Here is a 72,089-nt window from a genome sequence, read left to right as displayed (position 1 = left end):
ATGTATTATTGTTCCTATTAGAAATGATAAATTAAATAAAAAATAAATTATAATAAAAATATAACTAGTAAAAAATTAAAATCTAAAATAATAATAAAAATAAGATTATTAAAAATATTTAAAAAGAATACTAAAATATGTTATTTTATATATTATTTTTAATTAAATAAATATTATTTTTACTAAAAAAATACTTAAAAAATTGTCATTTTTATATGTTATTTTTAATTTTATAAATAAATATTAAGTTTTATTATAATAATAAAAAATTATAATATACTAAAATAGAATATTATAAAAAAATACTATATAAAAAATACTAAAAATATATAAAAAAAGATTAAATATACTTAAAAAATAATATTATAATTTTATATTATATTTTTTAGTAATTAATTAATTATTTATTTAGAAGTGATTTTAATTAATATTATCCAAACAATATTTATTTTATCAAAATTAATTTTAATAAAAATTGCCAAACATAAATCAGGTTGGCACAAACTTACTTCTACCCAAAATCAATTCTACAAAATCACTTTCATTTAAATTTCAGTTTAACCAACGTGAATCCAAACACACACTAGATGTTTAGTTTTAGTTTGAGTTAATTTAATCTAATAAGAGTTAACATCTTAACTAAAGTAGAACTATTTTGTAATTACATATTTTTTTAAGATGGCTATTTATATAATTTTTGTAAATACTTGTTCATTCACATTCATCTCATTTACTTTCAACTTCAAAATATGCACTTTTTTCTTGTCAAAATTATCTCTCTAGCCACCCATAAATCAAATCTAAGTCTTGATAAAGCTAAAATCCAAACTCTTAATGGCAGTTGAAAATATCAAAAATTGGATACTCTCTTAAACTAAGAGAAATACGCAAAGATAGTATAATCAACAAAAGTCCAAATTAGCCATAAAAAATTGTTGTGCCAGATTAACAAGACTAAGCTAACCTTCTTTAGTCGAAATTGCACAATAGCTATTATGATAGGAGCAACAAATAGTGTTATGCAACCATGGTTAGAATAAATCTACACCAAAAACAAATGTAAGAGAATTCTGAGGGAATCGTCAAAATTTTTTTGAACTCTCATCCTAACAAACTTAAGAATGTACATCAATATACGAAATTGCAGCCTCGTCCTTAAAGGCTGAGAGAAGGCAGAAACAGAGACTGAGTGAGAGGGAAGGATAGTTGAGGACGGCGACGTTAGTTGTGACGACAGCAGCGGCGATGTTTTGGAGGTCGGCGACGGCACGACAGACGGAGAGAACAGGACATCCAATGAGGCGGTTATGCTCGGGTGGCGCAACGACGGCGACGGAATGGAGGAGGAGCAACAGGCCGTAAGCCATTACCGAGAATCAGAGTTCATTCTCTGGAAGCATGATTTGGAGAAGAAGCAAAATTCAGTTTTTAATATTTTAATAAATTATATAATTATCCATTTTAAAAAATAATTTAATTACAAAATAGTTTAACCATAGTTAACATAATAACCAATTAAAGATTAACATATCATAGAGAATAATTAACATATTATAAAAAGGGCAGAGTAAAATTTGCAATAAAATAAATACAAAATTTTCGAATATAAACACGGGTTGAAAATATTATATTTTCCCTTATTTTTCTTACTTAGCTTATCCTCGTAGAGAACGAGTTCGCAACACATGTATCTTATTCTTAGAAAGAACAAGATAAGTAATGACGTATTAAATGTACCACGTGTACAACCGAGATAAAAATAGAAAATCTGCACTAAATGTATTTTTTTTGCAGTGAAGATAAGATATGTTCATAAATATTTTATTTTCTATATATATATATATCGTGTTGTGGAGAAGAGTTGTAACCTCTTCTCATTTTGTCACTTTGACTTTTTAAAAATTCCTTTTAAGATTAAGAGAGTTTTGGAGAAATTCTTGAGTTTTTTGCACTTTTCAATGATGCAAGTACGTTCTCCAGAAATTAATAAATTAAATACGAAAATGCCATATTATGGAAGTGCTTGATCCTAAAAATTTGATATCGGCGTTAGTTAAATTTTTTTAATTTTATTTTAGTTATTATTTTTAAAAACTTAGTTTAGGTAATAATATTTGTTTGAAGTACGTATTTTGGTAAGTAGTTAATATAATATTTTATTTTAGTTTATTTTAGTTAATCTTTCATTCTAATTTAGTTTAGTTAGTTAATTTTTTTTACAAGATATCTATGTTAGGATGGAATAGTTAGTTAAGCAGTGATATTATTTTTAAGTTTTAAATGTGTTGTTGTTAAAAAAAATGGTAGAAAAAATATTTTTTATTATATTTGTATCTGTTTAAGTGGGTTTTGTTACAAAACATGATTTATGTCATACATTTTTATAGAGACTTGGGATGTTTTAGTCAAGGAGAATCAGTGCTACACTATGTGTTACCGCCTGATATTCTGATATTATACTTCAGAGAGGTTAGCTTTGAGTATGTGGTCAGCTCAAGACTTCTTCTTCAAAAACACCTTCCGTCTTTGTCAACAGATGGTGCCCCAATCCAAAACACATACATTCCACCTATCATGGGAGGTGTACTCTAAGATGTTGCCTATCACCTGAAGTTGCATACAGATGTATATGCTTCAAAGACACCTAGTTGAGCTCTGCTTGTATCGACAATAATACTTTAGATAATCAGACTTCTCACAACCTTATACTCCGTAGCTTGTCGAATACTATAATTCTTCATTCCATTTGCACAACTTTCTTGCTCCTGAATCGATGGCCCACCTTAAACTCAACGCTCCCATCCAATTTGTAATAATCTCTTACACCACCAATGCCGCAAAACGAATCCTCATCCATTTTCTCATGGTGCAGTGTGTGATAGTGACTAAGCACACTAGATATATATGTTAAGCATAGAAAGCGGTGGCGATAACCGAAATTTTCATCCCAGCAGAGTATCTACTACAAACCCATCCTCTTTAGAGCTACCAAAAGACCATTTGGTCTTAGGCTCTTAGCGATATAATCCTCATTTGACTAAGAGTTCTCCTCCAGGTGTTCGCTTGGTGTAGTCTAATGCAACGAAGATATAGTACTCGGTGTTCCCAATGTTAGAGATATAAATGAGCCAGATCCACCGTCATTAATCTCACAAGCCTCATCACATAGCTTCATGACCTATTTACTAAGATTCTCTCATGAACCTCGAACATCACATGCACATCACTACAAGAAAAACTTTGAGTACCGTATGATTTACTGTAAAAAAAAAACAAAAAAAAAATCAACGGTAATTAACTTACCATCGGATGAAATCAAATGGTATAAACCTCGCTGGTAAATATTTACCGTCAAAATTTTTTCGTCCGATGATAATTATCGTCGGATTTAGTAATGGAATATAGCTAGCATGACAATGGAATATGTTGGGCTCTGATATTATTATATATGATTGATTCCGTTGAGTGATAGCTTTCAGTTCATCTCAATGCTAGTCCTTCCCATAGTTCCTTAGCTCGCAGGATAATCAAAAAGTGCTAGCTTTAATAATATAATAGAATAGAATAAAGCACTGTCGTATGATAGTATTCAAGATCGAATGCTTGCCCTATTGCTTATTGGCGAGGAAGAAATCAAGAACAAGAACTAGGAACAAACTTTCAGACAACTCAACTGGGAAAGGGATAACTCTTTCTGCCCGACAAGAGTTCGTCAAAGAAAGCATTATTCATAAAGTAAGGGCTTTAACTGGCCTTCCTTCCGCCACAAAGACTGATGCGGGCGCCCTTCTCTTGTCGTGAAAGAAGTAACGAAAGGGAAGACATTTAGATGGTACTATTACCCAAGAAATAAGCTACTTATTAGTAAAACGAGTTCCTTTTTTTGCTGTAAATAGGAAGGAGATCGGAAGACAAACTATCTATAACCATAAAGTCTTTTCTAGTACGTATAAACCCCCTCCATCATAAAGATCTAATTGTACTCAAGAAGGATGCTTTTATATGAAACAAAGCATTAGCCCTAGGAAAGAAAGTGCTTGCTCACAGGCATTTTATGGAATAGACCTCTCGGTACCAGTAAAGAAATAGCGGGTCTTTACTATAATAGATGAGCCCCTAGTAGATGAGCTTATATTGTAAGTAATTGGCATTCTCGAATAGACCTCTTGAAGAAAGGCCTCCTTCTATAAAAAAATATGATTAATTACCTTCTTTAAGCAATTAGAACGATGAGGATAGACTCTAAATGGATCAAATTCAAAGGCGTGCCTTTACCGTGGGAAATTTTCTGACGGTAATATTAGCACTACATCAGCCGTCTCCCCCGCCATATTACCGGTGCATTAAGCAGATGGTAATGCCGACGAAAATATTTTTAGTTTTTTTTTTTTAATTTGACTGTATTATTACTATCGAAATATTTCATCGGTAATTCCGACGGTAGGATTTTTTATTTTTTAAATTATCTTTATTTTTCTATCCATCTCTAATGTACCCTGATAATTAACAATTGAAATAGTGCTTTAAACCTGATATGAAGTACGAAAATTATAAATTACTAATATGGAATGATGGTAACTGAAATATCTGAAACAATGCTAACTGTGTTACATTCACAGAACTATGTTTACATTCACTGAAATATATATTACAAATACGCAAAGTTTCTTAAAGAAATACATATCACAGAACTATATTTAAATTAAGCCTAATCAGATTCATCATCTTCTTTCTCTTGTTCACCATCCTCCTCTTCCGAGGTAGTTTCTTTATTAGCATTGAACTGCTCGTCTTCCTTTTCTTCATCGCCATTGACCCCGTCTTCTTCTTGAAGATCGTCGTCCTCTGGTGGAAGTGTGTCAGCATCTAGTCCAAGGTCAATGGTATCATCATCCATAACAGCAGCCTTAAGGGTGATTGGCTATTGGTATCAACGATCATTTTCAAAGGAGTTGGGTCCTCAATCTGGTAAGGTTCCTGACCCTCTATACTATTATCAGACTCGATGCGGCCTCTTGACTTAGTCTTACCACAACCACCCAACTAGACTTGCATGAACCCAAATAAGGCAAATAGTATACCTTTTGTGCATTTTGAGGTAGTATAAGAAGGATCGTAGAGCCTATATTTTCTGGTTACATGAACTTCAGTGATTTCAGAGTCTTTGTACTTTCATATTCCTTATCGCGAACTTGGATCATACCATTCACATTTAAACACACACACCTTGTATTAGTGTGATAGAATATTGTAATTCAGTTATGTTGTGCAACACACAAAACCAATTAAAATAACCCCACCTAAATCCCACGAACCCAAACTCAGGTGTTATCTATTTTATTTCCAATTGACCACTGTAAGGTATAAAACCGATATCCATTAACATTGTAATTTGGGTAGCTAGTGGCCTTATTCATTGAGCCCTAACTAAATGCAACTAGTTTTAAATTTTTTGTGTCAGTTAGCTGCACGATGACATATTCTCTTAACCAACGTGGAAAATTATTCAATGAGGTCTCAGGATTTGGCTCTTGGAATAACCTATATGATAGAATAGGATAACGAAGTTTTAATTAGATTAAGAAGTTAGTATCTTACTAATTGTAATATTTACGCAGACTTAAAAAACTCAAATGAGGTAAGATGAAATTTGGTCACAATTAAGCAATACATGCTGATGTGCGGCGTCAATTTCCTTCTGCCCTAACCAGTACTCACTACCGCACCCATTGCAGTCCCTTATGGCAAAAAGATTGGATATGTTATTCCACTTGATGAGGATTCTCCCCTCTTTTTTATTCCTTGTAACCCTAGTTCTACGTGACTCAACATGAGACTGAAAATATAATGAGCAAAATGCGAAAGTTTTCTTAGCTAGGAATGCTTCGCAGATGCCGCCCTCAATCCGAGCTCTGTTTTTTACGGTGCGCTTGAATAAACCAATCATCCTCTCAAATGGGTACATCTACCAAAATTGGACCGGCCTAAATAACTTTGCTTTGTACGATAGGTGGGCTCCTAAATGTTCCATAACATCAAAAAAGGACGGAGAAAATATCATCTCTAGCTTACAAAGTATAATGAGAATGTTCTTGTTCATGACTGTGAGGTCGTTAATGTTAAGTTTCGTAGCACATAACTCCATAAAAAAACTCACTTATTTATGTGAGGGGTTTCTAGATGTTGGCTGGAATTTCTCTGAAAGCGACAAGAAGCAAGGACTCCATGAAGACGTGACAATCATGACTCTTTAACCTAGCAAGTCTACCCTGTGACACATTTGTACACTTGCCCAAGTTAGAGGTGTAACCATCAGGAAACCTTAATCCTCTAATATACTTACAAATATTTTGTCTCTACTCCTTTGTTAGAGCAAACACCGCTTTTGGTTTAGTTCACCTCCCGTTATCAAGTCTCTTTAGGTTCAGATCTGACCGCCTGCAAATGTCCATCAAGTCTAACATAGCTTTATCGTTGTCCTTTGTTCGCTAATCGTCCATTACTGTGTGCATGATGTTATTAAACATATTTTTTTCAATGTGTATCACATCAATACAATGTCGAACCAAGTTATCTTTCCAATAAGGCAACTCCCAAAATATACTATGTTTAGTCTAATTATGCTTCCTGTCGTATCCCGAAGGTCTCAAACCTGCTCCGTTATCGATGATCCTTGGGATTCTACTAACACCATGCCAAACTTGCCTACCACCTAACCTCACGGGTGCCTCTTCTTGTTCAGTTGTATTCTTTTTAAATGAGTCCTTGTTGCGTCGAAAAGGATGATCCATGTCAAAGAATCTTCGATGGCAATCAAACTATGAATTTTTATCACCATTCGTCAACCAAAATGCCTTTGTATCCTCCATGCAATTGGGACATGCCATTCTGTCCTGAGTGGATGAACCTCACAATATGCCATATACAGGAAAGTCTTCAATGGTCCACATCAATGTCGCTCGCAGCTGGAAGTTTGTCTTCATCGAAATATCATGCATTTGTACTCCATGGATCCACAACTCCTGTAACTCATCCACTAAGGGCTATAAAAAGACATTTATTTTGGCCTTTGGATTGTTGGGACTAGTATGATGCAAGTTAAGAACATGTATGGGTGCTTCATGCACATTTCGGGACCCAGGTTATAAGGTGTCATCACTACGGACCAACAAGAGTACACGTTACCGAAATTGGCATTTGTTACAAACTCGTCAGAGCATCAATCTACCCTAACATTCCTGGGCTCACTCGCAAAAGTAGGATGGACCCAAACAAAATGCTTCCAAGCTTGTCCGTATGACGGATGCGTCATGATTCCACCATCTCTCTTGTTACTACTATGCCAGGCCATGTGAGGGGCTAAACTCATCGATGCATACAATTGTTTCAACTTAGGCATTAAGGGCAAGTAATGCATCTGTTTCATTGGAATTCTCTTTAACCGACATTTACCAATTTGTTCTCTCTCGACTTGGAACCTCGGTGATCTACAAAATCTGCATTTATTAAGGTTTGCATTCTCTTGTAATACATCATATAATCATTCAAATAATAATCAATTTTCATTGCATTTAGACCCAATTTCGAAACTAGCTTCTTTGCTTCGTAGTGGTTTCAGGGAATACCAGTTGACCTTACAGGTACCAGTTCGTGGCCCACTTATCAAAAGACTATTGGGTATGATTTGACTTTGACTTAATATTCATCATTCTAACAGAGACAGACAACTTCGAATGAATGCTCTCCTTGTACAAAGGTTTCGCAGCAGATTCTAACAAATGATAAAATCTATTCGCTTTCGGGTTATGCTCTTCTTCAGCCTCTTCCAATTTCATAACATCTGTTGCATCGCACACTATCTCGTTGTATCTTTTTTTGGTTAGCCTCCTAAGTCATTTTATCCATGTTTAGGTCTCTCACCATTCGGACCCTCGTTGATTGACAACCAGACCTATTCAAATTCGAGGCAGACTGGTTAATTGTCTGCTCATCCACTTCTTCGTATTCCATCCAATACACGTCATTGAACCCATTATGGTAGAGGTGAAGCGTTATGTCCGCATGTCCTAACCACTTAGTCAGCTGACACTTTTGACACAGATACCTAGACATCCCTTCAGACATAAACGGTTTCATGCTGAAGACATGCGCGACAAACATGTCAATCCCCTCAAAGAATTCGGGTTTTAAATCCTCCGACCATCGTTACCCCTCTCATATGTCCATAGACGATGACTTTGAATCATATTGAAACACACACCCTAAAATTCAATGAACAACAAAAATTATTAATTTTTTTAGAAAATTCGACAGAGTGTCCCCTATAATTAGAATCTTCCGCCGAATACAATTATCATTTTCTGACAAACCAAACACGTTTTAAACAATTTAAACGATAATTCGGCAGAACTTCTCCTTAATTCAATGACATCCATCAAATGAATATAACAATTTTCATATAGGAAACAACTATATGCATAAGTTAATAACATACAGGCATTCAATAAAACATCAAATCCTAATCATTCTAGTGTGCAATCCCTTATAACTCTACAATTTATCAGTAAAGAAGGGTTTTGAGAAGGCGCACTATGCGACCTTCTCTCACTTCCGTCCTAAAACTCTATCCTAGAAAAAGTAAGTCCAACATAAAATTTAAACAATTTATTATATTCAGAGATAGAAAACCAACTTAAAATATTACTATACAGACAACAAAAGAAGAAAACTCCAATTAAGCTCAGAGAAAATAGCACCGCACTAATAAAAAGGAATACTTATTAAATTCACAAGTTGAAACTAATTCGAAAACTAATTTAAAAAAAAAATAGGTAAAACTCATTATTCCAATTAATTAAAACCTAATCTTTAATTCAACTAAACTAACCAGAGGCATGCCAAATTTAATTTTTTACTTATATTAAATTAACACAACAACTACTAATAACATACTTCATTAAACAAATTTAACTACTTAATTAACAACAACCCTAGCAAAATATTAAACTCACAAAATAATATGAAAAAATATAATAATCATACTAACAAACCAATCTGATGATAATGGCTGCAGTCTCATATATATTTTGTGGTGACAGAGGCAGTGGTGACGGCGAGTTGAACACTTACCCCGGCAATAGAACAACGGAGACAACAACAGCATATTCGATGAGTACGTGCAACAGCAGTGACAACTGGTGCTCCAGGCGTAGTGGCGATGTCGACGACAAGCTCTGGCGGTGGCCACAGTGAGCGCTGCACAGCAGCGGTGAAAGCAGATGAGAAGAGAGAGAAAGAGGGAGAAGAGAGAGAACGGCGTCATACAAATGAGGGGGACGGACTTCATGTTTGAATTTAACCCCAATTTTACGATGGATTAATCCGATGGTAAATTACCAAAGCAATGTGTTTTATTAAATGAAGATACCGTCGGATTATTCCATCGCAAAATTTGACAGTAGAATTGGCGCGCGTGACTTTTGTCTTCGCGCTAACAATTACCGTCGGATTTAGCGACGAAAAATTTATTCCGACGGCAATTTTTTATGGCGACAAATTTCTTCTGCTTTCTGTCAAAAAATCCGACGCTAAATCTGCCGATACATATCAACACTAATTCCAACAATAAATTCGACGATACTGAGCATTTTTATTATAGTACATGTTCATCACCTACAATCTAAAAAAAACTTGAATTTAAAATCTCGATTTGCCAAGACTATGAAGAACTTCTACCCAATCCTCTTAACCTTCCTCCAACCATAAACAAGCCCCACATCTTCATTCATATCATCAGAGTTTTAAGAGTATCAATCTAAAGAGTTCGAAATAACATGGAGTTAGAAGATTTAAACACAATTCTTTTGTCAATATTTCTAATACAACTGCTTGCATAAACACTCACAACAATATATTTATTACTAGACATGTTAAGAGAATATAAAGAGAGAATTAAACACAAAATACGAACGGTTGATATTCGTTGAACCCGTAATTATATCTGTAAATATTGAATTTCCAATAATTTCAAAACATTTCAGACATTTGCATCCAAATTAAGGGCGTCAACGTAACCAACCTTACATGTGGAATGGTGGACAAGGTAATAATTGGCAATAATAGGAGAAAAATGGCAACCAAATAAGGCCAGGCATATAAAGTGTTTTAATTTAGGAAGAAAAGAATAAAAATGAGTGAATATAAATTTTAATTGTGTTTTAATTTCTGGATATACATACCATTTTTAAAATTTGAAAGGTGTGTGAAATTTTTGTTAGGTAATTATTAACTATTTTTATTCCTTTTGAAAATAAAAATTGTGGCAGCAGCACCATTATTCAATTTGAAGGTGTACCTTAATCATAATTATTGTTGAAGAAGCTGAGAAGGGGTTTATTATTTGCAAGGATAGCGATGTATATTTATAAATGCAAGTTTCGTAAATGGATGGTTTTAATAATACAAAGAAAACTGGAACACAGCATGTGTTGTATTCAGAACGGAAACTTAAATGAGTGCTTGACATGTTTGCATGCTAGCCTGTTTATGTTTAATAATAATAATTCAATTCCCTGGTCCTCATTTTTCATACAAACAGACAAACATACAAGCATACACTTCATTTATATGTTTATATCAAAACTCCTAACCATGAATTTACAAATACCCCACTTATCATGTCATTGTCTTTCCCGCGCATTTCCCTCATAACGGATTTTCATAAAAACGACCCATCTATAGGCTTCACAATCCTATACTTATATCTTAATTAATGAAGCGAATTAGAGCTTTATTTAAAGATTTGTTATTAATCCATAGATTATAAGGAAATTCGAATTTCTGATACTTAAAGGAAGGTGAAAACTCAGGTGAAGTTGATTTCACGTGAAGTTGATATCTGAGAGCAGTTAGATGAAAATTTAGTCAAATCATCTAACTGTTCTCATATATCAACTTTACATAAAGTCGATTACACATGAGTTTTCACCTTAAAGGAATCTAAGCTGCTTTGGTTATATATACGAGGAAAAGGATAGATACATGTACATGGGCTGTGATGGGATGAGGGAAGATGAAAGCCATCAGAATGAAATGAAATAAAATAATAATAATAAAGGTTGGGGTCCCTCGGAGCTTAGGTTGATGAAGCTTTTAGCTGTTCCAGCGTAGCAGAAACAAACCATAATTTGTAGACACATCCCCACACCCTCACATGCATGCCCTATCTTCATCATCCAAACATTACTAATGCAATACTATCTCACCTTTCCTTCCTTTAATTTCCATCCTTCTATTTACATCATAATAATAATAACAACAATTTCGACCTTATTCAACACAATTTCCTCCCAGATATAAAAGACACAATTATTCAATGGCATCTTGTCTTGATCATCTTTTGAAAAAAAAGTTAAATTCCTTTTCTTTTTCGAGGGAGATTAGATTAGATTAGATGTTCAATTAATTAGTTTTCTCTGCATGTATGAATCTCGTTAATTCTCTGATGCATTCAAGGTTGTATATGTATGTACGGAAAACCCTAATTTAGTGCCACTAAAACGTGCTTATAATGTTGTTATGATTGAATAAGGAATCATGGATTATTGTAGGTGAATGACAAGTTGTGAAATATCTTTGAAATGATAATTGAAAGTAATGAGTATTAAGTCATATAATTAAAATTATTGAGTGGACAAGAATTTGTCTTTGCTTGCGAAGCGCAACGAAGAAGATATATATCGTATTACAGCAGGCACAGTAGTGACATGTGGTTGGTTGGAATAAAGTTTTAAATTCAAAGGCAAGGCTCTTTCATTCGCATCCTTTCATACAAGCTCATCTACCTTGTTAAATTAATTAAAGCCACATTGGATTTAATATTCATCATGCCTATGCTTAATTAGTTTATAGAGTGACTCATTCCAACATTACTATTTTTTTTTTTAGGAATGTTAGGGCAACAACTTTTGTAATTTGTAACCATCAACTAGCTATTAATGATGGTTTTAATAGTGTGAGATTTTATTCAATGACTTATTTTTCTTTGCTGATTACATGCTGGTTAGAATTTAACAAAGTTGCTGGCCCTAAACTTTCCCTTAATACCACATGTATTATTGTGTTTCAAACATGATATTAAAAATAAGTTAATTGGTTAATAAAAATCCAGATATATTTAGTACCAAAAAATAGCTAAAAGATCAAAATTTATTTTATTTAGTATTTATTAATTTAAATAAATTTATTAATTATTGCTAGAATAACAAATATTAAATAAAATAATTTTTTTTTTATCTATCTAATAAGGCTCAAGTTAATAATGCTTAGAGTGAGTATAGGCTGTATTAAAGTGTACGTAGTGTGGAACTAACATTTATTGGTCAGGCTGCTGCAGGCACTATCTATTTCAGATTTTCTGAATACTTTATTTTGGCTAAATAAAGAAAAACTTTAATTAATACATGTTTTAAAGTTATTAATAAGAAATTTTTTACGAAAAAATATATAAAATTTAAGCATTTAATATATTTATTAAAATTAAATTTAACACTTTTTATTAGTAATAATTTTAAGATAAAAACTCACATTTAATATATAGTAAATTTTATAGGAAATTGATAATTAATATTTAATTAAATTATTATTTAACGGTTTTTAACTATTAATTTTATAAAAAAAAACAACGCTATGTGAATTCTTACTTAATTTTAGTAAGTATACTTAGAAAACATACATGTTAGCTGCTAAATGTATAAATAAAATTAAAACTTAGGTTGTCTACAAATTGATTTTTCAATGTAGTACTTTATTAAATTGAGAAATAACTAAAAAGGGAAGGGGTAGTAATTCATACATTTAAGTGATTGACAAACAGTTTACTTAATAAGTTCATTAAATTTAGCATTAATTCGATCTTTCCGAGTCAACACATGAATGGTTTTCATCAAGAGGTATATATACAAAAATTAAAGAAGGATCGCCTCATTGTATGTAATTACAATGTATATTTCAATGTTTAGTTAAACATACAAACATTTATACACGAGGTATCAAATATAACAAAAGTTCACAAGTTGTTTAATTTTTCTTTTCTTCTTTATAAACTTCCATTATATATTTGAGGTATATTCTCTACCTAATAAATAAAAACTATAAAGCTACATGTTATGTATTTATCTATAAATTGAGAAAGTTTTTATTAAAAATACAAAAAATTTAAATTTTTAATATATTTATTTTATATATGTTAAATAAAAAAATTTAAAATTTTTGAATAATAATAAATTTATCATGTGTTTTTTACCTTAAGAGCACATGTTAGTTGAATCCATATATTATTTGATATGTGTATATAAAAGTACAAGATAAAACTTAGTATAATACGAATAGCAAAAATAAAAGGAATTAATAACAACACAAGAAATTAGCGATACAGAACAAAGAATAAACATTATTCCATTACCTAAAATAGATGTGCACTTAAATCTTTCTGCTTTATTTAATCATTTTAAAAAAAAAATGCGTGGGTTTAGCTTTGCTCGTAACATTAATCAGAATATACATACTCAATCTGTAGATATATAAACATAAACAAAACTTTATGCCTTGCATACGGTATCCTCTAACCTAACAGGCTAAGGATTAATCTATCAATGAGTTGCTACATGCATAAAGCGGAATTCGAACTCCCAATAATACCTGCTTAAGTGGACGAGTGAGCTGACCACTCGACCAACTCAAGTTGGTTAGCCAGTTTTAAATTGAAGATAAGGAAGTGCTTCAGAACCCGATATTTTAGCGAGAAAAAAAAACAAATGTTATGATTTTATAGAAAATATAAAAAAAATATTTTCGTAGCCTATAACTTTTGGCAAACCAATCAATTATTTGTGTGACAGTTTGAGCATCGTTCAGAAAATAATTATTGTTTATTTATTTGGCTAAGAATATATAATAAACTAAAGGGTTTGATAAGCGAGTTTGGGGGTTTTGGCTCACCAATAATCAAAGTCATGTGCTTGAACATGAATAAAGAAGTTCCAGCAGAGCATAAAAGAAAACCATATTATATATACATATAGAGCAATTATTTGAAGAAAACTTTGTACATTATGGAGGAGAAAATAATTAAAAAGCAAAATTATGAGTGTGAAAGTGTGTTCCTAGGTTTATGCAAGCTAAGGCTAAGGCTGAAATCATTGAATACACTCATGATCTTGGCATAGAATAATAATACACAATCCTCAATATGACACAATAATAGTACTGGTCCAGCAGAAGAGAAGAATGGAACAGATGAATAAAAACAAAGGCAGCCTCCAAAAACTCAGGTTTATCTTCATCAAATTGGATGAAGAAAAAAGGCTGTGTGGATCCCTTCTTTTGTGGGCCCCACAATTCAGGGATGGCCACGTGGAGACAGCCTGGCCTCTGCACGATGACGTGGCCATGAAGTGGTGGAGGGGTGGGGCAGGGGACTCGCTATTTAGAGACATTATTTTTATTTTCAATATATACTACTATTAATTAACTTTTTCATTTTCTAAAGTTATTTAAAGAATTTTTTAATTTATATAATTCATTATCTTCTATTTATAATATTAAAAAAATAAAATTGGGGTAAATTAAAAATAATAAGTAAACATTATTATATAATATAACACGTATTTTTATATTAACTAATTTTTATACGAGTAGATATTTAAAATTTAATCGGTTGTATGAACTACTCATAAAACACATACATGCTATTATTTTTTAAAAACCTTTGAGCTTGTAACAAAAAATGAATGTAACAAAAAGAATACACTAGGTATTGTCTTGTACGCATATATTAATGACAATACAAATTTGAAAACCTAGTAAATATTATTGTTGAAATCTGTGAGCATGAAATAAAATATAGAGTAAGAACATAGTGCCATATTTATAATGGGAGTGTGGGGGCAATGGAAAGGGAAGTTAGAGAGCCTTTAAGACAACCCCATCTGGCTATCTAATCCAAAGTTCATGTGCATTCATTAATCAATGTGGGTGAAATTAAAAAGCAAAAGAAAAAAAGCATGATTCCTGTGGCTTGGGGGAGAAGAGTCGCTTTCTCACTTCCCATAAATATGCTCCTACCCCCTTCTTTTCTTTTTACTATTTTGCCCTCATTTCTTCTTCTTCTTCGTGAAAGCCCCAACCTACACATTTATTTTATTTTAATTTATTATGACAAACCAACCAAACAACATGCATTTTTGTTGAAAATTATGATCTGCCTAATTTATTGTAAAGATGAGTTGCAAAAGTAATAAATTGAGAAAAGAATAAAATAAAAAGGATAGGATTGACAATCGTGATGACTTGGATTCGATTCACCAGCTCATGATCTCCTCTCGTGTATTCATAATAATTATTACTACTATTATCGTTATTTATCAAACTATGGTAGTTTGGCCAAATTATGTGATTATTGCAACTTAAAAAGTTCTATGCTAAATTCAGAATAATCATTCAATAACAAAGAATAATAATGATAAGTTTTATGATAATAACTTAAAGCTTGTTTTATTCTATCTTTACGGTTAGATTGTAATATTAAGTGTGGGGGAGAAAATCACTAAAATTTATTTCATCATCAATTACACTAAATAAAAAGTCACATGTTAAATTATTATTTCTTTTATGTTTTATTCATGATTGATGATTGCTAATTTGTAATATCAATTTATTTTATAATGGTTTGTTTGCATATATATTTTAGCATAAGCTTATTAGTAAAAGGAATTCACTAATAGTAATTTAAATATAAAATAAGATTTTAATCACCTAATAATAATAAATCATATCTTACCCATGATAGTAAGTAAATTAAAGTCAATGATGAGCCATTGAATGCAAAGGAAAATAAGTGAATAACAAACCAAAATGAAAAACTAAAGTGCTAAGGAGTAAATTAGTCAAACAATTGTTGGTCAACGTGTGAAGGGCAAATTGGTCAGCTGATGATCTTATAAGCTTTGCTTACTTTTGGGGAAAATTGGAGTTATCGTTTCCCGGTGGTTGGGACCAAGGACCCGTGATGGGGCACCGGCTATACCCAGTGAGAATGGTGCACTTGACTGGCTGAGGCGCTGAGCAGCCAGATTATGAAAAATGAAAATAAAATTATATTTCTTTAAGAAAAGTAGGAGAAATAATTAAATATGAATATTAGCTCGTTAGGGTCATAGAGCTACAAGGCCACATATAGGTGTGTGAGTGAGAGAGAATTTATAGTGTATTGCCAGCTATGAATTTCAAGGATTGAAAGCTTTAGCATAAGAGTCAAAGCTGTCAAATTTCCTTTTATATTTATTTATTTATTTTAGTTTCATTAATTTCTTTTCTCTTTTTAATGTAAGTTCATGTCCATCATTAACTTTACCTTATATTTATTATTTTTTATTTATATTTACATGTACATGAAAATCCACACACTAAAAAATACTGATTTTAAAATCCTCTTTCTTCTTGCCCATTCCCTTCCCCGTCTCAAATATAAACTCAAACCCCTCTTTTCTCTCTTCCTCATTCTTCTCCTTCCTATATATTCCTCTCCCTTTATTATCAGAGAGCACAGGAATTATGTGCCTGTTTTAATTCGGGAGAGGGGGTTTTGATCATTTGATGGTCCAATATTGAATCTGTAGCTACAGCAACAGCAACATCCATAATCGTCAACAATGGCAGTCACTTCTCCCTCTCTTACCGCTACAGAAAAGAAGCACTGGTGGCTCACCAACCGGAAGGTGAGGCAATCATGTTCTTTTAATGTATACTCATCGGATCAAAAGAGAGGCAAAGTTTGAATCTTGTTAGAAGCGGTTGAAATGGGGCATTAATGTGTTTTTTTATGCAGATTGTTGACAAGTACATAAAGGACGCAAGGAGTCTCATTGCGACGCAAGAACAGAGCGAGATCGCCTCGGCGCTGAACCTTCTAGACGCTGCTCTGGCGATATCACCGAGGCTGGACCATGCACTCCACCTGAGAGCACGGTGCTTGCTGTACCTGCGGCGGTACAAGGATGTCGCCGATATGCTTCAGGACTACATTCCCAGCTTGAAGATCGCCAGTGATGCTGATTCAAGTTCTGTTTCCTCTTCTTCCTCTGATGGGTCTTCCAGGGAAGGAGTGAAGCTTCTGTCCCCTGAGGAAGCCGTGAGGGACCAAACCTTCAAGTGCTTCTCCGTTTCCGATCTGAAGAAGAAGGTCATGGCTGGACTCTGTAAAACCTGCGACAAGGAAGGGCAATGGAGGTAATTTCACAGCTACGCGGCGCTTCTGTTTCATTGTTTTTGTATTTGAGATGAAGTAAAGTGTGTGGCGTAGTAAGTACTCAAAGTAAATAAATAAAGTAAAGTAGTTAGAACTGGTTTACAGCTTTTATTCTTAAAAAACCAATCAAATTGAATGCAAAAGAAAAGTACTTTTACTTATTCCAGTACCATCCGTTTTTTGAAGAACAACTTTATGTTTGTTACTCATTGTTTCTTCTTCAAAATTGAAATGAATAGGTACTTGGTTTTGGGTCAAGCGTGCTGCCACTTAGGCCTAATGGAGGACGCAATGGCCCTCCTCCAGACCGGAAAACGCCTCGCCACCGACGCATTCCGACGAGAGAGCGTCTGCTGGTCTGATGACAGCTTCTCCCTATCCAGCATTCCCTTCTCCGCCGACTCAAACACCACAAACCCGCCTCCTCCACCTGCCACGCCACCCCGCACCCCGCTCACCGACGCCGAGCACATTTCCCAGCTCCTCAGCCACATCAAATTCCTCCTGCGGCGGCGTGCGGCGGCCCTTGCAGCTCTTGATGCGGGTCTCCACTCGGAGGCCATTCGGCATTTCTCCAAGATTCTAGATGGTCGCAGGGCTGCACCTCAGGCCTTCCTGGCAGAATGCTACATGCATAGAGCCTCCGCCTACCGCGCTGCCGGCCGCATTGCGGAGTCCATAGCGGACTGCAATCGCACCCTTGCCCTTGATCCTACCTGCATTCCAGCCCTTGACACCAGAGCTTCCCTCTTCGAAGCAATTCGCTGCCTCCCGGATTCTCTCCACGACCTCGAACACCTTAAACTTTTGTACAATTCAATTCTCAGGGACCGGAAGCTTCCTGGCCCTGCGTGGAAGCGGCGCAATGTGAGGTACAGGGAAATTCCAGGGAAGCTCTGCGCCCTTGCCGTGAAGATTCAAGAGCTGAAGCAGAGGCTGGCTTCAGGGGAGACTGGGAATAATGTAGATTACTATGCTCTGATTGGTGTGAGGCGCGGTTGTTCAAGATCTGAGTTGGAGAGGGCTCATGTGTTGCTCACTCTAAAGCATAAACCCGACAAGGCTACCGGATTCATCGAAAGGTGCGAGCTGGCCGACGACCGAGACCTTGATTCCATCAAGGAGAAGGCCAGGATGTCAGCTTTGTTGCTGTATAGGTTGGTTCAGAAAGGTTACACAAATTTGATGAGTGCCGTCTTAGATGAAGAGGCTGCTGAGAAGCAGAGGAAGAAGCAAGCTGCATTGCATGCAGCTGCACAGGCACACGCGCACGCACACACGCAAGTTATGGTGCAACAGAAACCCAAGGACCCTGCTCCTGAATTGAACAATAATAGTATTGAGGTAGATAATTTGGTCACTGATAATATCAGCAGCAATGATTCAATGGAGAGTAACAATAACAAGTCTACAATATCATCATCTACTGTGAATCCTGCAGTTTTTCAAGGTGTTTTCTGCCGCGACCTGGCGGCAGTTGGGACCTTGCTTTCGCAGGTCGGATTCAATAGGCCAATTCCGGTGAAGTATGAAGCATTGAGCTGCTAATCAGATATTTTTCACTGGAAAACAAAAAAAAAAACCAAAATTTGTTGGAGATGTTACCGGCAGAGGGAATCTCTGGTTCGTTTCACTTTATTGTACAAAAGCAAGGAAAAGAAAAAAATAGACTGCCGGAAAATTTTGTCACCTTTTCCTTTCCTTTCCCTTTTTCCTTTTATTTTTTTGCAATCTTTTATTTATTTATTATTAGTTATCTTTTTTTTTTTTTTAAATGTTATCAGATGTACAGAAATATCAGTACTCAAGACTCTCTCTATCTCTATTCTCTACTATTGATTTTTGGGTCTGCCTTCAAACTTGTTCACCCTTGAACGTGTTCTAAATGGGAAATTAATAAAAGGGTATATTGGGAAAATAGTAGTCCACTCTTTGTTGGTCACTTTTGGTAAGTAATGGTAACGGAAAAATAAAAGGGTTTGGTGTTGGTGACCAAAGAAAGCTTGAATTCAAAATTTTCTTTGCTTAATTAATGAATGAATCTATCTATCCATAGTAATAATAAATGAGTTGTCTGACACTGCATTTACTTCTTCTACATTTCTGATTGCAATCAAGTCTTACGTGTGAAGAAGTGAAGTGGTATTGCAAAACTTGCAATCCATTTTTGATGGGTGATATCATGTGGTGTATTTTAGTGTGAAAGAGAAATAACAGTGAGGTGAGGGGTGAAAAACTAAAAAGGCACAGTTCCGAGAATCAATGGTTGTCCTTGTCATGGAACATGACTTTGAGGTTAATTGAACGTGGTCACAACACTGAACAGAGATAAAAGTGGTGTCAGGTTTTTCTCTTTTACACAGAACAAAGCTAACACTCTACTCTAATCTAATCTAATAATATGCACTCAGTACGAGAAATCAAAAGTGATTAGTAGTAGCAATTAGTAAAAATGTGATTAACTTTGACAAGTCACAAGCTTTTGCAATTTGTGCATGTATTCCGTACCAGAGAGTTAGATGGTTGATTATATTCGCAAAAAAATTATAAGATTCTTGTGTTGCTGAATTTTCCGTACGAGGACTGTGGTCTCTGCCATAAATAAAAATTTGACAGTGGTTTCCTATGCTTGATTTTAACAACCTCCAAAGCCTAGTAATAATGGTACATGCAAGCTTTGAGGCGTGGCCTCTGATGCAAACGAAAAAGCCTGCTGTATTGTAAAAGATTCATTATTGCGTTTTCTACAGTGATTCCCTTCTTGTCACTTTTTATTTTGGTGTAACAATACAATACAAACCCAATAGAATACAACTGTTGCCAGTTAAACGAGAATAGAATGGGTTTGAATAATGAATGAGCTTTCTGATTGACTTGCATTACCGATTTGATTTGATTTAAGGCCAAAATGTGAATGTGAATGTGAATGTGAATGCGAATGCGAATGCTAACTTAAAACGTGACATAAAATTATTGAAAACCATATGCTTGGGCAAATATATAATTGAAGTAACTTATAATAGGTCAAAAATCCTCTCTGTCAAAGGAGAAAAGAACAAAATATACCCATTTGAGAGTTTCCAAAACTGAGAAGTGGTGAGAGAGGAATATGATGATGCTCTCTGATTTCAAAACTTGTTGGATTGGCCGAGGTTGAATGTTCAATGCACATGTATATATCATATGCAAATTGTTTTGTTTGCTACCCGTTTTATTCTGTTTTAAAAAATATGGAGTAATTAGAAGCTTGGTAATTCAAATTAAGAGCCCTATGATCTTGACCAAAGAGGCCACAACTTTTCTTCCTTTCATTCCAAGTGATTGCATCACCCTTTCATTTCATTTCATGTGCCAACAATAATATAGATTTGACGTCCCTTTTCCTCGAAAAGCGCCATTCTTTTCCCACCTTACTCTATGATTATATTTCCCTATTTACCACTAGACCGGTGCAAATTATTATTTTAGGTGCAAATTCTATTCATATTTCTTAAGTTCATAAGATACTACTACAAGCTATATATTTTATGGAAATATTTGGTAACAAAAAAAATTAGCCAAAAACAACCATAACTTGTTTTATTAGCATTTATTAATTGTTGCGATAATTAAAAAATGTAAAATAAGACAAGTTTTGGCTATATTTTTTGTCTCCCTAGTATTACCCATATTTTATAGGTTAATTAAATTCTTATAATTTCATTAAATTTATAATTAAATTTTTATTGTATAAAAATCATTAGAATTAACATATTTTTTTTAAATTGAAGATACTCATATTTAGACTAAATTCATAAATATAAATATATTCTCATTTTTAAAATTCAAAATGGTATAAGAGCATAATTAAAAGTTTTTAAATTATAAGTACTTAATTATAAATCTAATTAAATCATAAAGACTGATCAAGTAATTTAATCCACTATATATTATTCATTGAGATTTAGTTATATAATACTTGATACTTGATGTGTATATTACTTTAGAATCTTGACGCTAATCTCTCTTCTGAAAATACCATAGACATATCAAATAAAAAATTCAAGATCATGAATATTAACTACTCAAACTTAAAAAAGAATTCAGTATTATATATTATTTATCAATGATTTTATGCTATTGAGATAGATGCCTTGAGGATAGCACTAATCACATCCTTTTTCTTGTTTTTTGGTTATACGATCATGTCTTCCTTGAGATATGAATGAATATAGCAATAAATTCTTGAAAACTCTAGGCAATGAAAAGGAAATAGTTGTATTTAAGTGACAATGTCCTTCCTTGGGCATTGGCATAGGCACTAGGCACTAGTATTAGAGTATGCAAATTCAAACTGTGCCCATCTTATGTAATATCTTCCTACCTTCCTTGTTAGGTACCCTCATTAAAAGTGCTCATCACAAAACCCTCTCATCATAATAATAATAATGAACTATTTAATTTTGATGGAAAAATTTTAATAGACTATAGTATACTTGAGTTGTTGATTTCACAGCTAGTGATTTATATTATAAAATTTATGATGAGAGTGAAAAATAAAGAAAGAGAAATAGACGTGCTAATAATGTAATTATTTTATAAGCCGTATTTGGAAAAACGAATTAGTATTGGTGGGAAAGAGGGAAAACATGCCTGCCATATTCAGAATTCATATAAACAAAATACACACTGCTATCATTGCAAAGAAAGAAGCATTGATTGTATTGCTCCATTGGCAAATTAGTGTTCTTGAACTGCTCCTCTGACACAATATTATTATTATTTTTTTCTTGCTATATGTACATTAACCTTTCATATTCGTTGAAAGCATAATTAAATTTCTTGTGCCGAAAGAAAAGGTGCATCTCACGAGGGCTCCATTATTTCTTTAGTTCTTTATTCTCTAGTCAGAGACTTAAGCCCATCTTTGTAAGACTTTTTCTTTGTTTTTTGGTGTATCCCTCTTTGCCATCCTTCTATCATACTAAATCCATCAACTTGCTTTGCTAGTATTACCTTTTTTTTTTTTTTTAAAATCTGTTTTAATAATTAATGAAAAATTGTGTTAAATTAAATTTATATATTTTTAGTTTGAAAATATACTAAATTTCCACAATACCTATATAAGAAATTAAATTCACTTTATACAAAGGTAACACAATAACATATTTATATTAATCAACGCACATTTCTTCTTGTTTAAACATATTAATCATTCATATGTGCTGGTAATATATACATGGTGGTGAATACTTGTGATAATATCTTTATATAAAAATTATATTGTAAATTGTTAAATAATTCAATCAAAAATATTAATTTATCTAACGGTTCACAATATAATCAATATAATCTTCATACAGTGTCATCGTTAAAATATCCACTATATAGATTAGGGAGTTAATTGTATTATTGGTTAATTATAACATGTAAAGCACATATTTACAAAAGAAAAAGGGTACGAAACAAACGTGTTATTATTAATATGATGAGTAGTTAGGAACATAGGGAGTCGAATTATTCAACATGAGCCAAAAAGAGAGGACGGGTTGTATAGAGATCTGAGTCTGCAGAGAGCAAATCTTCCTTTACAACTCATGGAGTATGGTTTTTGTGTCACTATATATATATATGTTAATATACTCTATCAAGCTTCTTCGTACTTTAATTTATACGAGAATAATATACAATGAAGGTTATGCGTAACGACTTTTGAAAGCAAAGCTCCAATTAATTCTTCTTGATAAAAAAATTTAATTTCATATCTTTAAGCATGTGAATTAACTTTTGTCATGTGATATTCATATAGAGTATCGATCATTTTAAGCTCTTTTAAATTAATTGTTGATAAAGTTTGGTTTCACATATCAATATATAGTAGTCTATAAATTAAAAGAGGTTAACCCCGCCGTGAATTTATTTTTACATCTAGGTAGCTAATTAAGGCATGAGGAAAGTGATGAAGAGAAGAAGGTTAGGTATACGCTAGAGCTAGCTAGGTGAAAACATTGGTAGCACATTGTACTTGAAAAGAAATGATTATCGTAGACTACTATGTTTATGTTATAGAGTTAGTAACGATACGAGTATAATAAAGTCACGTAAATGGGATGTACTTGATTGAGTGAGTCATAGTTTTGTGGATGAACCTCAAAGTCCACGGAGAAAGAGTATGGGCAAGAGACATCATCATTGAGAGAGGGTACCGAGTAATTAGTTAGTGGCAATTATGGCAAGGAAAAGTATGTAAGGAATTTTACGACCAAAAGAAAAAAAGTATGCAAGGAATTTCTGAAATTTATATGGATGTGAAGTTTAAAAAATGTTGTAAGGCTTAAGAAGAGTAGCCTTTGTACTATTGCCGATTGGTGGCTGCAGGTTGTTTCCACTTAAGCATGCATTAATAGGGATCAACGAAAAAGTGGTCGTACAATAATCTCCCTAACGATGAAATGTAACAAGAAATGGCCTTTTGTACCCTTCAATAATCGAGTGAAAGGAAAAGAGGCAAACAGCTGTTGTTACTTTATACCCTTTCTCATTGAAAGTAAATAAATTAATTTTTGCGTTTCCTTTCTTTCTACCAAAGTATAACTATGCTGTTAATCATTTTTTGTAATCACTTAATAGAAATATATACAATGAAGGGGATTTACAGTTTTTTTTTTCTGTCATTGGGCTTTACAGTTTACAGTGCAAAAAAACTGGCTGGAGTGGCATAATAGTAACACACTAATACTACTTCCTTTTTTTTTGTGGTTTCTGATGGTATCTCCAACCCGACAGGTTAATGACTAATCTGTTACGGATCTGAATTCTATTTAAAGAATTGTTGCTGGCCAATGGTTGCTACATACACAAGGCATGATTTGAACCCCAACACTTTGTTTAAGCGAACGAGTGAGCTGACTACTCGATCAACCCAGATTTGGTTAGTACTTCCATTGTTTTTTTTTTTCTGTCAGATTGTTTCGGGATGAATACTTCGTTTTCGATAGAAGTTCATTTCACTTGGGCTCTCTAGTATCCACTGATGAGTTACACGCTTTGTCTCCGAAAAACTATGCACCCAAATCAAGTAGCCCAAACCCACAATTACTATTATCCACTACAAAAATATTAGGAGAAAAAAAAATAAACAATCTAAAACTAGCTAATCATAGAAACCCAAAAAAAAAAAAACTTATCATAGTTTGCATTCTTTAATTACTGTTAGAATAATTGAATAATATCAGATGTAATAAATATATAATTATAAATATTATATATAGAAAATAATAGATATTAAGTTAAATAAGATAACTGAGGAATTGACTTAAGACCGCGGTCAACAGCCATTGACTGTACACATAGTCGATTGAATGTTTCAGCAGTTGGCTTGGTTTATATTTGAATATTTGAGAAATATTTTATATATAAGAACTATTTAAGGAGTGATGAATAAAAGAATCGTCTATCTGTCCCAATGAAAAATATAGTATGTACATGTTTTCACCCTAGGCCAAGCTAATCAAACTATATGCTTCCAAGAGTAGCAAGCGTGCAGGGAGCAAAACCACCACAGAAATTCATATGTTGTGTTGCACCAAAACTATGAAAAATTTTTCAAGGACTCTCTCCCTACTTGTATGATGCCATACACTTGAGGCAGATCTTTAAGCATAGCTAGAGACAATGTAGAATATAGATTTTAAGTATGAAGACAAGTCATGATCCCTCTGAATTCCGGATCCATAGGCAGAGGTTAATGACTCTGAACACTACATGTGACAACATTAGTAGGCTAAGGATTTGGTAGCCTTCTATAACCTCACCAAATTGAATTATAAAATATACCCACACCCTACAGTCTAGTGTATTACTTTTCCTTTTTAATATTCAATTGGAGTTTTATAACTAGAGTTTATAAGAAAAAGAAAAAAAAATATACACGTGGAGTTCTTGACCAAATCACGTTTTCAAAACTTTATCAAATCTCAATGGAATGTATTAACCACGCATGGCGAATGTATGCTGCTTTTAAGCTAATGTTATATTTTCCTCGTATCTTGACAAAAAGAAAGTACCACAATGATTAGACATTAGTATCCAGAGGAAGGCAAGGGTTACAGAATGACCATCATCATGAAAGAAGAGAAAGAAAAGAAGGGGAATCTATTTTACGTGAACTAACAAAAAAGGAGGAAGGGCAGGAATGCCATAAGAATGCTTATGAACTACTACGACCAAATCATGGTACATTGAAGGTCATAATGGGTGAAAAAACGTATCTTACACGTATTCTAACCAAGAATTGCTTGTATCTGTTTTTTTTGTTCCTCCGTTAGTGATGTGGGGAATAAAACCTCAAAAGTGACGTAAAGATCTCCTTTCTTCGTGCTCATATGCAATGGCATACCCTCCCCTTTGAACTTCTTCACTTGCTTTGGCTTTGTAATTGCCTGAGGAATCAAAAGAACGCTGTTAGATGTGTTTGCCTTTATATATAAAGAAACAACAATTGACGGAAAGAGTATATTTGAAGCACCTTTGTGCTTATGTCCACCAGATGCTCATCTAGATGTTTGATGGTCTTCTCAAATCCAACAAGGGCTTGAACCTGAAGAACATTTAGATTTAATAAACTTTACAGCCCCCAGAAATTCGATGACGTCAATGTCAGAATTCAGAAGTGAATTGTTTGTGAAATAAACAATGTCTAGATTCAACTCACCCATAATAGATTAATAATTACTACCTAAAGGCCCAAAAACGCAACTATTAATAATTGAATAATATTGCATCCACAAGAGTGATACTTACCAGGGTTATAGTGACAGTGGTGTGCAAATCATTGCCTTCCCTTCTGAAGACATCATGGGGTGCAGTTCGGATACGGAACTGCTCAGAATACCACTGAAGTTGTCAGAACACTCCACAAATAATAATACAGCACACAATTGCTAATTTACACAAAAAGACCAAGTTACTAACCCTTAAATCTCCAGATTCTCCGTCTATGATAGGCTCACCATCCTCATAGAATAGTACCTCCTGTGAAAGGATAATCATGATTCATATACATCACTTGCAGCATAACACTTAAAACGGGTATTTTTGGTATCAATGCTTGGCAGACACTACTAGACAACAATTCATTTTCACCAGAGTTTCATACAACGAAAGTAATTAGTAATGACTAGAAGTTATTGTCAGTTTAAGCAAAATGAAACAAAGAATTATGAAATTCTATGCAGGCTATAGTGTTGAATTTGAACCAACTCCACAGAACTACAATTCGGAATTTTGAAACAGAGCCTTATTGTGTTTAGAATGTAGATGTACACAAGATTAAGTAGAGATTATATGGAAGCGGGTAATAAGACATACATCACATTATCCATGATTGTTTAAATACTATATAAATTTAGCACTTTACCTGCCCATCTTGCATGCCTTTCTCTATATCAACGGTGATAAAATAGCCCTCCCTTACATATTTGACATTAGGACACTGCTCACAGACCTGTACAGGCAAATTCAGAAATAGAACTTTAAATATGAAAACCCAGGAATAATATAAACCAACAGAACACCTCCACCCTCCAAAAAAATAAAACATTCCAGGCATGAAACTAAGTAAACATTTCACAGTCATGCATATAAATTTCATGATGCAAGAAATATGATTTTATGAAATACAAATATAAATTATGCATCATCCAAAAGGATAAGAGCTAAGAGGGGAGGAAAAAAAAACAAAAAACTGCATCAACAATCTCATAGGTGCTTTTACCTGCTCCGTCATCTGCTGAAACATCCCAGGCCCAATTTGCTTGTGATAAACCTCATTTCTACAGTTGCAGCGCCTTTTTCCTGGTGCTGGCTTTAACACATTTTTCTCTCTCCAAACCTGATAGTTTGAATACAATGGTCACAAACTGCTAATGAATCATCAGGGGCCTCATAAATTCTACACTTGAAGTAAAAAAAACGATGATTAAATCAGTTAAGGACAAAATTGTTTATAAATTGGTGATTACGGTAATGATCTACAACTACACCTGTCTAGTGGCTAAGATGTTTCCCCAAGCAATGAGTTTATAATCACAGTATCTGAGATAGCACAAAAAGAGAAATACAAAATAACATCCAGCAAAAGCCAAAGTTATAGCCTCATAGGTATATGGAATCTGTGTATTAGATGCCCAAAGCCAAGCTTCAGCATTATATACACATAAGTTCTGCTTTGCAGTCCCTAGAGCAGTTCTTCTCAGTTGCTATTAAATTTATTCCTGAATTTTAATTGGCAGATGTGGTTAAGTAAAGGTGTAATTTTCTGTCACCAATAATCATATAAAGACCAGTTTGACAATGAAATTGAATTCATTTGGATCAATATCCTTGGTATGAAAGATTGCTTAAGTTCACAAATTGCATGACAAAAGCACTGTAACCTGACCTTCAAGGAACCTCCCATGTATAAATCTTCAAGGCTTGCATCCAATTCAACAATCACATCATCACCTTTAACAATCTTCTCTTCCTCCTCCATCGAACCACCACCAAAGAAACTGAAATAAATATTCTCAGTGTCATCCATAAATCTTCCACATGTTAAACCATAAGCACACACCTAAGATATAGCACCATTTTGAATCAACGGCCACAACTAATGATTAAAATGAGATTTCCAAATCAGGCATTAGGAAGCCTATGATCTAAGTATAAATGTTGTGTTCAGAATGCATTACTATGACTTCATAGAACATGCTTTAGTCCTTGTACTAAATTGGTTATACACCAAGTCATACAATCATTTCAACAATAGAATGGCTCAAAGGTTGAAGTAACGGGTGGACTTACGAGCTAAAAATGTCTTGGATGTTCATTCCCATTCCACCACCTCTGCCACCATTGGCAGCATGCTGCTTCAAACCCTCCTCACCATATCTGTCATAAATGTTTCTCTTCTCACTATCCGACAACACTTCATATGCTGATAACATCAACAAAAGCCAACTCAACACAGGTAAATAGTAATATGCCATATCATTAACAACAAACAAAGGTAGATATGAATGTGAATACCATTGCTAATTTCAGCAAACTTCTTATTAGCTTCTTCATTGCCCTGGTTCTTATCAGGGTGGTACTTCAATGCAAGCTTCCTATACGCCCTCTTTATCTGCTCCTCCGAAGCACCCTTGGAAACTTGAAGTATATCGTAGTAGCTCTTTCTGCAACACAAACCAATGCTATCTTGTTGGTAACTCATCATCTTCAGCAGAGAAAACAAGTTAAAAAACAAAAGGAAGGAAGTAACAATACCCGGCGATAGCATTGAGAGAATAGCAGAGAGCGCATAGAAGAATGAAAAGGAGCTTCGTTCTTCGATGCGCCATGAAGAATTGCGAGAGAGTTTGATCCCTCGGCAACACCAATTTAGGGCTCTGATATGCTCACTCGGATCGGAAGCGCAAGCTGAAACCAAAGCTAGGGATTGTGATTTGGAATGAGAGCTCAAACGAAGGGTTTTGGTTACTGAGAAGTGAGAATTTGTTGGCTGCTTCTTCTTCTTCTTCTTCTTTACAGTGGTGGAAGCTGAAACCTGAAAGCGATTCCGCCAAGACTTGACCGGTGGAGTCATGCCCACGCTTTGCAACGTGTTCATTTTCGAAACTGGCCAATCATAATCGTTTCTTACTTGTTCCAACCAATCCTCGCTCTACACGTTGGATTTTCGCGACGTTCTTCTCTCTCACTACCCTACTTGAAGTCCCACCTCCTTTTTTCAAAGGAAAACACCAAAGTACCATTTTGCCCTTTTCTTTTCTTTCATATTAAAATATTTTTATTCTTATATTCATTCATAACGATAATAAATTTAACATCATTTACACATTCACTTGGATGAAATTATTCATTTCATCTTCTCTCAGTTTTTTTTTTTTTTTTGGTGATGTAATGGGAGGTAATTCAATAGAATGTTAGTTGTGAACTACTCTGTTTTGGTAATTTGGGAAGCGTATCTTGATTAAAATAATTAATTAAAAAAATCATAACACTTTATCTAATTTTACTAGAACTCACTTCAGTTATAGTTCAACCAAAGTTTAACAGATTTCATACGCATTCAGCTCTTAAATAGAGTTGACCGGTAGAAGGACTTTGAGTCATAAACTTCAACAAACAAATGTCAAAATGAAAATCATGATCTCAAGTGTTGTAAGAGACTAAGACCAATGTTCACCTTCTCTTCTAGCTAGAGATGATGCCAAGCATCTGTTCTCATATCTGAGTGACTCTGTATGTATAATTGTATATGACTAGAGAAGCCTTAATGGCAAACCTATTAGCTGTAAATCTGACTCTGATCCTGTGATCAGGGTTAGGAATCTTAGGTATTATATTGTTGCAATCAAAACATGGAAATCAAGTAAGTGAAATACTAGAAACATCCCCGTACTAGATCTTTGACTATGCTAGACCTTCATGATATCTCTATTTATAATTAATCACTCTTTTGAGTTGTAGTCGTGCACTATCAAAAGTCCTGACTGCAATTACTTGGAGAAATACTATATGAATTAGAACACTTAGGGTGTGTTTGGTAACACGTTTAAAGGGAAAAACATGTTAGAATTTTTTGAAAATTTTAATTTTTTGTTTGGTTAATTTTCTTCTCTATAAATACAGAAGTGATTTTGTTTATAAAATCATGTTTACAAGAAGCAATAATTTTTAATTTCTCCGTTGCACTTTTAATCACTACCTTCAACATCTTTTTTTTTACCAACTTTATTCTTTATACATGTTATTGCATTATTTATAAAATTCTTATTATTTCTCTCTATATGAACTCTTTTTTTATTATTTATTATTTATATTTTTATTAATTTTTTACTTGACATTATATATTTTTATAGTTATAATTTTTGTATATTATATTTATTATTATCTTTTTATAATAAAATTTATTGATCTCATTAGGTAAAATAAATTAAACAAAAAAGTTAACCATAAATAATAATAATAATAGTTAAAAATTATAACGTACTAAAAAAGAGTACTAAGAATATTAAAAATTTACTATATAAAAAATATATAAGAAAAAAGTATAAAAAAAATTAAACATGTATAAAAAAATAATATTATAATTTAATATCATATTCTTTTAAGTAATTATCTATCTAAAAGTTATTTTACTAATATTATCCAAACAATATTTATTTTATCAAAATCAATTTTGATAAAGAGTTGCCTAACATAAATCATGTTGACACAAACTTAATTCTACCCAAAATCAATTCTATAAAATCACTTTTATTCAAACTCCAGTTAAACCACAATCTAAACACACACTTAATATCTACGTATACAAAAATTAACAAAAAAAAATTGGTCTAATCAATTCAAATTAGTACTAACCGGACAGGGCATCCACACAAACAATAGTTTGGTTCTATTAAAGTATCAACTTTAGACAAATTGATCAACAAAGAACAAATATGTCTCATGATATCGATAGAATGATATCATCAGAACAGGTATTTATTATTATTATTATTGTTATTATTATTATTATTATTACATGTCTATAAATTTTACTAAATTTATAATTAGATTTTTATATTTTTTTAATAAAATTTTTATACTGTTTATAATTTTATAATTAAGTCATTTTTAGTGTAAAAAAATATTAAAATTAATTGAATATTTTTTTAAAAGTTAAAGGTATTCATAATCTAATTAAATTTTTTATCACATATATTTTGAGAGAAATATTTTAAATACTTAATTACAAAATTAAAAACAAGGTAAGAATCTAATAAAAAATTTATAAAGATCTAATTAAAAATTTAATAAAATTATAAAAACAACCAAATAATTAAACATACTCGTTATTATTATGAGTTAACAAAGTCAAGTTAATAGGTTGGAGTAGTATTTTGTTGGGTTGTAAAATAGAAAAATAGATTCTTTCAAAATTTTAACTGATATTGTTAAAGTTAGTTTTATAATTTCTATTATATAATATTTTTCCATATATTTTTATTACAGAAAAAAATATAATGAAATATCACATTGGCTATATTAATAGAAAGATAAGTGGAGAAAATTCACTTGGGTAAAATATTCGTACATGGATGGGCCACAATTCATGGATGTCATATGAAAAAGGTATGTGGCCCATAGATCTTGTACCAGCAAGCCCACCATGTGCTTCGCGCTGATACGGATGCCTTCTTTTTCTGATAAATAAAAAAAAATTAAAACACGGATGTCTTCTTTTCTGTTAGTCTACTAATATGTATTACAATGGAATTAACTCAATTAAGTATCATTAAATTAATTAACTCAATGTTTTTTTAGAATTTATAATTATGTCAATAGTTTTTTGCCTACCCAAAAAAATATCTCCTGAAAGAAAAATAATTGGATATTTTAATTCATCCTCTTAATTTCTAAATAATTAGGGTTTTAGATTTATATATTTTGTTATTCTTTACAAATATTATTTATTTAAATATCTATTTATTTAACTATTAAAATAATAAATTAAAAATTTTAATCATTACTCTTAAAAAGACCCTGCTTTAGAATTTCAGTTAGGTCAGATAGACTTAATTGGAAAACAGTTCATTAAATTACGATTTAATAAATCTGTAATTCTGTTTCCATATAATTAAAGAATAAAAGGGAAAAAAAAGGACCATAATTTTAATCTCATGACTCATCAGTATCTGTAGGTGTACTTATATATATGCAGCTTTTTCTTTTCCTCATTTGGACCCCCCTCCCCATTCTTTTTTTTTTTCTTGGCATTATTTGTATGGAACGTGTAGTTTTTATTTTTTTACATTTCAACGCAAGTAGATAGCACGCTCGGTTGCTCACAAGGTCGGTCAATTCTTATGGGATAAAGTACTTATCCATTTTTTTTAGAATAATAATCTGATTTCTAAAGATAAAAATGAGAGTAAATAGTTAAATTAGTCTTTAAAATAGTGTTTGATAGAGAGATAGAGACGGAAAGATTGAGACTGAGTGACAGAGACTAAGAGATAGAGATTAAAATAAATCTCAATATTCTGTTAGATAAAGTATATTTTTTGTCCCTGAAGTTTGACAAAAATTTCAAAAATACCTTTAAGTTTTATTTTGTTTTAATTTTGTCCTAAAAATTTTCGATTTGCATCAAATATACCCCTGACGGCTAATTTTTAAAAAATTTAAGACTAATTCAACAACAATTTTATAAGAACAACCTTCAATATAAACAAATCAAGCATAATTTTCATGAATTGTTGTTAGATTGGTCTTAAATTTTTTGAAAATTTAGCCGTCTATGGTATGTATGATGCAAATCAAAAACTTCTGGGACAAAATTGAAACAAAATAAAATTTAGGGGTATTTTTGAAACTTTTGCCAAACTTCAAGGACAAAAAGTATACTTTACCCTATTCTGTTTGGCGTAAAATGGGAGATAGAAATTAAAACAAGAATGAAACTCTAATTTAATTTGCATAAAGGGTAAAATTGGAATTAATTAATTAAAATGAGGGTATTTTAGGTATAAAATGTTATTAAAGTTTCAGTTTCAATCTTTAAAAATTTTAGTCTCCTGTGTCTCTACTTTTTGGAAGTACTGAAATTTTGGAGACAGAGATAGAAATTTTAGTACCAGTCTCTGAACCAACAAACATGATACTGAATCTCAGTCTTTCAATCTCTATCTCGGTACTTTAAAACAAACACTACCTAAAAGTTTACCCATTTTTTAAATTAGTCTCTGAAAGATTTTTTTTAATCAAATTCGTCCTTTAAAGATTTTAAATTAGTCATGTTAGTCTTTCCGTCACTTCCATTGCTAACGGCGTCAAATTTTGTTGATGTTGTACATTAAGTAACATAAAAATACACACCTAGTAGTCCTAATTGACTATTAATATAATTAGTTTACGAAATTAAATTAAATCAACCTCAAATTGAGGGATTCCAATGACTCAAGTTTTTACTTCAATTAGGTTTTAATACGATCTAATTTCATAAACTTATTATGTTAATAGTCAATTAAGATTCATAGGGTGTGTTGGGGTGTCATTTAACGTGCCATATTAACAAATTTTGACACCATCAATAAAAATATTAATGAAAGGATTAACATGACTAATTAAAAATTTTAAAGGACGAATTTGATTAAAAAAAATCTTTTGAGAACTAATTTAAAAAAAGGGTAAAGTACTAAATTAATCCCTTATGTTTGGGCGTAATTCTGTTTTAGTCCTTAAGGTTTAAAGTGTCCTATTTGAATCCCGAAAAGTTTCATTTAGCATCAATTTAGTCCCACAGCGAGGTCAAAGTTAAATAATTAACAGAATATCCTACATAACAACAGTACAAGAATAAAATCGATAATCTGGAGAACAAGTACAAGTTCTAGAGGCATAAAATCAACCGTTGATGCATTAATACGTTTATTTATTATTTTTCTTACAATATAAATAAAATATTTTCTAGAACTAAAGAAAATGATAAATAAATGTATTGATGCATCAACGGTTAATTTTGTGCCTTTGGAGCTGGTACTTGTTCTCCAGATTATCGATTTTGTCTTCTACGGTTGTTATGTAAGACATTCCATTAATTATTTAACTTTAACCCCACTATAGGACTAAATTGATGCTAAATGAAACTTTTTTGGATTCAAATAGGACATTTTAAACCTTAAGGACCAAAACAGAATTACGTCTAAACATAGGGGACCAATTTAGTACTTTACCCTTTAAAAAACGAGTAATCTTTAGGGACTAATTTGACCTTTTACTCAAAAAAAATCTACTTCGATTTCTGCTCTACTTTCGTCACACAATACAATTTTTTTTGGATATTTTTCTGTTAATTTTGAACGAAAAACGTTAACATATTAAGTTAAAAAATGAACATGATCTAATTATTTTTAAATTCAAATTAGTTAAAGATTTATTTATTCTTATTTTCAAACATACAATATCTTTTTTAAAATTTTTTTATTTATTATATTAATATTTTTTTAATAAATTATTGTATATATGGTATAATAAATACAAATTAATTAATAAATTATTTAAATTTAAAATATCATTTATTATGAAACTAAATAAATAATTATCAAATATAATTTTTAGATATATAAATAATAAACGTTAAAATATGATTAATACATTAATAATAACTCTATTATAATATATATACTATTAGTTTTATAATCTAGATAATTTTTACAATAAAGTAAAAACTAATAATGAACACATTATTTGATATATAGTAAAATTTTTTTAAGTAATAACAAAATTAATTTTTTATCTCTTTAAACTAAATTAATAACTCTATTTGATATCTTTGCATTCAAATATACTATGAGTAGACTACTAATACTAAATGAAATAAAACATAACATATATACCCAATTTGAATAAGGATAAATAAACCCTTAACCAATTTAAATTTAGAGACAATTAGCCTCTTATTCATTTCTAAACCTGATATGTCAGCATTTTTCATTTAAAGTTGACAGAAAAACACCCATAAAAACCACATTGTATCACGAAAATAGAAGATAAAGATCCAAATAGCTCTTTTTTATTTTAAAAGATCGTATTGTCATTCTAAAAAATGAATAAGGACTAAATTAATACTTCAGTCTAATTCTATCATCAATAAATTTTTTTGCGACGATAATAAAAAAGAGTGCATAAATTTATTTTACAAATTAATAAAAATAAAATGATATATTATTGTTTTAGATAAATATTTAACCATTTACTAAGTAAAATGTTTTTTTTAATTATTTTTTTTCCACTGTAGTATGCATCATGCCATCATTGTTTTTTTTATTATACATGAACAAACTTTCATTCATAGAAATAATAACAAAAACAACATTAGTTTTATCATTTAAAAAAAAAAATACTCTACTCTATACTAAACTATAAACTGAAAAAAGGTAAAGTATTCTATTACAAAAAATTTTAAAAGATAAAAGTAAAGACAAATTTAAATTTCTATAATTTTTAAATTTATATAAATGTGCTACAACACAGTGAAATATTTTATCTTTTTTCACAATAAATCTAAACATCTTCCTAATCAGTAGATATTTTAATGGACAATTTTTTTTTTAATTTTCTTTTTCTAGATCTACTTTTTTTTTTTTTTTTCTTTCTCCAGATCTACCAAAAGTCCAAAACCAAAACACTCATAAAAGAAAACACCACAAAAAAAATATTAACCACTAAAAAATATTGAAAATTAAATCTCTAACAAAGAAACTGAAAATAAAACATAAATCAAAGATAATATTAATCACTATAGTATGTATCATTGTTATATACCTGATTTATAATTTTATAAAAAAATTAATTTATTATTTAATAATATAAAATATTTTACAAATTAATTTTTTATAAAAATTAATCTTTAAATTAAATTGGGTCCATGAATCTAAAAAATAGCGAGAATTCTTGATCTCTCTCAATATTTCTCTCAATTCGAAAATTCAGGATTTGAATTGATGTCCTTTTATCAAATCCTCCTAAATTACATTAATTTATCTGAAAGATTTCACTTCAATTGGAATTTGGTTATTCACCATGTACGAAGATCCCCACTAAGCATCCATGGCTGAATGGTTAAAGCACCTAACTCATAATTGGCGAATTCGTAGGTTCAATTCCTATTAGATGTACGCCAATGAGATCCTCCCTCAAATAAGTCAAAAATAAAATCTTATGTATTAGTCAGAAATCAATAATTAACTCCTACATACACGTTATCGTCGTTGCTGAAGATCGAGCTGAAAATATAAAGTTAAAACCCTCAAGAACTACTAATTATAAACATATCAGCTAAATAATTAAAAAAAAAATGGTTCTACATTAATACAACACACTTTCTTTTCTCTGGTGTGACGGGAAGTTTTACGTCTTGGGTTTAGACGACAAAACACGTAGCGACGAAATATTTATGCCTCTTGGTACATTCTCCACCTATAATTTATTCCCTTTTTTTTTTTCTTTAAACAAATTTAGATAGATGCGAGTAAAATTAATTTAATTAAGTACTATACGATTGCATTGAGTTTGTTAAGTCCTAATCTAACAATTAACTAAACAAGCATGCTGGGAACATATTTCCTACACATTTATTTCTTGCGGCTATTATCCTCTGTCACTTGCTATGAGAGCCTAGAATTCTTTGGCAAAGATCAATGTCTTTAATTGGAGAGTCGTAGGTCTCAGAATTCTCTTCTAATTTTAGGTTCTCTCTTCTCTACAGTGATTGTGATTTAATAGTAGTTGAAAAAAAAGTCCTTTAACACATTTCAATGGTTGTGAAATAAATTACGGCCTCAGGAAGGATTATTCAGTTAGGGTCAATCTATCTACCTCATGTAGATGCGTACAACATATACATCCGACAATTAGATTCTTTTCATTATTATTACGACATGGTCGCTGTATTTTCGTCGGTTCCACCCGTAAATTCCTTATTTTCTTGTTTTCTGGTTGATAGCTATACTCAGATGAAATATTTTTATATAATAATAATAATAATGACATATATTATATTAAGTAATTTAGTCTTTCATATTAAATTATTTACAAAAGGTATTTTGACGTTGAAATAAGTATTTGATGTAATTTCATATTAAATTAAGATTAGATTCAAAGTCATAAAGGATTAATTAATTATAATAGTTTATTTTTGAAAATTAATAGCCAAGTTATACGTCGATTACAATTAAATTATAATGTACAGAACATCTTATAAGAGTAAATAAATTAGAATTTAAGTTAGCTTAAGTGAGTTCCATGGATAACAGAATGAGTTATTCTTTTCTGTTTTCTATTATTAGCCAAAGTGTTTTGCCACATGAATTTGGATTATAAATTGATAAAATAATAAAATAAAAAATTAATTATTATTAATTTTATAATTTTTATAAAATATATGTTTATTATCTTAATTTAAGAGTAATTTTATTCAAAAAAAACTATTCGCACATTAAAATTAATCACTATAATTAATTATTAATATATAAATACATGTATAATTTAATTTATTTTTAATATATATTTTAATTTATACTGATAATTAATTTTAATAATGAATTTTAGTGTCCATATAACTGACTAAAATTTTATTTAGAGCAGGCGAGTAGCTATCCAGTAGTTATTGAGCATTAAATTTTGAAATGAAATAAAAAGAAATGAAGAGAGATGCTGGGCGTGAGGAATACAACGTGGAAACCGGAAAGCCCCGTCACGAGGATCGACGGTGGAAGAGCCACGACTCTACACCCTCCATAGGGAATCGACGTGTCACTCTCTCACCCATATCCAACTCACGCACACTCTATACCGCAAATTATTCCTCCTTTGTCTTCAATACGCATACCCCACCATTCCCACACATATAACTCATTTTATTTTTTTTATATAAGCTATCACACTTGAAAGTCGTAACCTTTACCTTTCTAAGTTAGCTACCTGACAAACCCAACATTTTCACATTTTTCACGCTCTTAACCTTAGCCACCACACTATTTGTTGTTACTTGTTTCCCACTTAGCCATCCTTCCTGTCCTCAATTGGTATAATTCCAATTTCATTATATTATTATTGTAGTTGCAGGAGGCATAGAAAGATGGGAAGAGCTCCCTGTTGTGACAAGGTGGGACTCAAGAAAGGCCGCTGGACAAAAGAGGAGGATCAAATCTTGACCAACTACATTCAAGCCAACGGAGAAGGTTCTTGGAGGGCTTTGCCTAAGAATGCTGGTATGCATGCTTTCATCTCTATTATTCTTTTCATTTGTTTCTTCATCACCCTCTTATTCTTCTTCTTCTTCATGAAGGGTTACTAAGATGTGGCAAGAGTTGCAGATTGAGATGGATCAACTATTTGAGAGCTGATCTCAAAAGAGGAAACATCTCTGTTGAAGAGGAAACCATCATCACTAAGTTGCATGCTTCTTTTGGCAACAGGTTAGTACTATTTACTACTACTCTATATGTGTCTCAACTCTCAATGTCATAATGTATGTCCATTAGAAGAAAGAACAAAACTTGAAGCTATACACATGGACGAACACACTGCAATTTGGTTCTTGTAATCTCAGGCCTCCATCTCCTCTTCAGCATCCATTTCTGATTTTTCAACCATTTATTTACTTATAATAATTTCAAAAGAAGAAAGAAATAATTAAAGAAAAAAAAAGAAACTCAGTAGATAGATATTCATCTGCGGAAAAGCACCGAGAATGGACACATCATTGTTCTCTTGTCAAATAACAACTTTATAATTTTTTTTTTAATTAAACTATTCAGACAGAGATCGAGAGGACTGCGTGCACCTCGTGTTGGGACATAATATCTCAAGTGCTAGTACGGCTTTTATGTGTGCAATAATAATGATTACTATAAATATGTGTAGTAAAATGGTAAATATTTTATTTTTTGTTTTATTAAAAAATTCTAATTTAAATTTTAATAATCACATTTTATTTTTTTATGAATATATTAGGAGGACATTTTGAGTATTAAAAATTTGTGCAGTAAATTTTTTTCTAGTCTCATTTATTATATATATAGCAGGTTCATCTTATAAATTTTTTCAAGTGTAATAAAAGGTGCTTACTTTTATTTTTATATTTCATGAAGAAAAATATTTATGAAATAATGAAAATATGATATACAGTATTTTTAGTAGAAAGAAAATGAAGATTTGACTAAGAAAAAAATATTAGTCACTTATTATTTTTCAAATATATATACGCATTTGTGCTATTTATTTTTTGTATACCAGAGAAATTATGTTTGTATAATTTTTTACTATATTATTAAATGTATGTTTTATTTTATAATGCAAAAGAATCTTTTTATCTTTTACCTTTTGTTAATTACTTTAATACTAAAAATGATGTATATAAACGTTCTCAATCAAATATCTAATGTAAACAAAATTGATTGAAAAGTTAAAAAATTTAAAGTTTTTAATAGATGTAATAAGCTGAGAATGTAGTTGAGCAAAAGAGATTTATCATTCTTTAAATAAATGCTGAATTTTGATCTTTGTGTTAGACAAAAGAAAAAATTAAAATTCAGGATCAACAATTGTATTATTGTACCCATCAAGATGGTTATAAGTCAGTAAACAAAATCATATTCAATATAGTTTTTCACACTTGTGTCCACTTGGCACTGTTTGCATCTGCCAAGCATTAGATTTATTTATTTACAATATACCGAAATATTCCGAGAATGTTATTTTGAATTTTTGATTAATACTTTTCTTTTTTGTTGAGTGATTACTAGTTTTTTTTGTTATTTATGGTATTTTTTAATTCAACAAGTTAAGAATTAATTTATAATAAATTTGAATTTTATTTAAAATTTATTATTGATTAATTAATTATTACATATATAAGATAAAATTTAAACTTTTGATATTTTTATTTGGCAACTACTCCTATGAAGATGCCAAAAACATCTTTTTATGATGATCTTTGTTTAAAAAGTGTAACTTATTTGTTTAGCAACACTTTAAATAAAGATAACACTTTTACTTTAAATAAAATCAAACCCTACAATCTATCATCTAATGGTCAAAATGAAATATCTTCATATGATGACAATCATAAAATCTTCATTGGAGTAGCCACCTTTTTATTTTTGACGAGTGAGTTTACCACTTCACTTACTTTCTTTTTTTTTTTTTTTTTTTTTTTTTTTATTTCTCACGGAACGAAAGAAATTAACGAATATTTGAAGGACCGGGGCCCAGATAAAGTATTCATTTATTTATCTATAGTGATAGAAAAGTCTACCATGGATATTTAAGTATATTCCTTTTCCTCGTTATGGTGTTTTCACCCATGGCCACGTAAAGTTCAAATCATTTTTTCCTGTCCTAACTAGTAATGGGCTTTTTTTCACATGCGGGTGTAAAGTGTGAAGCTTTCACCTTTTATTTTTCATTTATGTTAATCTTAATGTAAAGTAAAAGATAAAGAAAGAGAGAAAAGTAGAGAAGATCGAAAATGACGACGAAGATGTTGTTGTTGGAAAAGCAGGTGGTCACTGATAGCAAGTCACTTGCCAGGCAGAACAGACAACGAGATCAAGAACTACTGGAACTCTCACTTGAGCAGGAAAGTTTACAGCTTGCCAGCCCCAAACGACAAAGACACCACCACTTGCGCCACCGCCACTGCCATTCCCAAGATCTTGGATACACCTCCGAAGCGTAAAGGTAGCGGCAAGACCAGCAGGTGGGCCATGAAGAAGAACAAAAGCACCTATTCGCCCCCAATCCAAACCCAGAAGCCTTCATCAGAGGAGGAGGGAAGAGGAGAAGTAAGTGAAAAAATGATGGAGTGTGAGGAGGGGAGCATTGATGATGGTGGGGTGTTGAGTTTTAATGACATAATGGAGTCAAGTTGCATGCAGCAGCTGGATGATGATCATCAACCATGTGGCCTTTCCACCGTTACTACTGCTGGGGTCCCAAATGATGACACGTGTCCCAACAAATCGGTCAACGCTGAGACCACTACTACTACTACTACAACAACAGGGGAGGCATCGCATTCTAACTGCTCTTCCAATAATTCCATGGCTTCTGGGTTAGAGTTAGATGATAGCTATTGGGAGAGCGTGTTGGAGTTGAATAATAATAGCACCGATGAGTCCTCCTGGGAGCACAGTACTGAAGCCTTGTTCAATTGGCTGTGGGAAGATCATCACTTGGACAAGCTTGGAGGACAACATGATGATGATGATGATCACAACAAACAAAATAATGCCATGATGGTTGATTGGTTTCTCTCCTGATTATATATTATCTTCTTCTCTGTTTTTTATGTGAATTATTATATGCTAAGTTCTCGTCATGTTGGATTTGGGAAACCAAAAACTATAAGCTACCCATGGTACCATTTTCTGTTTAGGGTAGAATCTAATTACTAATTAGACACAGCTTTCTTTATCATCTCACGTACTCTTCTCTTGTGCTTTCAGCATTTTTATTCATATTGATTAGCTGCTATACATTAGCTATATGAAAAAAAAAAAGAAAGACAAGTATACGGATTTTTTTAAATAAATAAAATAAATATTTTAATTACCTAAATATATCATTTGGAGCATTTTTACTGACATGTATCGCATCTCTTAGTTCGTTTACACTTGTAACAAGTGTAAACGAAATAAGATAACACGTATATATCTCACAAGAAATAAAGCGTATATATCATTTATAATATAAACGAGATACGTGTTATTTTATATTGTTTACACTGTAAACAAGATAAGAGAGTAATTATAATGTTTACACTGTAAATGAGATACGTTAAAACAAATTTCTTGCAGCTATAAAAGGATGTACAACTCTTTGTATTCTTCACAAACATTTTACTACTTCTTTTCTACTTATTCCTTCCGAAAATAAGCTAAAATATCTAGTAGTAGTGGATACTTGGTTATAAGTGTGTATCCGAATTGCGGTATGAGAAATAGTGATAATGGGGTGACATTTGAGTGTGAGAATTCCATTCTGTTGCATACCCGGCCAGTAAATGGGGAGGACTCCGACGAGGAGTATGTTGCAGATAGCAACGAGAGTAGTTCCTCCAAGGATGATGATGAGGAAGAGTTTGTACCAGAGACTTTGGTTGAGGCATCACGTAGGTATCTTCTGTCTCTCCCGCACCCAATTCCGACTTTGTCATCTGTACTCAGTCACTACGGTATGTTGGATCTGGACGTGATGCAAGAAAAGAACCCATTTTCCAACACGGGTGAGGAGGATTACAACTTGGACGGTAGTGTGGAGTTTAGGGTTTGCCACAGATTCAAAAGCAGAGATGCAGAAATGCAGGGTGTGAAGAATTACAGCATTAATAGAAATGCTGAATACCGAGTGGTGGAGTCGAATTGATTAAAGTACCATGTGCGTTGCCGACAACATGCAATAGGCTGCCCTTGGAGTCTCTGTGTTGCTCTCCGACAGAATCTCGGATACTGGTAAGTTAATGATTCATTGTGTTCTATATTCTCAGTTGTCATTGTTATGCTTGTTGAACCTATTTACCACTATTGTTCTATTTCACTAGGGAGGTGCGTAGGATGGGAGGAGCGCACATGTGTTTGGCACCCACAATGTCGCAGGACCACCGACAGTTAGACAATAGCCTGATGAATGGATTTTTTATGGTAAAGAATTCCACAAATGAAATCTCGTTGCTGGTATAGTTTCCAAACCAACAAAGAATCCTCTCATACAAAAATTTGGTTGTCACAAGTAACAAACCTCTAAAAATAATAACCGAAGTATTCAAACCTCGGGTCGTCTCTCAAAGGAATTGCAGGGAAGTGTTCTTGCTATTGGTTATGAGTTGTATATCTTTGGGGTTTTGATAAGAGACATGAAAGATAAATGGCAAGAAAGTAAAAGAAACTCAAATGGTAAAAACTCTTGGTAAGGTATGAGAATTAGAAGTCCAATTCTCATTATCTTACTCAATTGTGACATCAATTGTCCATTGCTCCCACTTAGTCAACCTCTAACTATGAAGGTAAGTCAAGTGGATAAATCAATATGAATCCTCAAGTCTTAGTCAACTCCTAAGGAAAGACTAGAGTTAGTGTAATTCAAATCAACTTGCAACTTTCAATTATCAATCAATAAGAGAGTTTGATAACTCAAGAGTCTCCAATTACTCAACCAAAGTTAAGAATAGAAAAATCTACTCTATAATCCTTCCAAGCATTTTATCAAACACTTGGAAGGTATAAAAGGGAAGCAAGATAAAATTGCAAGAATTATAAATCTACAACTACTAATTGCAAGGAATTAAACATCAACAATTCAAATCAACAATAAAAGGAATCTAGAACATGAATTGCATTAAAGAGAAATAGAAGAAACAAAAGTACATCAATATAAAAGTAGAGAATTACAAGAATGAAATACAAAACTAGAGAGAGGAAAGGTAGAGGAACAAGAATTGATAAAGAAAAAGTAAATCAAAGCATGAAATTAACCTAGATCTAAGAAATCCTAATCTAACCTAATCCTAATTCTAGAGACAAGAGAGAGCTTCTCTCTCTAGAAACTACCTCTAACTATCACTAGAAACTCAAAGTGTGTGAAAGATGTCAAAAGATGAGTTTTTCTTCAATCCTTGGTTCTTTTAAACTTTTTCCGCCAAAATTTCACTCAGAATTGGGCCTGAAAACCCTCCAAAATCGCTGGGCATGTTTTCACTTAAAAAGGTCACGTGCGATCGTCGACGCGTACGCGTGACAGTGAATTTCTCCCAATCATTGATTTTTCATGATTTCTCCACTTTGCATGCTTTTCTCTCCATTCCTTTGATCCATTCCCAGCCTTTTCAACATGAAATCACTAACACACACATCAAGGCATCTAGTGGAATCAAAGGTGAATTAAAATTAACCAATTAAGGACCTAAAAAGCATGTTTTCACTCTTAAGCGCAAATTAGTGAGAATATATAAAACCATGCTATTCTAGTGGATAAATGTGGGAAAAAGGGTGATAAAATCCCCTAAATTCAGCATAGGATGCACCACCAAATAGCGGTGCATCAAATCTCCCCACACTTAAACCAAGCATGTCCTCATGCTTAACCCAAGAGATAGACAAAGGATATCATCATTTATTAAAATGTAAACTAACTAAATGCAATCTATCTATATGCAATTATCTAAATGAATGCAATTGCTTGGTCAAAATAAATCAATTCTCAGGAAAGCATATATAAGCACAAGGGCTAATGGTATTAACAACCAAGCCAAATCACAATTGAATTGAGTCATTAAAGATTTTACAAACTTGCTAGAGAAGTGATGATCATGGTGGAAACATGTAATTGAGCAATCGAACCCTCACCGGATGTGTATACGCTCTGTTCGCTCAGGTGTATATGGTCGATCCACTCAATTCTCCCCTAATCATGCTTTCCAAGATTTGTTTTTCATCTAACAATCAACAATTATTTCATGCATGCATACATCTATCATGTGGTCTTTTTCATGGTTGTAATGGGGCTAGGGTCAAGGTAGGATGCATATGGTCTAGTGGACTTGAGATTTGAATCTTTGATAAGCTTAAACTTCCCACCTAACCTATATAGCAACCTATACAAATTCAAAGCTAACCTAACTACCCATTCTTCATTTTTTCACATACTCATGCATTCTTCTTTTTTATCACAACTCATATGCAGTGACTTTATTGAGCTTCACTTTGGGGCATTTTGTCCCCTTTTTATTTCTTTCTTTTTCTTTTTCTTTCCTTTTCTATTTATTTTTTTTCATATATATATATATATATATATATATATATATATATATATATTTTATTTTCTCATTTATTTTCTTTTTCTTTTTGCAATAACATAGGTACAAAAGCATCAATGCATATAGTTTTACATTTAATTAACACATGAGCATGTTCCCAATTCCCAATGTTTACAATAGAAATACAACACACACCTTTTACTCAACCAATGTCCCAAGTTTCCCCACACTTGAATGATATACGCTCACTAGCCTAAGCCAATCAAAGATCCAAATAAAGGACATTTATTATTTTTAGGGTAAAGGCTTGTAATGTGCTAATATTAAGAACAAGTGGATTAATTGTAGGCTCAAAGTTGGCTAACAATGGAAGATAAAAGGTAGGCTATTTGGGTAAGTGAGCTAAATGAAACGATGACCTCAATCATATAAATGCATGTCTACACAAAATAATGGACATAAAGAATTAAACAAATTAAAGATTACAATCATAGAAAGAGAATAATGCACACAAGAAGGAAAATAAGTGGTTATAAGATGTAACCACACCATTAGGCTCAAAATTCACAAGCTTGTATTCTTAATTCAAAGACATGATCCACAAGATATATATCAAGCAAGTTCAATGAAAGATTTTTACTCAAATCAATTGGGTTGCCCTATAGATAAAATTTTTGAAAAATTTCATTATTTTTACTAAGCTTATATATATAGATATATGCAAAAATAAGAAAATAAAACTAAAAAAAAAAACCTAAAAGACCTAAAAATGAAAAGCAAAAGTGTTGGGATTAGAAATTTATCACCCAAAATCGCCGATTGGTCAGACGACCTCCCCACACTTAAAAGTTTGCACCATCCTCGGTGCATTCAAAGATGAGAAAGGGGGTACGACGACTCTCCGGAATGCCACCTTCAACTGGCGGATCAACCAGTTGCTGCGTGTTCTTTGTCTCGCTTCCGTTTTAGCTTATAATGAGTCATCTTGAAAATAGAAGATAGGATAGTAAGAAAAGTAAATGTAAAAGTAAGGAAGCATACATTGTTGGAATGAGGTACTAATCACTAGAATAGAGTGAGTGACCTAATGTGTGACATGGGTAAAAGTAAGTGTGCATTCTAAATTGTGCGCGGTTTAGAACACACACACTATTATAAAGATCTATGTCACAATTACACAAAAAGGAATATGCACTTCACTCATTCTAATGTGCTTGATATGCTCTTAACTTGTGGGGCATGACAACCAAACAAGCAATAAAGAAGCATGAAAGTATTCAAGCCAAAAACATATGGATGCATATGATCAAGAAGCACAGTGCATTAAGATAAATGCACATCATCCATCAAGAAATTGCCTATTCAAAGAAAAGAATTCAAATCACATGGTGGCCAAGTCATGCAATTCAAAAAGATTTAAAAGCTTGAAGGCAAAGTCATATACTTGGTGCTCATAAGCATGAAGTAATCCAACAACGAATAACAACAATGATTATGCTAAAATAGCATTTAAATAATAATAAGCAGCAATATATAGTAAACAAAATTAATAATCCAACACTTTTTATGAAAGAGAGAAAATTAAACAAAATTTAAACCATCAAAATAGCCAACTAACTGAACTAACTAATGGTTGATGGTGTATGGTAGTGTAGGATGAGGCATAGGAAAAGGAAAGAAAAAAGGAGAAGGAAAGAAATGGAAGGAGGAGAAGAAAAGAAGTGTAGTGAAGGAAGGGCATCCACGCGTACGCGTGCATTGACGCATGCGCGTAGGAATGGTGAAATGGATGCACCAACAAATTTTGATGAATGGATTTTTGATGGTAAAGAATTCCACAAATGAAATCTCGTTGCTAGAATAGTTTCCAAACCAACAAAGAATTCTCTCATACAAAAATTTGGTTGTCACAAGTAACAAACCCCTAAAAATAATAACCGAAGTATTCAAACCTCGGGTCGTCTCTCAAAGGAATTGCAGGGAAGTGTTCTTGCTATTGGTTATGAGTTGTATATCTTTGGGGTTTTGATAAGAGACATGAAAGATAAATGGCAAGAAAGTAAAAGAAACTCAAATGGTAAAAACTCTTGGCAATGTATGAGAATTAGAAGTCCAATTCTCATTATCTTCCTCAATTGTGACATCAATTGTCCATTGCTCCCACTTAGTCAACCTCTAACTATGAAGGTAAGTCAAGTGGATAAATCAATATGAATCCTCAAGTCCTAGTCAACTCCTAAGGAAAGACTAGAGTTAGTGGAATTCAAATCAACTCGCAACTTTCAATTATCAATCAACAAGAGAGTTTGATAACTCAAAAGTCTCCAATTACTCAACCAAAGCCAAGAATAGAAAAATCTACTCTATAATCCTTCCAAGCATTTTATCAAACACTTGGAAGGCATAAAAGGGAAGCAAGATAAAATTGCAAGAATTATAAATCTACAACTACTAATTGCAAGGAATTAAACATCAACAATTCAAATCAATAATAAAAGGAATCTAGATCATGAATTGCATTAAAGAGAAATAGAAGAAACAAAAGTGCATCAATATAAAAGTAGAGAATTACAAGAATGAAATACAAAACTAGAGAGAGGAAAGGTAGAGGAACAAGAATTGATAAAGAAAAAGTAAATCAAAGCATGAAATTAACCTAGATCTAAGAAATCCTAATCTAACCTAATCCTAATTCTAGAGAGAAGAGAGAGCTTCTCTCTCTAGAAACTACCTCTAACTATCACTAGAAACTCAAAGTGTGTGAAAGATATCAAAAGATGAGTTCTCCTTCAATCCTTGGTTCTTTTAAGCTTTTCCCGCTAGAATTCCACTCAGAATTGGGCCTGAAAACCCTCCAAAATCGATGGGCATGTTTTCACTTAAAAAGGTCACGTGCGAGTGTCGACGCATACGCGTGGGTCACGCGTACGCGTTATGTACACGTACGCGTCGCCTGGCGACTTTCATCTTCCACGCATGCGCGTCTGCTACGCGTGCGCGTGGGGTGAATTTCTCCTAATCCTTAATTTTCCATGATTTCTCCACTTTGCATGCTTTTCTCTCCATTCCTTTGATCCATTCCTAGCCTTTTCAACCTGAAATCACTAACACACACATCAAGGCATCTAGTGAAATCAAAGGTGAATTAAAATTAACCAATTAAGGGCCTAAAAAGCATGTTTTTACTCTTAAGTGCAAATTAGGGAGAATATATAAAACCATGCTATTCTAGTAGATAAATATGGGAAAAAGGGTGATAAAATCCCCTAAATTTAGCATAGGATGCACCACCAAATAGCGGTGCATCATAGCCTCATCTGTCGTGTCATCCTCTCGTTGATAAAATCAAACCCATCCATCAGCATCTCAGTTCTACAAGGTGCAGTTAGACAGAGCAATCACTTCAAAACCTCGTACCGGAAGGTCTGTATGGCGAAGCAAAAGACAATTACATAGATATACGGTGACTGGAAGGAGTCTTACAATAAGGTGCCGAGGTTGCTGCAAGCGCTGTAAAGTTGTTGTCCCGGAACAATGTGTGAGATCACCGTTGCACCGTACTATGATGGATACCTCATGGTGCGTGATTGCAGCATGTTTGACATGGTATTTTGGGTCTTTCCTCCTTGCGTTGAGACTTTCAAGCATTGCAATCTGTTTGTCTCCGTTGATGGTATGCATCTGTATGGAAAATATGGTGGTGTTCTGCTTATTGCTGTGGCACAAGACGGTAACAGTAATATTCTTCCTATAACCTTTGAAATTGTTGAGTCTAAGAAGAAGGAATTATGGTCTTTCTTTCTTACTAATTTGAGGCGACTCGTCACTACATAGGAAAGCCTGTTGATTATTTTTGATAGATTTCAGGCGATCAAGACTGCATTGAGAGCTGAGGACAGTGGTCGCATCCTCCGAGAGCATTTCATGCTTATTGTGTCCGATACATAGCAGCGAACTTCATGTCTCGTTTCAAGTCTGTTGAGAGAAATAAGTATCTCATAAATGCTATTTATAGTCCAAACAAGGCTGTGTATGAGTGGTAAATGGATGCGTTGAAGTTGTTGTTGCGTGAGATGGTAGTTTGGGCTGGTAGATTCAACAAAGAGATCTGGCTACAACACTGCAATGGCGGTCGCCGATTCGATCACATGACGACGAACTTCTTTGAGTGCGTGAATGCCGTTCTTAAGAGTACACGCTATTTACCTATATCGGCGATCGTGCGATACACCTACGAGAGGCTGCAGCAATTGTTCGTGAGGAAGGGGTGGGAGGCACACGCATAGCTGGTGGTGGGTAATCAGTTTTCACAATGGCTCATAGCGGCTATTGAGAATAGAGAGAAAATCTTGAATATGCGCGTCACTCACTGCGACAGATGGACTTTTGTGTTCGTGCTTGATGAGTTGGAGCCATTCGAGGGTTAGTCGCAGGGGTCGTTCCATGTTCGCCTGGCGGGAGGCACGTGTGACTGTGGCCTTTTCCAGTCACTCAATTACCCATGTCGTCATGCGTTGGCCGCCTGTGCCGCCGCAAGTATCGAACTCTCTATACGTCCATCCGGTATACCCGCAGCAGGCTGTGTTCAAGGTATATTCGGAGTTTTCACCGATACCAGATGAGAAACTTTGACCGAAGTGGTATGGGACACGCCTCCGGCCTAACCCTGCCATGCTCAAAAAGTCTACTGGCAAACCGATTTCCACCAGGTTTCATAATGAGATGGACAAGAGCGAGCACCAAGAGAAAAAATACAGTCATACAGACAAATCGGTCATACCCAAAGAGGTTGTCCAAATCAGCAGACGGACTAGACCTAGTTTCCGATTGTTACTTTGTATGTGTTTGGTTTAGAATTTATGTTTGCATAGTTCATGTGTTTATGTAGAATAAGTTATGTTTAAGTTTGTCTTATTTTCACTCATCATATTTTTTATTTCAAATTTGTACAATTAAATACAATAAATTCTAAATATTTTGTATCCTAAATTATACTCTGCTTGTGGCGTTTTACATTCAATTCTAAATATTGCAGTACAAACCATAACCACGCTGACATGAAATATGCAAAGAGCAAGCAATATGTAACATAACTATTAGGTCAAACTACATCAAATATTACTTTATCAAAGTACATCAAAATACATTAATGGTAAAGAGAAAAGTCACAGCATACAACAAAAACTATCCGATGTCATCGACGGTGATCACCCTGAAAATGACGCTGATGGCCGGTGCCACACGGCGAAGACTACGTCTGTCTCTGAGATCTGTTCGGACGTGGATCTGCATGAGGCTGTGAGTGATACTCAAGAACGTCTGGCTGCATATGCAGTTGTGACAGGCCTGAATGGTATGGAATAGTATAACTACTAGAGTAGGACATCGACAGATACAGAAAATGATAAAGCTGAAGTAGAAAATAATGTTAAATAATGTTTTTAAACAAAATGAACATACTAAAAAAATAGTATATTTATGAAAAAAGTTTGAAGCAAAAATTTTCTTTTTGAAATGTCCCATTTTCACATATTTGATCCGATTTGAAAATTAACAGATTGAATTTAGAAGTAAAAATGTGTATATTTGATCCGATTTTTTTTGGTGTGAATTGAATTGAAATTTTGATCAAATCTGGTATATGTACACATTAATTGTGGAGCCTATGGCCAGGGGAGTGGACCCTGTCTATATAGACCATCAGTGTACTAATAAAACCCTCAACTTATTATTGCAAGTTGCAAACACTTTAATTTTGAGGGACTAGTGCTTGTCTCGTAGCGAGTTATAACTTATAAGGACATTCATATGGAGACAGAAATATACTGTTGGCATCTTGCAACTGGAGTAAGTTTGGTAGTTGATGGAGTATATGAACTTGCCTAGCTATTATTACTATAGTATTATTAATATTACACGTTGACTTAAGGAGTAAGGACACAAGGTCCCCCGGTCTGGGTCTTAGTCTCCTCAATTTGACGGACCACAATGCTTCGTGGTTCAGATGATGGTGGTTATCATATGACATAAGCATTATTCAGCGGTCCTTTCCTGATTCCTCCAATTTATATGATATGGTATAGTAATAATCAGAGGTGTTTGCGATACGCTTTTGGATCGGGTTTTGAGTTAAAAACCCATTCGATTTGAACACTAATCTTATTTGTAGTGTGGTTTGTATTGGATATTTTTTTAAAAAATTCTGATATAATCCGATTCAATTTTAAACTGGATTGAATTAGATTTTCAATTTTGTAAATAAAAAAAAATTAAATATACATAACAAGTCTCAACATTAAATTCTAAATAACCAATAATGATATAATAAATCTCAATAATATCTTAAAAAATTAATAATAACATAACATAATAACAATAGAAATAAACTTATAAGTTAGTTAAAATAAATAAATAAATCTCATTTTGGATATAAAATATTTATTAAATAATAATACGTAAATAATATAAAAATGTATAACAAATTGAATATATTATAAGTAAAATTATAAATATAATAATAAAATAATAATATTATAGCACATGGTGCAGTTTGGATTGGATTATATCGATTTTGAGAAATAAATTTAAAATTTAATTCGATCCATGCGGTTTATAAAAAATAGAATCCAATCAAATACAAATTAATACAGTATTAATCAATTTTTAATTTAAATTGAATTAAATGAGCGGTTTAATTTGAATCAATTTAAATTTAAATACTTTTAATAATAACCACAATTAATTGAAAGATTTTAGTATAATTATATTACAGTAATTATGATATATTATGTAAGTATTATTAAAATGATATTTTTTTATATTTTAATAATATTTTTTAAGAATATTATTTAATAATAAAAGAATATTAATTTAATTTTAAAAATATTTTTTAATATAATATAACTACCATAATCATAATAACATAGTTGTTGAGTTTGGAAAATAAATACTAAAATGATGATCAGACTTTATTAAATGTTAATTAGACGCTCATTAAAATATTTCTAATTTGATGTATTGGGTTTAGCGTGCAGGAAATAAAATAAAATGAATTTAGTTGGCCCAAGGAACAAATGTTGAAAACCCATCCAGCCTTGTACAAAATTATTTCAAATATTAGTGGCTGAACCTTGAAATTAAGGAAGAATAGACAAGCCCAAATCACAAACTCATGAACCAAAATGGATGAATCAAAGAAAGGAACCCAAGGTTCTCAAAGCATGCTTCGGTTACTCCATCCCTTGTTACTTGGAACTTGAAATTCAATTTGATTTAATTTCATTAAAAGCTTCCACCGAAAGTTTCTCTCTTCTCTCTCCTCTCTCTTACTTCGGTCACATCATGTGTTTATCCAAGAAAAAGAAAGAAGAAAATGGAAGGTTCAGAGATCAGATTTTGAAGAAAGGCAAAAAGGTTTTTGTCAAATCAAAGTGAAGAAAAGAAGGCTACAAACTGTAGCTACTCTCTCGGTCAAAGCACACACACAAAAAAGTTTATTTCTTCATTTGTGCTTCACCGAGGATCAAAGAAAAAAGCTTCAAGGTCTCATGCATGGAAGAGGTAACCATGGAGAACGTGAAACCTACATAGGTCAGAACCACATCAACGATTAGAATCAAAACTTGGGGCCAAAGTCAAGCTCAATGGTCAAGATTGAAGAAGTTTAAAGAAAAAGAATGAGAGAGAAGAGGTGAGCATGCATGCAACAGCCTCGGTCCTCTCAATCCTCTCTGATGAAGCCGCTGTTACTCTGATGTTGGAGAAGAAGACACTGTGAGGGTTGAACTTGTTTCAACCTTGAAAGCTTCACTCTTCTATATTAAGGGTGAACGGCCAAAGGTTGAAAGTAAAGAGAGTAAGTGAAAAGCACAGAGTTCGCTCTCATAGCTACCCAAGCTGTTAGAGTTCTTTTCCTTCATGTAGTTTATTTTGTATTTTTTTTCTCTGTTTGGATTTTTTGAGTCTCATTGAAAAAGGCAAACATGGTGATGTTTGTAAGAAAAAGCCAATGAGAAGTAAAAGACAGTGAATTAAAATAGTGAGAAAAAGCCATAAGATGTCTCAGAGGTTCTTTGTACATCTTTCTGTTTTGTGTCATGATCCTGTGGGGATTCCTTTGCAAGTTGGGTTAGCACTTTGCTGTTGAAAGCTAGGTTTGAGTTCTAGTCAAATTCAGATTGGATTTAGAATTTAAATTTGTCCCAGATAGGATTGGATAGATCTTAGGAAAGGAATTGGTGTTTGTAATCTGTTAAAGATAGTGAAATTATGTCACTATTGTGATGAAGACTGGATGTAGGCTACATTGCACCTTGTAGCTGAACCAGGATACATCTGGGTATTATTTCTTCTTCCCTTCTACTAGTCTGTTTCTGTTACTAAGGAGACAAAAATAAAAATGTCTCTTAGTTGACCACGAGACAAAAGTGAAAATATCTCCTAAGTTCTCTTGAAAAAGAAAAAGCATTATTCAGTAGAAAAAGTAGCTAAGATTCAACCTCCCATTCTCTTAGCCACTGATAACCATCAATTGGTATCAGAGCTTGGTCTCAAAGAGATCAAGCTTTGCAGCTTGGAGGAAAGGGGCAAACAACAGTGGTTCAAATTTGGTGGCCTATACTCTGGTAGAAGGGCAATCAAGCAACAGACCCCCATTCTTCAATGGAAAGAACTATAGTTACTGGAAGGAAAGAATGAAGATATTTGTTCAATCTGTAGATTTCAACATTTGGCATTTCATTCTGAATAGTCCCCAAATCCAAACCAAAACCGGTGCAGATGGTGTGGTTACTCCAAAGACTGTGGCCGAGTGGAATGAGGAAGACAAAAAGAAAATGGAGCTCAACGCCAAAGTTGTCAACTTGCTTAATTGTGCTATCAGCTTCGAGAAATTTCGAAGGGTATCTAAATGCAAAACAGCAAAGAAAATCTGGGACAAGCTTCAAGTTACTCATGAAGGAACCACTCTAGTCAAACGGATCAGAATAGACATACTGAACAAAGAATACGAAATGTTCTCCATGAAGAAAGGAGAAACGATTGATGAAGTGTTTGAATGATTCAACGTCATCATAAATGGCTTGGATGCTATGGGAATCACTCATCCAGAACCTGTGCTAGTGAGAAAAGTTTTGAGAAGTCTCACCAAAGAGTGGGAAACTAAGGCTATTGTAATAGCTGAGAGCAGTGGCATAGATGAAATGACCTATGATGATCTGAGAAAAAATTTACTTTCTTTTGAAAACACTTATTTGAAAAAAGATACAAAAAAGAAAGGAATTACTCTCAAATCAGACACTAAATCTTTGGATGATGAATCCAGTGATAATTTATCTGACGATGAGTTTGTTTTGTTTGCTAAAAAATTCAGAAAAATGAAGGAACGAAACAAAGGAGGCAGTTCAAGGAAACCAAAGATGGATTTAAGCAAGGTCAATTGCCGCAACTGTAGAGAAGCTGGACACTACAAGTTTGACTGCCCAAAACTGAACAAGGAAGACAAGCCGAAAAGGGAAGAAGAAGGGACTCATGGTATCTTGGGAAGACTTGGAGAACGATTCAGAGGATGAGGAAGAATCAGACAGCAAATCTCAAACTTGTCTCATGGTCGATCAAACAGATGAGGTACGTTTCATTGAACCTACCACTAAAGATCTTCATCTTATGATCGATCATCTCACTGAAAAACTTATATGCTTTTTGAGTGAAAATTATGAACTTGAGTCTCAAAATACCATTTTAAAGGCAGAAAATAGTTTTCTCAAAGATAAATTAAGGGAAGTTGAAACTGTAACGACCCAGCTTCTAGCATGTCATGACCAATGCTAGCCGCCAGGCGTTACTGCACAGCTTTCCCTAGAGACTTTAGACGTTATATTAAATATATACATATGAGCCTGTAGCGCTAGTTGAGATCGCGTGTCAGATATATAGATATAACGAAATAGGTAATAGATAAATAGATAATATATACATAAAGCACAAAAAACATAGCAATATCATGCATATATGCCCGAAGGCTCATGTAGTACATCATAATTCACATCGGGTTATGTCATTGCTTATTCATGAAAATATTTATAGACTCCATATTTATACTAACAGGCCTCGACTCACAAGAGTCACTCTAGTCTGGGACCCGTTCTAACTGGTTTATATAGGTATTTATAAAAGCACCTAGCCCTCTAAAAGTCTATACAGAGCGAGGGCAAAGACTCCTACTATTATAACTACTGCTGGTCATCAAACCCTGGTAGCTGAAGAAACACAGAAGTAATGTGTGGAAGTAAGAGAAGTCGCTCTGATCCTCCGGTAATGCTACTGTTGCTCGCTAGTCCCAAGGATGGAAACTCAATGAAGATTTTGCCGGTTTGCATATGCGGAACGGGGAAGTAAGGGGTGAGAACCTAAGATTCCCAGCAGGGTACTACACAGGAAAACCTAAGGGGTTCCGCAGCCTAAGTCTAAGACTTCGCGCAGTTAGGTCGGTAAGTCACACAAACAGGTACAAGCACAAGTATATAGCAGAAAACACAAAGTATAGGAAGTAGAGATAAATAACAATCACAGATAAATGCAGCAACCAAGTATGATGCATGCTTGGTCCTATGCAGGCCATGAGCTCATGTGTCGGTTGGCTACCCGCAGCCTGACGTTACCCGGTCTAAGTCCGGATATGGCTACTCCACTGGGTCGGTCGCGCACCGGTGCCCGTAATACAATCACGACACTAATAAAAAATGGCCTAAAAATATAAGATGCTCCCAGTGAGTAGCAATCCATATGGCGGGCATTCCCACGTTCATATAGTCTCTGGCCAGGCGGGATGGAAGTCCGCTCTGCTAGGTACTTCTCAGCACCTTGGGGTTTATAGTTTCTTCTTCCGCGGCACATCTCAACAGAATTTCTTTCTAAGGGACTTCTCCTCACTTCTTTTATAAAAACTTTTGCCCGGATCTTTCTTAAAATGTCTCAACCTTGTCACATTTTACCATTTTACCATTTTTATTTAACTTTTCTTTTACTGTTTTCATTAGGTTTTTATTGACACTTTCACCCCTAATGTTATTATTTTACCATTGTATCTCCATATTTTTTCTAATATACCTTTTTTCCTTGTTTAAGTTAATTATTCACTTTTAATTTGAATTTATGCCTGAAATTACTAATATGTCCCTAAGTACTCTAGTTTTACCGTTTAACCTTATTTAGCATCAAAATTTCACCGAATTAATCCTAATAGTTGCCTATGATTAAAATTATTCCTAATATTTTTATTAAATGCCAATTTTTACCCTAAGGGACCTAAAACCAAATTTATCCTTTATTAATTTATTTACTTATTCTAGTTACCGTTTTTTTTTACCGTTTTACTTATAACTTTTACTAAAGCTTTTATTTAGGCCCGAAACTTTTTTATAATTATAATATTAACCCAAATAATTTATATAATTATTATTTTATCCATAATGACACTAAATTCAGAATTTTACTTATTTTTTATTTAAATTATATTTTTTACTCTCTTTTTACCCAAAAATGACCATAACACCCTTTTTATCTTTCCACCTTCGTTCCATAGGATTAAAACTACTTTTTAACTCTTTTCTACCATGATTTTCGTGTTCTTAGTGACTGAAAATTTAGAGATGCAGTTTTTATATTTTTCTTCATTTTTTATGACGTTTAAAGCTTGAAACTTAAACCCCAAGTGCTTCTATGCTTCCGGCTGTTTTCACACAAAATCCAGAGGCAATACAATAGTAAATTACACATATTTAGCAAGCCAAAACAGTGGTAACTCACAAAATTTCTATAAATTCAAAACAAGCATAAATTCACCACAAAGTGGCTCATATAAGTACCAAAAACAAGCACAACCATACTCTAACTTATCCTAACCCTTACCTCTTATGTAATTCAGTTAGTAAACCTTTCTCATACTAGAAAACGTGCATACAAGGGAAGAAACACAGCTGGTGGTGGTGAGTTTCATTTTTGGCCGAAAGTGTCGCGAAAACGTCGAAATTCAACCATTTTGAGCTCGAATCTCTCTCTAACTCCTTAGGCGTGCTCCATGGGTGCTTCAAGAGAAGTTTTATATACATATAGGAGAGTAAGAATTCATCATGGCTACTGTTTTAAAAAAAAAAAGAAAAGGAGAAAGAATAAGAGTTTACCTAGCCGAAATTTCAGTATAAATGCAAGGATTAACGAAAAGGAGCAAGAGTTTGTGCTTGTATAGTTTGAGTCCATGAAGAACAATGGAAGAAGATTTGAAATATGGGCTGGGGCACAGAGAATAGGTGCAAGAATTTTCTCTCTTTCTCTCTCAAGAATTCGGTCAAAAGAGTGTAAAAATGTGTAAAGTGTTTTGTGAATTTTGTGGCCAATGCTTCCTTAAATAAAAAATCAAAGTCTTTCTGAATTTATGATGGTAAAAGGGGCTGAAATTTTCATCGTCAAGGGCTAGAATTTAATGAAGAAGGGGCATGAAAACGAGGAAGCTTGGTCAGCGCTTGCGTGTCGAGCTTATCCACAGTTAACCGCAATTAGTTACTCAAGGTTAAAATACAGCAGAGAGGGGTTAAAGGCTGAGACAGTCTCAGCCCAGAGGCTGAGAAGGAGAGACAAGTTACTTGGGTGGCAAGTAAGAAGATTTTGGATCTTTAGGAGTCGTTTGCAGAATACTAGTCAGAAATTCGGTTCGGAGTAAATTTTACCGTGTGGTAAAATAATTAATAGATAATATTTAATCTTAAAGGAGTAAATCATGAATGGATGACTACTATAAATCTTGAGACACATTTAGTTGGGTAAAATTATTTTGACCACTGATTCCTAGATTTTCGATCACTAGAGTTTTTCTCAACGCACGCAAAACCGTTACTAAAAGTGAATTTTCGGCTCAAAAAGTCTCTAGTGAGGAAAATAAACCAATGGTAAGCTAATATTTATTATTAACTAGTCAAACTTGACTTAGGGGGAATTAATTACCCTCATAAATTCAATTTTGACATTATTAATGGCCTTTTTCTTTTTAATTTTTTTCTTTTTTTTTTATTTTCATTTTTTTTAACATTGGGTTAGCCTAAGGAATCACATCTTTCTGCCGTTAAGAGAATCATTAGATATATAAAAGGCACATGCGACTTTGGCTTGTGGTATCCTAAATCTAATGAGTTTAGTGTAGTTGGGTATTGTGATGCAGATTATGCAGGAGATCGTGTGGATAGGAGAAGCATTTCGAGAATATGTTGCTTCCTTGGGAACTCCTTAAATATGTGGTCAAGGAAAAAATAAGCCACTGTTGCTTTATCCACGGCTAAAACTGAATATATATCCACATCTGCTTGTTGCTCACAATTAATTTGGCTTACAACTCAACTTGAAGATTACAAACTGAAAATTAATAGTATTCCCTTATTTTGTGATAATACGAGTGCTATAAATATTTCAAAAAATCCTGTGTTGCACTCTAGAACTAAGCACATTGAAGTGAGATATCATTTCTTTAGAGAACATGTGCAAAAGGGAACTATTGATATTCAATTTGTAAAATCTGAAGAACAATTGGTTGATATCTTCACTAAACCTCTGTGTGAAGAAATATTTTGCAAGCTAAGAACAGAACTGGGAATGATTGATTTTAATTCTGTTGATTAAATGATGTTTTTGTGCTCTCTATGTTATTTTGTCTCGTAGGTAGCAGGGAGACAAAATTGGGCAAGTGATGAAATCTTCAAAGGAAGACTTGTACAAAGCACAAAAAATTCTGGATTGAAAAATGGAAAAATGGGCTGAAGCTTGCATTAACCACCTTTTGGGCTTATATAAGACAAATCTTGTTCATATGATATGGGCTCATTATTATAAATCATAAATTTTTTTACTATTTAAATTTATTTTTATTTTAAAATCTCCATGAGCAGTCTCTTCATTCCATTCCTAGTCATGTCAGTTATATCCTTTCACCATTCCTCATGACTAGTCTTTTCGGTTACCATATTTTTAAAATTTAAATTATTTTTTGAAAATCGTTTTCATTGAATGTTTCTTACTTTAAAAGAGAAAGTTTCCACTATGCATTAATGACGGTTATTCACTTCTAATCTCTCTCCACCACTTCCCTTTTTGCCACTCTCTATTTTTCTTCCACCATTCTTTTTCTTCTTCAAAATGAGAAAGAAGTTAGCCATGAGGAGAAGCATCGGTGCCTATATTCCCTCCAAAAATCCTCCTCTCTCCAAGCAACTACAGTCACACACACACATACATATCCATTCCCATTCTTCATATTCCCGTTCATCCTATTCATCAGAATCTATGGCTAGGAAGGTTGTTCACCAAAAGGGTTCTTCGACTCGAAAAGAGGCAGCTTCGTCCCATGGTAAAGGTGTAAAGGGTAAGGGACCCATGCATGCAGAGGAATCTCCACCATCACCTCCACCTCACCGCTCAACTCCTTACCCCACTGGCCGTTCTGTTCCTAATCAATGTCCATCTCGTGGTCCAAAGTGCTCGGTTCCTCAAGACACAAGGGAGCTTCCTAATCTTGATTCTCTGGACTTCAAACAGAGATATGGTAAATCTCATTCTCACTTTGATCCTTACTGTTTTGCATCCTGTGCGGACTATGAGTTTCATACACAAGTTCTTGCAAACTGCAATCTCTGTGCATCTTTTGTTGTTGATCTTGACGCCTTATCTAACAAAGGGATCGATTTTAAAGCAAAATTTCATTATTTGAAATGGTCTCCTATTTTCAAATTTTGAAAACCAGTTTATCCGAACTTGGTATGCGAATTTTATGCAAATGTGATTTTTCATGAAGGAGAGCTTCATTCGTTTGTTAAAAACACACAGTTTGTTTTGAGTTCTGAAACCGTAAGTGCTATCCTGGGGTATGAGGACACATGGGTAAGGGCTTACATGTCTGGTAAGTGGGATAATCATATTGGCATTTCCCATCAAGATGCTTTGGCTCGAGTTTGTGAAAAATTTTCTTCTATGGATGGCACTACTCCCAGAGGGTAACTGTCTGTGATACTCTCATACTCTATGCTGTTTTAAACTCCATTTCCATATCTTTTGCTTACCTTATGATATGTCATATGTGGGATTGTGTAAAAAGTGGTAAAAAGAGTACATTGCCATATGAAATGTTTTTAACTTGCTTGTTTGAGTATTTCAATATTGATTTGAGTAATGAGCCTGTTAAGAATAGGGTGTCCACAATCAAAGGTGGTGGTGTACCGGACCATGCTAGAGGTAAAAAGGTAAAAGGGACTAAAGCTATGGCTGTGTTTGAAAGTGAGGATGAAAGCCTCCCATCTCCCTCTGTTGCTGGAACATTTGATTCCTACAAATATCTTTTTTCTGGAATGGTTAAAGATGTTCTCTTAGAGTTTGCTGCCATGTCCAAGCAAATGGTAAAATCTAGCAAAGAAGCTAGAAAGCTTGCATTACAAAATGAAAAGGCTTGGCTAAAATCTCATGAAAGGGTAAACTTGCTCTTAAAGCATTTGGATTCAGTTGATGAGAACATGGCTCCTTCTGAGAAAGAAGATGATGTTCTGAAATCTGATGAAGAGCTTTTTGATGCCTAGTTCTGCTCCTTGCTGTCTATGACAGATATTTGCTTTTGATCACTCTGGATTTAGAACTCTAAAACTGTTTTCATTTTTCGTGCATTTTGTTTCTCAGTTGGATAACTGTAATAACTTTGACTATTTCCCTGCTTTGCATGGTTTAATTTTATGTACTGCATTACTTACTTTATTTTGCTTGCAGGTGACCCTCCCTAATGACAAAAGGGGGGGAGAAAAGGGTTTGAATTTTGAAACAGTTTTTATGCTCTATTTTGAGCCCTCTGTTTTATGCTCTGATGCTTTGTTGTGATTCAGCCTTGAGCATTGAATTGCTTGGATAAAATTATTTGCTAAAATTCATCTTGAGTTGTTTTGGCTGAAAGAGCTTTATTAACCCCTGTTCTTAAAACGTTTTATATACATTCTCTTGTGAAAATCTACCTCTGTTTTAAAGGTTTCAATTTTTGAAATTTTTATTATCCTTTATGAACTCTTTGGAGCTTGTATACAAGTATTGCTTCTGTAACACCCTATCACATAGAGCTTTACACCTAGGATGTAAAACAGAGGTGGCGAGGCGCTACGACCTTGAAAATAAAATAAGTATATATAATAATACTGAAAGGATATAGTATACGAGGAGCCTTGAAAAATGGATAAAACAAAGTCACAAAATAAAAAGCGCAATGCTCAGGAAACGTGATTACTTACGTGCGAAGAAACCTCAAGAAAATAGGTATAAATAAACAAAAGTGAGAGTGGAGAGTCAAGAAAGTAGAATAACTAGCCCCTAACTCAGCCTACGAAGCCAAGGCTGGCCAGACAATATTTACATATATATATACATATCTCAAAATACCCAAAATACAAAGGTAAAACCTTAACTCTCCTTAAACTTCTAAGAGGGACAAAATAAACAAATTTCTTGGAGAGAAAGCTAAGGACATATATACATAAACTAAATAACAAAAGAACCCAGGAACCACTCCGCTTCAGAAGTCCAGATGCCTAGCGAGGTGCCTCTCGACCTGCATCTAAAAACAACAACACAGTATGGGGGTGAGAACTGGAGGTTCTCAGCATGGTAAATGTGCCACACATATAATATATAAGGTCCTGGGAATGCCATAGGCAATCCTAGAATGCCGACACTCAGATTATAAAGCTTAAAGTACTAAACAGAAACCATAAAAAGGGTGGTCATCTAGGGAATTCTAAACCTAACTTAAACTTAATCTCAACTTTAAACCTTTCCACCTTTCCTCCGTTCCTCCATCTCCAAAGACATTTCACAAACAGACAAGCAGATAAAGACAAGCACAAGTAGAGTACAAGTACTGCAGATAACAATAATACAATTAACGTAGCAAGTACATTTAGGCACACCCAGTTAATGCACAAACAAGTAATTCAAGCAATATGCATATGATGCATACCTGTCCTATGGCTGATGAGGCTCATCTGTCGGTTATCAAGCTAACCCGACAAGTCCAAAATCCTTGGACTTTTCCCATCGCGCATCCCTATGAGTCTATGCATAGCTTTTTCTCATTTCATTCATAAATCATGCATTCATTTATAACTTTTCTCAATGGGGGTTACCATTCCCAGGAATTTATACCTGCCCGATCACCCTTACGACATGGGGTCAACAGAGTATCGAATCTCAACCTGGAACACATGGTGGCAAGCCACAGTACTTTACCCAAGAAAACTCGTATCTCAAATAATCATTTTACATTCATTTATTAACATCTCATAATCAATCACTTTAGCAGTAAAATCACTTTATACCTTATATGTTTGCATCTTTATACGTAGTTTATCATAATCCGGAGCAAGTGGAAAGAAACCACAACCCTTGCGTCTACCCGGGTAGTCTCTATACTAACCAACCTGGAGCAAGTGGGGCAAAACCACAACCCTTGCATCTTCCCAGGAGGTACGTTCTCATATGCCCAGGAAGAACAAAGGAGGGGATCCTAACCTCCTACCATCTCACTGGGGGCGATTTTACAATACCAGGAGGAATAAAGAAGGGGATCCTCACCTTCCACCATCTCCTGGGGTTGCACTTTCAAGAAAGAGTGCTCAGATGTAACATTTATTTCTTTCATTAGCCAGTTTCATAATTAATATAGTACATATTTATACATAAATATAAGTACCCTACCTTCTCATACTTAAATCATCACTTTTAACCTTTACTTCATTCCCAAGTTACCACCTATTCCTAGCTTCATCCTATTACTAGGCTTACTAACAAGATCTAGGACCAAAGAATGAAAATAGAGGTTTAGAAGTTTGAAATTTAGTTTAAAAACTCAAAATTTTTTTTTTTTTTTTTGCAGAAAATAGGGCCACGCCTACGCGTGGGTATGCGTTTAGGCCAAGACGTGCACGCATCCCCTGATTACGCGTACGCATTAGTGCCAGGCAGTAGCTACCATCCATGAATGAGGGTTATGCGTACGCGAAAGTCTCATGTCACGCGTATGAGCGGGCGTATGTTTTTCTAAAAATTTTACCAAGTCTAAAATCTGCAGATTTGCCACTTTAAATCCTAAACTTCCGACGCACATAACTTTTCCATTTTAAATAAATTTTCCTCCATTCTTCAAATGGCATAAACTTCACGGACCCAATTTTCATACAAAACAAGTTTGAAACTATTTGGGGTCCGAAAGTCAAGTTATAAGTCGCCGAAGTTCAGCCAAAACATCTCACTTCAACAATATCACAGCAATCTTTGCAATCCTACCATTTCTCAATTCAATAACATCTCACTTCAACCTAAACTTCACAAGTATATCATCAAACATTAACAAACCAACTCATATTTACATCATGCCATAATCACAAATTCTTCAAACATTATCACATCATCATTCATCATTCCAATACCAACAAAACAAAAGGAACACCACATATACTCAAACCATATCGTTGTTACTAATCATCCAATACACATAATCATTCCAGCTTATCCTATGGTTCTCTAGCATAAGTTTTCACACGACATTATATATTATACACACTAAATCTAAACCATACTTGGCCGGTTCCTTCCTAAGATAAAAAACACCAAGAATTCAAGCTTCAAGATTCCTGATAAACCCCAATTATTCCAGCCACCAAGGGTTTATTCCAAGAGCTCCAATTCACCAATTCAAACTCCAATTTAACATAATTTCAATCTAATTTATATAATTCACTAAATTAGCACAAGGGTATACAAAATTGGGCAAACCACAAGGATTTAGAGTTTCTGTACCTTATCCATTGATGATTGGAGTATAATCCAACAATTATCCAATGTTAGATTTTACCTAAACAACCAAAATCATCAAACTCACTCAAAATTCAAACCAATTTTGCACAAAAAGGGGCACAACGGACTAGGCAAGAATATGAGAAAGACTTACCACTTTTTTTAGATAGAATTGAAGAGGACTCCGAGACGAACACGTGACCGCAAACGGCTTGTCAATCGGGGCTTCGGATTGAAAGTTAGAGCAAATTGAATTGAGGACAAGGGTTTGGAGTTGTCACACGTTCCTCCCCCTTTTCCAAAATGTTTCCAACGTAAATGAGGATGAAGAGGAATAAGGGAAGCTGTGTAGGCTTAAGTGGTTGGGTTGAATTGGGCCTTGGGCCCATTTTGGACCTGGTTCGCCCAGTTCGGCCTGTTCGGCCCAATTTTGGGCCAAATTCTTTAAAATTAGTGTCAAAAATCTTGTTTTAATTAGCAGATTAGCTCTTTCCTATTTTATTGTAAAATTAATATTTCTAATTTCTTTTATTAAAATTTAATTTATTGATTAATTATTCACTAATTTTGCGGGGTTTACAACTTCTATGAATATTTTGTTAATCAGGTACACATTAAGGGGGAGTTTGTTGAACATAAGAAAGGGGGAGCTTTCTATGAATCACCAAAGGAAAGTTTTCTATCCTAACTCTTTCATTTCATTTTAATAATGTTTGTCATCAAGGGGGATATTATTGAGTTTGAAAAATAAATATTAAAATGATAATCAAACTTTATTAAAATGTTAATTAGAAGCTCATTAAAATATTTCCAATTATTTGTTTGATGTATTGGGTTTAGTGTGCATGAAATAAAATAAAATGGATCTATCTGGCTCAAGGAACAAATGTTGAAAGCCCATCCAGCCTTGTACAAAATTATTTCAAATATTAGTGGCTGAACCTTGAAATTAAGGAAGAATAGACAAGCCCAAATCACAAGCCCATGAACCAAAATGGATGAATCAAAGAAAGGAACCCAAGGTTCTCAAAGCATGCTTTGGTTACTTCATCCCTTGGTAATTAGAACTTGGAATTCAATTTGATTTAATTTCATTAAAATCTCCCACCGAAAGTTTCTCTCTTCTCTCTCCTCTCTCTTGCTTCGGTCACATCATGTGTTCATCCAAGAAAAAGAAAGAAAAAAATGGAAGGTTTAGAGATCAGATTTTGAAGAAAGGCAAAAAGGTTTTTGCCAAATCAAAGTGAAGAAAAGAAGGCTACAAACCGTAGCTACTCTCTTAGTCAAAGCACACAAAAAAAAAGTTTATTTTTTTATTTGTGCTTCACCGAGGATCAAAGAAGAAAGCTTCAAGGTCTCATGCATGGAAGAGGTAACCATGGAGAACGTGAAGCCTACATGGGTCAGAACTACATCAACAATCAGAATCAAAACTTGGGGTCAAAGTCAAGCTCAATGATCAAGATTGAAGAAGCTTGAAGAAAAAGGATGAGAGATAAGAGATGAGCATGCATGCAACAGCCTCGGTCGTCTCAATCCTCTCTGATGAAGCCGCTGCTACTCTGATGTTAGAGAAGAAGACACCATGAGGGTTGAACTTGTTTCAACCTTGGAAGCTTTACTCTTCTATATTAAGGGTGAACGGGCAAAGGTTGAAAACAAGGAGAGTAAGTAAAAAGCACAGAGTTCACTCTCATAGCTACCTAAGCTATTAGAGTTCTTCTCTCTCGTGTAGTTTATTTTGTATTTTTTTCTCTGTTTGGATCTATCTGAGTCTCATTGAAAAAGGCAAACATGGTGAGGTTTGTAAGAAAAAAATCAATGAGAGGTAAAAGGCAGTGAGTTAAAACAGTGAGAAAAAGCCATAAGATGTCTCAGAGATTCTTTGTACATCTTTTTGTTTTATGTCATGATCTTGTGGAAATTTTCTTGCAAGTTGGGTCAGCACTTTGCTGTTGAAAATTAGGTTTGAGTCCTAGTCAAATTCAGATTGGGTTTAAAATCTGGATTTGTTCCAAATAGGATTGGATAGATCCTAGGGAAGGAATTGGTGTTTGTAATCTGTTAAAGATAGTGAAATTCCGTCACTGTTGTGATGGAGACTGGATGTTGGCTACATTGCACCTTGTAGCTGAACTAGGATACATCTGGGTGTTATTTCTTCTTCCCTTCTACTTTTCTGTTTTTGTTACTAAAGAGACAAAAATGAAAATGTCTCTCAGTTGACCATGAGACAAAAGTGAAAATATCTCCTAAGTTCTCTTGAAAAAGAAAAAGCAATATTCAGCAGAAAAAGTAGCTAAGATTCAACCCTCCTTCTCTTAACCATTGATAACCATCAATAGTCATATTAGCTTGATTAATAATACTCTTACGGTAGTGTTTCATCATTCCTTTCTAATAGGCTATACTTCCACTTGTAAAATAGTTAAATGATAATAATTGACCGCCGGTACAACACTAGGGCAAACACCTCCTACTATATATAAAGTTCAAGGCTCAAGTTAAAGACTCAAAATTACTAAGAATTAGTTATAACAGATCCAAAAGTATATATATATTCCAAAAGTAGTAGGTTATATTTCATTAATTATTGAAAAATAAAATACAAAAATGTCCAAAAGTAAGACAGCATAATAAAAGATGGAAATTTCCAAAACAATATACTGAAAGTATTCATCCAACGGTACATGGTCGAAAAATGAAGAAAAATCTTAGAAAAGAAAGAATAATAAGTCAAATTGAATAAAACTAAGAGTTTGTCTCATGGAGATGACGATCTAAACTGGGAGTTCTTTGGATTTCACGGAGCAACTTGATAGAGCTTGCTAGACTGGCAGACGGCATTGAAGTAGAACCTTCAAAATTAACTGATTGCAAACTTTCCAACAGTTCCAGCAAATGATAGCCAGCAATTGAGGATTACGGTCAGCATTCTTCAACGGGTTAAGCATCTCTGTTGATGGAACCCACCATGTCTAAAAATTGTTAGGGCTATGAGGAAAAAGACAGTCACGAAGATAACTCTGAGACCATACTTCTTTAATTCTAGAGCAATCGATCAAACAATGAGTGATTATTTCTGTTGCTTCATGACAGCAGGGGCATATTGACGATATAGATAGGATGCGGCAGTGAATCTGAGCAAGTACCAGAAGTCGACCATGGAGAACTTTCCAGATAAATAACTTAATTTTGTGAGGCAAGTTCAATTTCCATAGATCAATCCACGACCATTTCTGCTGCATATAATTAGGACAAAGTTTCAGAGGCGGATGGTGAAATAAATAGCCAATTCTGTAACCTGAAGTTGTATCATATTGCTTGGATTTGTTCAAATCCCGTTGCAATTTGTCCCTACTCTACTGAATTTTGACTGACAAAATCTTATCTGCAACGTCTTGGGAAAATAATTCTTGAATGAGATTCTGATTCTAATTTCTGTTTTCAGTAATTAAGTATTTAACTCTTGGAACCAACTCAGAAATAGCATGTTTGTTTGGCATGTCAGAAATCATTAAAGGATATGGAGGAGGCAGCCAAGGGTCCTTAAATGTTCGAATATTTTCTCTAGTACCCATAGCCTAGTTAAGACCTTTTTCAATAATCTTTTGGCCTTCTAGTGTGCTCCTCCATCCCCAAGAAGGTAAGAATCCAATTTCTACAGTTATAGCATTAGTATTACTAAAGTATTTACCTCTTAGGATTTTGGATAATAGAGAAGTAGGTTGTGTTACAAGTCGCCAAAATTGTTTGTCTAAAGCGCTAGATTCTGAATTCTGAGATCTTTAAATCCAAGGCCTCCTTCTCTTCGTGGGTGAGCCATAGTGTCCCAGCTAATCCAAGCCATCCGCCTTTCAGAACCTTTTTATCCCCATCAGAATTGAGAAAGTAGAGAGTGAATTTCCAAAATTAAACCATCAGGCAACTTGGATCAAGACAATGTATAAATAGGAATAGCTTCTCCTACTGCCTTAAGCAATACCTGTCTATCACCCGACGATAGAACATTGTGCTTCCAACCTTGGATTCTTTTATGAACCTTCTCTTTGATCATACTAAAGGAAGCATTTTTCAATTTAGAGACTGAGCAAACTAAGGTATCTATTCTGTGTCCCAATATGATTAATATTTATAGAGTTAACCAGTAGTGTACGAGTAGTAAAGGGAGTGTTGTGGCTAAAGAAAATCGCAGATTTATTAAGATTTACACTCTGACCACTGATGCTTTCATAAGAATTTAATAAATGCAGGATGTTTGAACATGCCTCAGGTTTATCCTTACAGAATAAGATGGAATCATCAGCAAAGAAGATGTGGTTGACCTTGGAGCATCACCTATGCATCTGAAGACCCTAAATTAGTCTGTTTTGTTCTGCCTTGTGTAGTAAGAAGGAGAGATAGTTAGTTTGAAGAAAGAGGATCTCCTTGTCGAATACCTCTATTTGGTTTGAAGAAACCATATGGTTGTCCTTCCACAATGACAGAATAAGAAACAGTTGTCACTAATTCTCGAATCCACATAATTCTCCGGGAGTCAAAACCAAAATTCTCCAATATAAACCAGAGAAAGTGTCATTCCAACCTATCATATGCCTTACTCATATATAATTTTAGCGCCATTTCATTTTTGAGTCCTCTTTTTTTGTTCTTGAAGTAATGCATACACTAATGAGCAATTAGGATATTATCAGAGATTAATCTACCTTTAATAAAAGTACTCTACGTAGGGCTAATTAGTCTATTAATTATACTTTGAAGTAGGGGTGCACAGACCCGGCCCGGCCCGAAGGCCCGGCCCGGTCCCAAACACTTTTGGGGCTAATTTGGTGTGATTTCATTGGGTTTAGGGCCGGGTAAGGGTCTCAAAAATAGACCCGGTCATTATTTCGGGTCGGGTCCGGGCCATAGCTTGGGTCACCCGAAGTCGGCCCGGTGACCCGATCATCATACACAATTAATATTTTGTGTTATTAGTGATGGATCATGACTATTCTTATGTGGAATTTAAGTATTGTAAATCTTAATATTTTGTGTTATTAGTCATTATAAGACTATAAGTTAATGTTTTATGTTTAGAATGCATAAGACTTTATACTAATGCATAATATTGTGTTATTTGTATTGATTTAAATATTTGGTATTATTAGACAATATTAGTATTGATTGTGGTTATACTTTAGTATTGATTGTGGTTATGCTTTAATTTTGAAGAAGGGTTGGTTCTTGTTATATTTTTCTAAGTGAATTTTACCATGTTAAATAATGGTTGGAGTCTTGGAAATTTGGATATTTTTACATGCTAACTTACAAGAAGGTATCAACGTAATGTAATGTTAACGGCCCGGTTTTCACCCGGTTTTCACTCGGTATAATTATGGCCCGAAAGTGTATTGGTTTCATCGGGTCTAGGATCGGGTTTGGGTCTAATAAATAGACCCGGTGTATATTTTGGGTCGGATCTGGGTCACATCAAACCCGGCTTCACCCAGCCCATGTGCACCCCTACTTTGAAGTCTATGCACAAGTACTTTAGAGATAATCTTGTAAAAGACTGAGGATAGACTTATTAGTGTTACCTGAGTCATATCTTTAGCATCAGAAATCTTGTGAATAAGACAGATCTGACTGTGGTTAAAATCTTTCAAAATTCTATCCCCTGAAAAGAAGCTCTTAACTACTTGAAACACATCACCACTAAGGATGTTTCGGAAGCTTTGAAAGAAATTTGCTCTCATGCCATCATCTCCTAGAGCACTTTGAGGATGAATGCTAAATGTTGCACGTTTCACTTCTTCCATAGTCACTGGTCTTTGAAGCCTACAATTCATATGAGCTGTAACCTTAGGTTCAAAATCAGTAAATAAAGGTTCAAGGTTCTCATGACAAGTGGAGGAGAAGATATCCTTGAAATAAGATTCATTCATAAAAGCAATACTAGTATTTGAAGTAGCCACTCACCATCACTGCCAGTTAGTTGCCAAATTTTATTCCTTCAAGTTCGATTTCTAAATTTCTTATGGAAGAAAGTTGTATTCTGATCACCAGATTTGAGCCATTTGATTCTAGACTTATCTTTCCAATAAGATTCCTCATTTTGCAATACTTTCTCAAGTTTGTCATCTAGTTCTGAAATGATGTCGCCTCCATGAAATCCTGCTAAACGAAGTTCCTCTAATTCAGACTGTAGTGAATCAATCCCCACTTTCAAATTAGATCTATTTTCTTGCTGCCATCTAAAAATCTTATGCTGACAATGCTTTTTTTTAGCTAGGATATACATAGCTGAACCATCAATCTGTTCGTGCCAAACCACTCTAACAATCTGCCTTATTTCATTGTTAGAACACCATCTTTTTTGGAATTTGAATCACCGTTTAAATCTCTCAGTTCTCAGATTAGAGTCTAAGAGAAGAGGCTAATGATCCGACACTGATTCTGACAGTCTAAGAACCGATATATTAGGATAGAGTTGCTGCCAATTAACTCCTACCAGAAATTGGTCCAGTCTCTCCTCCTGTATCAACTCATCACCATACCACCTATTCGACCATACTAATATCAATAAGGGAATTATTGTCAATAAAACTATTAAAAGTTTTAATAGAAGAAGGAGATTTAACACCCCCACCTACTTTCTCCAATTGATTAGAAATGGCATTAAAATCACCCATTAACACAACCTTACCATGAAACTGTTGGGTGACTGAAGTTAATTCAGCAAACTGAGCCATCCTATGTTGATCATTTGAACTGAGATAAACACCTAGAACACCATAGGGATCATTAAAATCAGCTGTCAAAACTGATGCCACAATGAAGAATCTACATGCTATAAAATCTGGACAGTGCCATCTCTCTATGCCATTGCCAAACCCCCAGATAATCCATCCGGATCTACAATAAACAATTTCTTAAAACCACAAGATCTTATTTTTCCTTCAACTTATTGAGATTGATTTTTTTTCACAAATAAAACCAACCTCGGGGAGTAGGATTTACAAATCCCTTTAAGATTGTGGATTGTCAGGGGTCTCCCCAAACCCCGACAATTCCACTAAAGCAGTTTCATATTCTGTTGGGTGCCATTTGAAGGCTGGCACCCTCCACCGTCATAGCATCAGAGACAATATCATTATGACAAATTTTCTTTAAAATATCTTCAGTAACGTTACCTCCACTCTTCCGTTTGAAACCTATCACGGACTTTCTGGCAAGTTGTTTCAGGTTTGGTTTTTTATTCTCCTTTCTAAACTTGGACATGACACTGTTATTGTGTTGGACATTATTCAGGGAATAGGATATCTCCAATAAAGCATTAGAAGAATAATTAGTATCAGTAGTCGTACCAATGTTATCTGATTCACCCTTATTTTCAGCTCTAGAACCTGAATTGGCAACAATTTTTTCATTATTTTGTTTTTTCTGATCATCTTGTACACCCAATATTGAGAAACTATTAAAAATTCAAGCAGGTGGAGATTTTTTCTTCGGTTGAGCTAGAACAGAACCATCCCAAGGCTGATTAGGATTGAAGGAAGCTCTCTTTTCAGTCAAACGCCTTCTGATCCGATCTGCCTTAAGTCATTCACCAACTCTATCTTCCTTGATATTATTTTGGGCAGAATTATCAATAAAAGATTGGTGGTTCTTAGGTTCATGCCCCAATTTTGCACAATAAATACAGAACACTCCTATACGTTCATAGAGAACTCCAATTTTCAGCATTTTCTGATTAGGATCAAGCAATTTTAGTGCATCCCATACTCTTTTATCATCATTCAGTTCCACTTATAGAGTGAATAATTGATGATTTCTAAGAGAAAAATAAATATATGAGATGAGTGAATTAGAAAATAGGGTGAATTAGAAGAGAAAATCAGCGTAGGAATGAATTAGACGGGGGAACGAAAATTAGGAAACCAAGCGGGAGTGAATTAGAAATAGAAAAAAATTAGGAGAAGAAAGTAGAAGGAGATGGAAAAGAAATTGACGAAGAAAAAGGGCCAAGAGAAACGAAACCATGGAGGCGGTACAGTAAAATTCTAACAGAGTGTGGAAAAAATCCAAAGGGGAGCTGATCAAACTCTCTTTTGATTTCGATGGGAGTTAATGACATATATAATATCAAAATAAGATGTATGTAAATAGATTATATAACATAAGATGTATTATAGAAATATATTGATAGAAAATATATTTTGAAGTATAAAAATTGTGTATAATTTTTATTAATGAAACAATACACGTTGATTTTTCATATCATAAAATTCATCAATAATAAAATATGTTAAATATTTCAACAATCTTCTTCTCAATATAAATCAAAAGACAGTTTTAACAATAAATTAATTTTCTATTTTTGTTTCCGAGTTTATTCTTCATCACAATATTTATAGTTGAAAAAGATCTCTCAATTGTAGCAATTGAAATAGGAATATTTAATACTAAGCGAATCAAACGATCAATCAATCAAATGATACGTTAAAGAATTTTTTATCTTCGTTGATCCTTGATATAACTCAGAAATTATGTACAAGTTATTTAATTCAACATGATTAAGAACATCAAATTTATAATATTGAACTTACATTC

General features: G+C 33.6%; 3 protein-coding genes across 3 annotated transcripts; 2 read left to right on the top strand and 1 right to left on the bottom strand.

Annotated features, from left to right (window-relative positions):
• Positions 1 to 16,409: 16,409 nt before the first annotated feature.
• On the top strand, positions 16,410 to 19,164 carry LOC112756462 (uncharacterized). The gene is made up of 3 exons (XM_025805070.3): positions 16,410 to 16,775; positions 16,886 to 17,286; positions 17,545 to 19,164. Exons 1-3 carry the CDS (start codon positions 16,710 to 16,712, stop codon positions 18,851 to 18,853), a joined length of 1,776 nt encoding a protein of 591 aa, XP_025660855.1. The 5' UTR covers positions 16,410 to 16,709; the 3' UTR covers positions 18,854 to 19,164.
• A 6,137-nt stretch (positions 19,165 to 25,301) lies between these two features.
• LOC112758030 (dnaJ protein ERDJ3B) lies at positions 25,302 to 29,010 on the bottom strand. The gene is made up of 10 exons (XM_025806589.3): positions 28,595 to 29,010; positions 28,355 to 28,503; positions 28,130 to 28,262; positions 27,726 to 27,837; positions 27,060 to 27,176; positions 26,703 to 26,789; positions 26,258 to 26,317; positions 26,087 to 26,164; positions 25,812 to 25,883; positions 25,302 to 25,725 (listed from the first exon to the last, which is right to left on the bottom strand). The coding sequence occupies exons 1-10, from the start codon at positions 28,666 to 28,668 to the stop codon at positions 25,567 to 25,569; spliced, it is 1,041 nt and encodes a 346-aa protein (XP_025662374.1). The 5' UTR covers positions 28,669 to 29,010; the 3' UTR covers positions 25,302 to 25,566.
• Positions 29,011 to 37,749: 8,739 nt separating this feature from the next.
• Positions 37,750 to 41,299, top strand: LOC112758257 (transcription factor MYB12). The gene is made up of 3 exons (XM_025806877.3): positions 37,750 to 38,088; positions 38,166 to 38,295; positions 40,383 to 41,299. The coding sequence occupies exons 1-3, from the start codon at positions 37,956 to 37,958 to the stop codon at positions 41,140 to 41,142; spliced, it is 1,023 nt and encodes a 340-aa protein (XP_025662662.1). The 5' UTR covers positions 37,750 to 37,955; the 3' UTR covers positions 41,143 to 41,299.
• Positions 41,300 to 72,089: the final 30,790 nt, after the last annotated feature.

Source organism: Arachis hypogaea, chromosome 16, assembly GCF_003086295.3.
Source record: "Arachis hypogaea cultivar Tifrunner chromosome 16, arahy.Tifrunner.gnm2.J5K5, whole genome shotgun sequence".
NCBI lineage: Eukaryota > Viridiplantae > Streptophyta > Magnoliopsida > Fabales > Fabaceae > Arachis > Arachis hypogaea.
The sequence above is the reverse complement of the archived record's forward strand: the minus strand, read 5'-3'. Positions and strand labels throughout refer to the sequence as shown.

Excerpts from the sequence above, each read along its gene's own strand:
- LOC112758030 (XM_025806589.3), bottom strand. The coding sequence starts at position 28,668 with ATGGCGCATCGAAGAACGAAGCTCCTTTTCATTCTTCTATGCGCTCTC. Across the intron at positions 26,165-26,257 it reads GAGAATCTGGAGATTTAAGG|TTCCGTATCCGAACTGCACC; the intron begins GTTAGTAACTTG and ends TATTCTGAGCAG. Across the intron at positions 25,884-26,086 it reads CCACTGTCACTATAACCCTG|GTTCAAGCCCTTGTTGGATT; the intron begins GTAAGTATCACT and ends AATGTTCTTCAG.
- LOC112758257 (XM_025806877.3), top strand. The coding sequence starts at position 37,956 with ATGGGAAGAGCTCCCTGTTGTGACAAGGTGGGACTCAAGAAAGGCCGC. Across the intron at positions 38,089-38,165 it reads GGCTTTGCCTAAGAATGCTG|GGTTACTAAGATGTGGCAAG; the intron begins GTATGCATGCTT and ends TTCTTCATGAAG. Across the intron at positions 38,296-40,382 it reads CATGCTTCTTTTGGCAACAG|GTGGTCACTGATAGCAAGTC; the intron begins GTTAGTACTATT and ends TTGGAAAAGCAG.
- LOC112756462 (XM_025805070.3), top strand. The coding sequence starts at position 16,710 with ATGGCAGTCACTTCTCCCTCTCTTACCGCTACAGAAAAGAAGCACTGG. Across the intron at positions 16,776-16,885 it reads GGTGGCTCACCAACCGGAAG|ATTGTTGACAAGTACATAAA; the intron begins GTGAGGCAATCA and ends TTTTTTATGCAG. Across the intron at positions 17,287-17,544 it reads GACAAGGAAGGGCAATGGAG|GTACTTGGTTTTGGGTCAAG; the intron begins GTAATTTCACAG and ends TGAAATGAATAG.